The sequence below is a fragment of the Euprymna scolopes genome, chromosome 22 (assembly GCF_053919585.1).
Source record: "Euprymna scolopes isolate OS-2025 chromosome 22, ASM5391958v1, whole genome shotgun sequence".
Lineage (NCBI taxonomy): Eukaryota > Metazoa > Mollusca > Cephalopoda > Sepiida > Sepiolidae > Euprymna > Euprymna scolopes.
In genome coordinates, this window is record NC_136503.1 from 46,840,712 (window position 1) to 46,912,800 (window position 72,089).

The 72,089-nt window shown below is 33.8% G+C and overlaps 1 protein-coding gene across 1 annotated transcript; it reads right to left on the reverse strand.

Annotated features, from left to right (window-relative positions):
* Positions 1-5,749: 5,749 nt before the first annotated feature.
* LOC145243407 (uncharacterized) lies at positions 5,750-47,578 on the reverse strand. The gene is made up of 2 exons (XM_080106262.1): positions 47,371-47,578; positions 5,750-8,204 (listed from the first exon to the last, which is right to left on the reverse strand). The coding sequence occupies exon 2, from the start codon at positions 8,143-8,145 to the stop codon at positions 6,322-6,324; it is 1,824 nt and encodes a 607-aa protein (XP_079962388.1). The 5' UTR covers positions 8,146-8,204; positions 47,371-47,578; the 3' UTR covers positions 5,750-6,321.
* Positions 47,579-72,089: the final 24,511 nt, after the last annotated feature.

Consider the following 72,089-nt stretch of genomic DNA (forward strand, 5'->3'; position numbering starts at 1 on the left):
AAACAAAAATAAAAACACCAAGACAGAAATCGGCAGATATATTTAGTACATGCAAATATTACATATCACAGACCCGAAAAGTTTAAAAACATGCATTATAACATGTAGCGAAAACAAAGCATAAAAGATTGAAAGACAAAAGTCTTTCTTCAATTTTTAAATCCCAACATAGTTTTCTTTTTATTCAGTAGGTATAAGAATTGGATCATTATACCTGTTATTTTTTTTTTCTTTATTACAGGCAAAATGAAAATCAACCTAACCTTGTTGCACATCACTGATGGTGATTCAGAAAAAGAAACTTCATGCTCTTCTTTGAAACATCTTCAGTTTTGAGATTTAAAAAAAAACACAAATAAATTTTTTTCTTTTTTAAATCATGATACTTGAATACATGTTTTGGTAAGGCATTTGTAGTGGAAAATGTTTTTGTTTAGTTGGTTAAGAAAATAACAAATCTATGATGCATAGAAATGAACTATTAATGTTGCAGTAAACAAGCAGTATTTTAGGAACCCAGAGGAAAGAGAAATGGTAAAATTAATTGACTTTAAACCTCTACTCTCTTTGTAAAAAAAAAAAAAAAAAAACTTTAAACAATTAAAATTTCTTTTTTCCTTTGAAATCAACTCAATTATTAAAAATTTGAAGCCTGGAAACAAAAGTAACTGAGAAAGAGTAAGGGACAGTTTTAGGTTTTAGGAAATAAAAGAATGGGTCAAATTGTTTGTTTGTTTTTTTTAGCTAAATACAGCTAAAACCACAGAGGAAAAGAAAGCTGTTTGTAAAAACATATCAGACTGCATGCATTTATAAATAAGGGGTGCAAAAAAAAAAAAAAATGAGAGAAAATAGAAACAACTTCCACAAAAAGGAAAAAAGAAAATAGTGAAGTAAATATAATTAAAGATTCTTAAAGATGAAGGAATTGCTAAGTGTTTGGATCATAATAATCCGATAAAGTAAAATAGACAAAATTGAGATTAGGAATAAATCTGTTAGCATGGCCAATGTCTTCCTCAGCAAAATCTGCTGTAAAAAAGATGGGGAAGGAAAGTGTAAAAATAAAATGAATATCTCCTCCAGAGAGTGACTGTCAGAAGAGGCAGCCATAATCACTTGTCGAAAGGAGTAGCTTTTTCTAGAGCTATCCAAAGCATTTTTTTTATTCAAGTGATCAATACACAAACTGGAGGAGACTGTATAAAAGGAAATATCGAGTCAAAATAAAAGGTTTAAAATATGGTGATCATTTACTGACCAAATCAGAGCATCCAAGAAACTACATCTGGTTTACATTGATTCAAGTTCTGTTAATTTAAACTTTACATGCAAAAATAAATGCATCCAAATGAGAATGGGATATACAAATTCCATAAGAAAAATGGCTTCTGCTCGAAGGTTCAGTGACTCAATAACAAAGGAAAATTGAGGCATCTAAATTAACTGGAGATTTGAAATAGCAGATAGAAAAAAATTTGTAGAAGCACCACGAGTTGTTGAAAAGAGAAAGCTCAAGTATTCCAGAGGAATAAATACTAAATTATTCAGATCTTAAAGGTTAAAAAGATTAATTTATAAACTGTCCCTATTTAATTAACTCTTCATGAGGGCAGAGTTAGACATATGGTCAGTTTTTAAATGTGAGGAAAATCTAGCTCATAGGGGCATTGGATTCAGACAAAAATAAAAATTACCTCAGTCTAGGATTTTTCCTTCAAAGACAGAGGACAGAAGAGATGAAGCGTATTCTAAGAAGATACACTTTTTACCTAGTGAAACAGCCAAGGAACTGTCTACGACACAAAATATATTTTAATTCATAATTCATTTATAAACGAAATTATCGAAGAAAAATGAAGAAATGAAGCCCATCTGTGATTAAAATTCACTGCTTCACTTTTTTTTTATGACCAACAATGGAAATGAGCAAGATCTCATTTTTCTTACAAAATTTAAATACTAAAGAGTTGCATCAACTACAGAAATCTACAGGAATTGAAATAGTAAAGATAAGTTTTTTAATAAAACAAAAACAAAACTAAATAGCTATAAAATATTACAGGCACAATAAACTTCAAATTAATTTTTGCAATAGGAATATGGTAAGGAAAAATATTTTGTGTTAAAGCATTTTTTTTTTAATCTAGCAAACAATATACCATAAATCTAAAAAATTTGTAGAAAAAAAAAAAAAAAAAAAAAAAAATTAACTTGAAATGTATACAAAACAATTGAGCGAGGAAGACAATTGTTCCCAACATTTTTTTTAAGGAGGGGTGTGTCCTGGGTTCATATATATTCTAAAGACGTGGTTAAAAAAAAAAAAAAAAAAAGTGTGTAAAAAGACAAAGCCAGTTCAGTATAAATTAAGATTCATCAAATTTTACCCAGATGAAATGTTTTTGATTTTCATGCTCTAAAAATAACCATCACAATATACCTTGCTGAGCATATATTAACAGCAAAGTATGTGAAAGAATGTTTTTAAAAAATCTATGCAACAGTTATCTTTCTGTGAATAGCTTCATTTGAATTAAATGAAGTACATACAAAAAAAAACTTTTTTGAAAGTGTTGCAAACGGCTCATTTGTAGAGGGACACAATTTTACATGGCTTAACAGATATTGCACATTTGAAAAAAAACAACAAAAAAAAACAAAAAAAAAAACAAAAAACATTCAAATCCTTTTTCTCACAGCTGAATAACCAGAATTCACATGGAGGCAGATAAATTAAAAAAGTAAAAAATAAAACAATCAGAAAGAACAAAAGCAACCATTTTGTTGATATGTGCTCAATAAGTAACACACAAAGTTCTTAAAATTTCATGAAGGAAATCTAATATGAGCTACAAGTGCTTTTGGAAAAACAAATTTTGTTTTTAAATAAAAAATCTAAGAATAAAAATAAAACTTGTTTTACTGCAAGTAAACATACACTTAAAAAAAAGCAAGGAATTTTAAAGATGTACATAAAAAGTCTATAGCATGTCACCTGAAATTGTGTAGCTTTAATAACTACTCTATAACTGACTAATGAGCTAATAATTATTTCATCGATGCTTGCATTTGGTTAATTACCAACATATGAATAGAACCCTGCGAGTAGATATCAATAGAGTAATGGTTCCATGAATAGTAAACTGTAAAAAAATAAAATTTGTGTCTTTCCAGAAAAGGGGAAACAATTGATGATAAAAAAAAAAAAGTTACAAAATTAAAAACATTTTACACAAAGATTCTGCTTTAGTTCAATTTCATACTAAAAGAAAAAAAATGTACATGTAATAAACTTAGAGACGAGTTTAGTTTTTCTTTTTTCTAAATAAAATGTAGATTCCAACAAGATGTGATGTGGTCAATTAATAAAAATATGACCATGGTTGGTTTAACAAGTTCAAGATGTACCATAACTCTTACAAATCATACATAGGTGATTAAAACAGTAAAAATATTTAAGGCTTTCATTAAATTGGATATAGTTACTAGTTAATTAAAAAGAAAAAAAAAATTGGTTAAGGTGAAAGGTTGAGAAAATAAAAGAGAAAAATTATGCAGAAATTAAGACCAATGTTTATTTAAGAGGAGGAGGAGGAGGAAGAGGAGGAGGACTTTGTCAGAGTCTAAATAAGAGTCTTATTGTAAAGTAGTACCAATCCATAAGTGAAAAAGTTTGCTGGCTGAGTAGACAGATCAAACGTTTTTAGAATAAAAGACTTATGGATTTAGAGAAATAATTGCGAGAGAAAAGCATTTATCTTAATGTAGCAAAAAAAAAAAAAAATAAATAAAAATAAATAACACCAGTCATCATTCCCTGTGACAGCAAAGGATCTCATGGAATAATGAAATAATCAGCTGCCAAACAAAATAGCAAACTGGTTCATGTGCTCAGACTGTGTGTATGTGTAAGTACATATAGTTTTAAAATAATCAAATTTAGCAAGAACCACAGAATTGTTAATACAAACAAGAAATCATATCATATTCAGTTTAACGTCTGTTTTATATGCTGGCATAAGCCCGTAAGATTATGATCAAGTACATTATGTCTGAGTAAAAGGAGAATCCTTAATTCAATTTATACTTACAAGAGTAAGTAAATTCTCATTACCTTATCTTTTCAAGGTGTTAATTTCGAAATTACCAAGTCATGCCAATTGAAATATATTTTAAAGAAACTAACATAACTCAGCTTTTGGTTGACAAGTGAAAATTTCAGATTTTTCACCACAAAATCTCATAGGCATTCAGTTAATACTGCTCCATTGTTTTTTTTTTTGGTAAATAAAAATTCATTTCATAAGAGTGTTTAATGACCTTGGAAAAAAAAAAAATTTTAGAATGAAGTCAGTAAGACAGGTTTAATCAAATATATTGAACAGAAAAAATGAGAAAAGCAATGCTTTCCAGTCTGTCAAAAGATACCAGAACGTTGAAACCATTTTTAAAATCATAGAAAACAAAAGGGTTTTCTAAAAGTTTTTAGGCCAAAAACCTTGTTGTTTAACAGATTATTCAACAAATTTCAACTAAAAGTATGCATACTGTGTAAATACAGCCATCATGAAAACCAAATAATCATAAGTCTTGTTTTATAAACAACTAGGGACAATGTAACAAAATGAAACAGATTTAAATTGAACCTGTTCAGCAGGAAGCTATATTAGTAGTAGTTTAGGACAAGTTAGACATTTTTTCAAAAAGTCATCCATTTGGAAATAATTCTCTTAAAGCAAGAAAATGAAAAATAATGCTTATTGAAAACAAGCGCACAAAATACAAGGATGTTTTTTATTGTTTAATCCAACTGTAAAATCCAAAAGTAAAACTTAATCTGCAAGAAAACTTCCAATTCAGTGCTTATTTTACATTTTAGCTCTTGCACTCAATTTTAAAATGAAAAAAAAAAATTAACATCTGAAGAATATACAATCTCCAGGAAAGAGTTAACTTTCAAACAAAAAAATAAATTGAAATGTCAACAAGAACCAACACATTGCTAGAAAAGCAGATATATTTTCTATACCAAATGAGACATTGAAAATAATCAATGCTTGATTACAAAGCATCAAATAAGTTTCCATAAAATCTATAGAAGATTTGAAGAAAAATAAAAGTGGGCTTTAATTAAACAGGCTCTGCTCCAAAGTAGTAATGTTGCCAAAAAGTGAAACACACAAAAGTGCCTTATTGGAATAGCTTAAGCTCATCTTCCGAGAAAAAATAAAAGTAATCTTGAATCCCATAATAAGAATTTTCATGCTAACTTAACTTCGACCTTCACTTTTTAAAGAAAAAGCTTATAAATTTAAGGAGAAAATAGTTGCGGTACTTCAAGGTTTAATTCGTATAAACTAAGACTGGCAATACAGTAAAAAATGATTGTCAAAGTATTTTTCCAAAATGATTTTCTTTTTCATGCAATCACTTAAGTTAGCGAAAGTAATCCAGATAAATAGGAAGAGATAGAAGAAACAAGCATAAAGCCGCCGCCTCCTCCTCCTCTTGTTCTTGCTTGATAAAGTGAGAGAAAAGAAAGAAAAGTTATAGAAAGACAGTAAGAGAAGGGGCTCATCGATTACTATACAATCAAATATTGTTAAATTACAAATAAAAAGAACATTTGCTAGATCTTTAGGATACTAAATATTTCAAATCGATTTGAAATAAAAGAAAAAGTGAGAAGGGGAGGGTAAGCAAAAAAAAAAGAAAAAAGAAAATGGTGGGCCAACAGTTAAGATGATTTACATAATTACAACAAATATTTTATTTCTTCAATTTCCTAATGAAACATTTTGTTCAATTGAGGTTAAAATCTTAATTACAAATTTTGAAATACGAAAATTTCATTTCAAAATGCCAAACAGTTCTTTTGTGCAAACTTTTTTTTTTTTTTAGTTGAAAGAAAAAAAAAAAAATTTAAGTTGATGAGATGATTTGTTCTTTTTCCCCCCCGAAGAAGGCACATGAAACCAAAAAAGGCAGGTAAATGTCGGCCAAAACCTTCCTTCAGTGTTGCAATTATTGCATAGGGGAGGTGGGGGTTGCCATTTAATTCCCCCCCGCCCCCAACGACAGATACATGGAAATGATGAAATTAAATAGAGAATATCTAACATTACATGAGAAAAAAAAATGTGAACAAACTTTCATAAATATTATGTAAAACTTCATAAATATGCTGGCATTTTTTGATTCATTTTTGTTTCATAATGTCCTATTTTAAGAACGTGTACCTATCAGAAAATAAAAATGATTTCCCTGCCCAGTGAGCCTGTCGTAGTAGGCACTGGGCAAATGAACAGTAACCAAGTACTAAATACCTTCATGAAAAAATTGTGTTGCAAGAATATCACCAGTGACAATTGTCTGGCAGGATGCATCGACTTGCTTTTTACAACAATTATTGTTGCCAATGATTGATTCGTTGGTCGACTCCACCTCAGCACCATAGCTATCAGCAGCTTGTCCATTTAATAAATCCCCATTTTCAAGGATCGCATTGGTGGTACTCAATCCATTCACCATATTTTCTTTATCTCCATTTCGACATATATCCCGTGGACTGTCACCTAAAACAGACTGGTTCATGTAGAATCGTTCAGCAACCATCGACGGATTTTGAGAGTCTCCTCCTGCTTCATCACTCAGATCAAGATCATCAATATCTTTCATGCCTTCCAGTTCAACGGACTTGAAATTCCAGACAGGCACTACACCGGCACCACTAGGTGCTGCATCAAAGAAAGCATACTTGAGGCCTGGAGAATTTAAGATATTGCTGTCATTGAGGTCAGGAATAACCTTTTTCAACTCATCATCTATGTTACACAGAGGAGTGCCAGGATCCCTGCATCTCCCATCCAGTGGAAGGTGCAATCTTTCAGCCAGGCGATCAATCATATCTTCAATGGATTCATTCTCTTTCCAGACTCTTGTTGCACGCCATCTGGCACGACTACCCCTTGGAGCAGGGATGGCATCGAAACATACCGTTTCGCCTACAGCCAAAAGTCTATTCAAGTCATCTATGTGGCGACCAAAAATACAGCGGTCAATAAAAACGTGCTCATGTCTACCTAAATCTATGATTCCCCACAGTTTAGCAACATGGTAAATTTTTCCCTTCCGATTGGTAATAGTGGGTTTATTTGGATATGTGGGCTTGCTGCCAGTGATGACAACATTCAATCTGGTATTTTTAATCACTGAAACGGTTTCATCTTCTGATATTGCAAATATATTGCAATGTTGGCGTAAGAATTTCTCCAACTCAGTCTTGCTCCAGCCAATTGTATTCCTTAAACTCTCTGGGGCTTGACTGAAATGTCCACTTAAACTGTTGAGCTTTATGTCACCTTTTTTTTCAATTATATTTTTCAAAAACATTACTGCTTTATATTCATTGGCAGTCATGGTCATTGGACCAGATTTGGAAGTTGTGCTTCCAGATTGTTTGAGTGGTTTAACATCCATGATATTTAAGCTACGGGGTCGGTTTTTAAGCTTCGAGGATAGTGGCATGGAGGAAAACATTGCCATATCCCCTGTAAACTGTCGGCTGTCCTCCTCAGTTTGATCAGATTCTGACTTCAGGGGACTACAAGCCATGTTGTCTTTCAAGCATACAATATCACTTTTCACTTCAAAAATAAGTGGGTGCTTGTGCAACCAATCTTCAAATTCGTTCTGTGGACCAACGCATTCGCGGATTTCTGCAGAAGCTTGGGACAGGTGACCAGCAAGACTTTTGGTAGCCATCCACTTTTCTCCCTTTTTCAGAAACTTACTACGAAAGTATTGGACAGCTTCTGTCTCAATAGACACTTCGGGAAGACTGAAACTTGAGGAAGATGACGCTGGGCTGCTATCACGGACATTATTATTCACAGAACTATTCCAACAGCTGCCATCCGTCAAACAAACCAGATTACCATTGACAGTGAAAAGTGATGGGTATTTTAATAAGAACTTTTTCAGACCCGCCTCATTGCCACCAGCAGCTTGCCGCATTTCAGACGTAAAGTTGCGACTACCAAATCGACCAGCTAGTTGGCTGATGCTGAGTGGTAAGGGGATATGGTTCATTAAAACCTCAAGAAAATACAACATGGCTTTGTGGCCTGGATCCTCTGCCATTTTGTTAGCTTGGCACGAGCTGAGCAAAGAGCCGAGAGGAACTTGTCAGGAGAGAATCCCTGCAGAGAAAAAAAAAAAAATAATTTAAGTAAACAATTTTAGAAACAAATATATTGAGTGGAAAAACAAAAACATGTGTAAAGCAAATAATAAAATTATAAAATGGAAAGTATGTTTAAATCAATATTTTCTTTATTTTTTTTATTTAAAATTGATATGACTAGCAAATTCAGCTGATACATGGAAGCATCTAATGTTGGTAAATATGTAATATCTTCAAAGAATTTTGTAAGAGGCAAAATATACAATCTTATAAAACTATCCAAGATGAAAAACAAATGTTCAACAGAAAACCAAACAGCTTCAAGAAACTTCAGTATAATTTGCCCAATAATTTTTTTTTAATTGTAGACTGAAAAATCCAATCAATCAATTAAAAATTTGCTAATTGATACTATATCAGCAATTCATTGAGCGATAGCTCAGTTTACATAAACTGAGTATGATAAGTGTATACTTACAACACTTGAAACAGAAGCTTTATCTTCCACATTTTTATACCAAGATTACAATATATTAATTGTGCCTAAACGTAAGGATTGACAGCAGCTTCATAAACCTTTCTCAAGCAAAACAGGGTGCAAAGATAGCACATTTATATTCCTTTATATCATAAATTTATGATGTAATCATTTTCTAAAGTGTTGAAATTGGAACATGTAACGTTTAAGATTTCAAAAGAAATAAAGATATTTACTGTATTTAAGAGACAAATGAATCAATATTTGTCAACTTATTGATAGTAAGTCTTAGAAATATTTCTGTATATATGGTTCGTTTTTAGGTTTATTAATTAGGACCAATGTGATATTTTAATTAAATCAAATCATTTGATAAGGCTGTTTGTAAATTTAAATCTACAATTTCTGTGACCTCTTCATAATCCACTGCACAAGTTTTTCGGTAACTAAAGTTAATATTCATTCAACATTTTAGTCCTTACATTGTCAGAAAAAAGATTGGATTGAGATTTTATGGTGCATCATTCCTATCATTGTGTGTCATGCAATGTATTCATTCAATCTTTTATAAAAAGATCAGATTGTTTACAAGGTTTAAGAAAATTTTAAAAATTGGCTTTTAGTTTTGCATCAAAAATTAAATCTAAAAATTACTTTTGAAATCAAAGGTATCTATTATATTACTTTGAAATGAAAGGGATCACTAAATATTTAGTCATCCATCTGAAATCTAATTTGAGTTTGTTTTTTTGTTTTTTTTAATTGCCTTTCCAATTGGAAGTTTATATATTTAGAAGATTACTATCTGAAAAATTTTATCTTTAAATTTCAACATTTTCATTTTAGTCTAGCATGCAAGTTTTCCAAGCACTAGTGCAAAGTCTGACTAAAAAAAAAAAAAAAAAAAAAAAAAAAAAAAAAAAAAAATCACCAAATAGAATATCAATGGACAGAAAATATTGTTAAAACTCTACCAATAGGGCATTTTTACTGACATAATCTAGATTTTCACTTGAATTTAAATTAAAATACTGTAATAAACACTTTAATGAAGGACATACCTGAAAGTCAGTTCCTGTCATTAAAATATTTTTCAATAATTGCTGCATTTAAATATCTTTTTACAATAGTAATGGATAAAGTGGATGAACGAAAAACTTTTCCCAGCATTTATTAATGTTTACTCCTCCCTCCCAGATACAAAATGAACAGGACCTGTAACCTGGCATTTCTCATTGAGAAACCCTGGAAACTTCTTGTATTACTCATATTTGTTAATAGTACAGAAGGAAAATAGTGCTTATATTAGGAGGAGTAGCAGACATGGGTGTTAAAAATAAAAATGTTATTTTATATAATAAATTATGAGTTTCTTTTAGCAAATAATCTTAAAAAATATATTCTACATCATTCTTGATTTCATTAATAGCACAGACAAAAATGGTAAGGCAATAGCATATTAGAAAAGTATTTGTCATGTATAAAAGGTCTTAAAAGCAATGTTATGGAATAAAAGAATAATTGGTAAGTGATAAGAAACTAAAGTCAGTAATTTTACTAAGTGCAAACGCACTCATGTAGCAGACTTTTGTACACTAACAAATCTTTTCGAGGAAGGTATCGCTAAAGAATGCTGACAAATTCGACTAGGATAAAATTTGGGCCCATCCATAGTTCCTCTCTCCCCTATTTGGGAGAACAGGATTCCCACTCTAAACTGATACCATGCTAACTTTACTGCAATGAAAGGCAGGTAAACATGTCTGAAAATTGGTAACTTATCACCTAATAACACAAATCAAGGCATTTTATGTTGCCGAATGTAAATAACTTCAGCTTATGGTGTCAGAAACAAACAAGGTTTATTCTCAAGTACTGATAAAAATGTTTTTCAAAGATAATCACAAAAATTTTCATGTACAGTGCTTTTTCTCTAGTAAAAACAAATGTTTTTTTATGCATTTTTTTTTTTTTTTAATGTGATAAAAATATTGAAAAGTTAGTTTTTATGTTTCTTGATTAGAATTGAGCAGTATAACCATTGTAGTTTTAGTTGTCCCCTCACATACTTTTTTTATTATATTGTCTAAGAAAGCCATTCTCTTGTAAAATGATAGTTATTTCACATCTATGTCAAACTTTGTGACAAAATCATTTTCTAATTTAGTAAACTGTTGAAATGCATCCTTCTTGGAATCAGTTATTTCATTTTCAGCAATTAACTTAAAACAGTAATGATAGATTTTATGAAAAATAAAACTTTGAATATTCATTCTGTTCCAATTCTTGGGGGAGGGGGGGGCTAAAAAATGAAATTAACATGAGGTTCCAATTTTGAAGTCATTCACTCCACTCTTGATACATTTTTGTAAAGAAAAAATATGGTTACATTTATTATAGTGCATATTAAAAAGCAGCAAGTTGTTTTTTTTTTTTAATAAAATATTTTAATTGGATAAAGCAATGCTAAAAATAAAAAGGACTTCAGTTTGCCATTAGTGTAAATAAAATTTAATTTCTGGCTTTTAATTTTTAAATTTAATTTTTTTGAAGAAAAATATATTGCAAGAGAATATCTAAATATTGTCTGGCTGCTTGCTTTTTTAATTTTTTTTTTTTTTAGGGATTAAGTCATATTTCAAAATTAAATTTTAGCAGTATAAGTGAACAATTAAAATAAATCCATTGAAAAAAAAAAAAAAAAAAAAACACCTTGCATTTGCAAATACTGCATTCTTACAAGATGACTTGTCCTATTTTGTTAAATACAGGATGGGACTTTAGTTCACCTCAAACAAGGCACAATGGAACTGAAATTTAACCCAAGGGGCTACTGAGAATTGGGGGAATCTTAATTGGGGGGGGGGAGGTACAGCAAGAGGCTTATTCCATTATATTAAAACTTTTGCATGTTAGTATGGTCAGGGAAACAGGAAGGGAATTCTAAAGACTAACAGTTTGAGGAAATAGGATATTGGAGTAGAAAGTCCTTCAGCACTTGTTGATTGACAGGTTGATCGAAGATATTTACTTAAAGGGGGTTCCAGTGCAGCACATTCCATTAAAGCACTTGTAAAACCAGCACTGGGATTCAACATTGTGGTGATGGGACAGAGGTTAGAGCTTGTTAGAGGTGTAGGACCTATTAGATTGAAGACTTTTTGGGCTCCTATTACAGAGGGAGAAGCTAGTGGTTGGTGTACCAGGACAGATTTAACAAATCGCCATGCATAGGCAAATGGTGGCTTTATAGAGATATAGGACACTGGCGAATGTGATGAGTTTATTTTAGCTTGGTAAGAGCCCACTTTCCTTGCAGCAGCCTTAGCAATGTCTATATAGTTGTTCCAATTCATGTTATTTGTGAATGTTAAGACGAGTAGTTTGAATGATGAACTCTCAGGGAGGGTTTTATTAGCCATAGCAATTGGTGGTTGAAAAGGTTTCTTAGAATTTAAAGAAAAGCTTTTCATCTTAGTAGCATAGTTCCCATCCATTTATATCCCCATTATACTACAAACCATTTTCAAAGCAGTCACCCATTGCTGAATGGCCTGGATTTATGATTACATTGTTAGATCAAGAATTTACCATCAGAAAGTATGGGTATTTTTTTTATTTAAAAATTTTAAGACGCAAAATCATTTAAGCTCTAACAGAATGAGATTTTACAATCATATTTGCATATACAATGTTATCACCTTTCACAAATTAAAAATGTGATCCTTTGATTAGCAAAGATCAGGATTGATTAATTTTATGTTCAGGGGGAAAAAAAAAAAAAAAAAAAAAAAAAAAAAAAAACTTACGTGAAGACAGTATTTTTTAAAAAACAATTAAACTGCTACAATTTTCAATAAACATTTAATTTAATATATTAACAGGTAATGATTTTTACTGAGGAAAAATTAAGTTTTCTTAATATTGACCTGATAGATTTATTTCGAACGCCACATGATTATGAATTATACAGATTGATGTAGAAAGAAAAAACTAGAAATACCATAGAGTCCTACTAGTTTATTAATAATCATTTATCAAATAAAACCATTTTTTTTTTTTATCAGACTTTATCAATATATATTTTAAATACCATTTTAGTTTTTGGCAAATTTCTTAAATTAAATTTCAGATGGTATCGTCTTATTTTTGACAAAATAAACATTATTTCGAGGATGCTAAGTTCTGAAAGATTAAGTTGTCAGAACTATCATACTGACCTACTCCTGTATTGTCTGGGGTCAAGGATTAGGATTAGCTCAAGGATTATATAACAGCAGATTTAAAGTTAGTATGTTAATCTTGTATATATGAAGTAAGCAAGTTAATATTTTGATGAACCAAGGCATCCTAGCAAAAGAATTATACAAATTGAATAAAAAATTTTTACAAGTATTTAGTTAAAACATACTGATAGTTTTGTGAAACTCAACTGAAACAAATGCATAGACTACATCAATATTTGAGGTAAGGATCAAAACTGAGGGAAATCTTTGAACATTCAAGTGTTACAAATCACCAGCATGAGTGTATTTGCATCTAACAAATTTAAGTCAGATTTTTTAAAGTCAGACCCAAATAGCAATCTATCTTAATTCAGACTAGCCTTTTTTGTTTATATTTTCATTATAGACATCAATATAGATTTAGTTCCAGTTTTGATTTCTCAAAATAATTCTGGTAAAAAGAATAAAATTGAAGTGCCATGTGTGTGAGTAGGGGTTCACCACTTCACTCAGGAGTCAAATCAGCTGAAGTGGCAGCAGCAAGTAAAGTCATTTAAAGTCAAAGATGCAAACATTAACAGGCAAAGTTTTAGTCTCCATATTTACAATGTGCAAGTCATTTTGTTTATTGGTTACCTCCAGAAATAAGGACTCATCAATAGCAAATATTGTTGAGGTTGAAAATATTGTGGAAAAAAAAGTGACATGAAGAAAATGATGCTCTTTCACCAAAATATACCATGTCATGTCAATCACATGAGTGGCAAAACTACAGAAATTGCACGTCAAATCTTTAGATGTGGCTCATAGTGACTACTGGTTATTTTTAGTTATCAAAAGAATGCTCCAGGAAAAGAGTGATACCTGAAAATGAGGCATATTGTGAGGCAGAAGACAAATTATTCAAAAAGGTATCCAATTATTTGACAATGTAAGTAGAATATGTTGATGAATAAAATCTGAGTTGCCTGGTGGAAGCATGTTCCCCCCTCCCCACTCATAAAAAATTAAACTATGGCTTACTATGTTAACATCTTTCCGAATATACCCCCCCCCCAATCATGTTAAGAGCAGCTATCAGAATATACACTGAAAACCTCGCCATGGTAAGAATGGATTTCTGATTAGACACCCCATTTTATGAGAGGGTGTGTGTGTCAAAGTATTTTCCCCAAATTTAATCTGGATATTCGTTGTCAGCATACCCACCCACAAAGACTATAAATTCACAAAAAAAAAAAAAAAAAAAAAAAAAAAAATTGGGGATGGTATTGTCGGTTAGAGAGAAGTAGATTTGTTTATCGCACGTATGTACAAATTTGGCATCCACTGCAGTAAAGTACATAATGCATGTTTTTATATCTCGAAAACTAATTGTCTCTGCCAAAGTTAAGCATAGTCAAAAACTCGTAAGAGCCGTGTTGTTAAAAGGAAATTGGCAAGTTGGAGGTAAGGTAAAAAAAACCAAAGAAACAAGCCACGTGTGCATAGTCCCTCTCTCGTGCTGCATGCGAGATGACGCCACAAAAAATAGTGAAGAAATGATGAATAGGAGAAGTGTGAAGGGCCAGCATTGCCTTCACATTTTCGCCAAGTTTTAGAAAAATCTAATGGATGGGGCAAAAGTAATGGGGTAAAAAGGGTAATTTTTTTGTAATTTTGGGGCATTTGTGACCCTTTTTGAGCTTCTGGAAACACCGAATCCCAGTAAAAAAAAAAGAAGAAAAAAAAAACGGTGCAGTTTTATGCCTTAAGACATGTATATTTGAATTCAGCACCATGGAAAGCCACTATATAGACATACATATAAAGTTTTTGAACAATATGAAAAAAGCGCTCCAAAAAGCACAATTTTTTTTTTTAGCCTTAAAAGTCCCAGACAGATGCAAACCAGAATTTTTCCTGGGTCACCCATACTGAATCTATATTAAGAACAATGAGCTCCACATTTTGGCCAAGTTTCAGAAAAATCTAATGGATGGATCAAAAGTTATGCGGCAAAGTGTGTCATTTTTGCCCATTTTGGGGCATTTTTTACTTCTTGAGCCCCTGGGGATGCATCAGGAATTTTTGCAAAAACAATTTTTTTACTGCACACATCTACTTAATGAAATGCAATTTGTGGGAAAATTTCAGGAAAAACTAATGGATGGACGGCACTGAAAACATAGGTCCCTATCTGATAAATCGGAGGAGCAAAAAAAAACAAAAAAAAAACAAAAAAAAAAAAACAAACCAACTTAATGTCTGAGCAGTGCCGATAATGAGTCCGGAAAACAGAAGTAAACAAAAAACGAATAAGAAATAAGCATTTCCTTAGGCAATGTAATTAGCGTAAACATGTAGTATAGCAGCATAAATTATTGGACACACACAAAAAAAAAAAAAAAAAAAAAAAAAAAAAAAAAAAAAAAAAAATTTATGAATTAGACTCGAAGGATGGGGGGAAAAAAAATTCATTTCTATTAGTTTTTCATCGTTTGTATTAGACTAAATGTACAACAATCGAGAACGCAGTATCACTTAAAATTTGGCCTGCTAAGATTTGATAGATTGGTCTTTTTTATGCTCTTTCATGGAACCTCATTTTAATTAAGAGCATAATAAAGGGCATTTTGGGCCTTAAAAGGCCAATCTGTCAAAGTTTGGAAAAGCCAATTTGTAAAAGCAATATGGCAGCTTTGAATGTTGTAAATTTAGTCTAATATAAAATGAAAAAATAAAAAATTTCTGGTTTTATTTCAGCCTCTGGGTCTAATGTGCGTGTTTTTTTTATAAAAGTAAAGTTTTTTATAGTCTGTTTGTCAACAAACAAAAACAAAAAAGTAGCATTGCGTAAGGGGTGGGAGCAGCTGATATAAGCCTAAGTAATCTTTGGAAAATATATAATTAAAATCATCCACAGTAATAGTAAATGCAAAATAATAGCATCATGTAAAGTGGAGAAGCCGCTCCCAAATCGAAAAATAAAAAAATTTTGTTGGGAGGGGGTATTGGTGTAAAGGCACTTTATGCATAGATAAGTATAAGGTTAACAATATTTAATTTTCTGTTTATGAGCGGTTAATGTATATATTTTTTTTCAGCACGATTGCATCATGTAAAGAACACCGCCATATTGGAAAATTTATGGAGCGTTCATTTATGTATGTAGAAGTGGATTCTGGAATAATAAAATTGTTGGTCTAAGCCAATCAGATGGGGCAGATTTTGAGAAGGGAGAATTTGAATTAGGCAATGGAAGGATTGTTATTTGCATGTAGCTAATAACTAGTTACGATGAGCACAATGAAAGTATCGTAGGAAAATGTAAAAGAGGTCCTGGTGTCAACTGGTAGCAGTGGGAGGACTAAATATTTATAGAAAAAATAGGGACTCCTGCCTCTATAGATGTTGCGATTGTGATAGTGTTGATCCTAGGATGCAATGTAGCATTTTATTATAAAAACTTTGTGTCTAAAATTGCATAAGATAGTGGTTAATAGCCTAGATGTAATGAATTAGTATGTGACATCTGTTATTGCAAACCTATGATACTTTGGTCCAAAGGGGAATTTCTGCAGTCAAAGTAATATATAGAAGATAAATATGGATAGTATATAAATAAAAGTCAGATTCTACTTAGGCTTTATTTTATTTTTTTTTTTACATTAGTATATGTTTAGTACGTACAATTTTAATTCTATTTTCTTAGCTAATACAATTTATTCTGCTGGGAATATTTTTCCAATGGAAGTCATTTTTACTATCAGCATTAAACTTTGCTAATTATAGTAGACAGTATTAATGCATTTACTTTTATTACTATATACCTTTTAAAAATTCTATATTCTGACACAATCTGATGTGGAAACAAATTAATATCTGAAAACATTGAGGCAGAAGACAAATCACTTAAAAATGTATCCAATTATTTGAAAATGTTGGAATGCATATAACCTTATAAGTAGAATATGTTGATAAATTTGCCTAAAAGTTTGTTTCTTTTTAAAGAAAACAGACTAGGTATCCCAAATCAAAATTCTATTTTCATTATATCTAAAAACGTTTAATACAAGCATACAAATTTGTGCAAAGAAACTGTACTAATCAAAATTCCTTGAAAATGAGAAAATTTGCTGTCATATTCTATTGTTCAAACTCCAATGTATAAAACAAAAAAAAAAAACAAAAAAAAAAAAAAAAAAGAAGCAAGGGTCAAATAAATGAAAATCCTTAAAAGTGCATGGTCATCTTGTGTTAAATGAAAAGTAATGAACAGAAACAAATCCAACCAGTCTAAACATTTGGTAAAATATTGAGAGGGTTGTATTTGTTCACCATTCGTTTCAGCAATTTTACGGATCAAATTATGGATGTGCACGCTTACCTATTATGCCGCTAGAAAATTCCATTGGATTTTAAAAAATTTTACCAAATATTTTATATTTTAGAAGAGGGTGTGTAACATTCCTATATCAATTTAAATGTAAATACAATTTTTTTAAAACTATGTAAAGTGAAAAAATAACTTCTAAAAAAAAAAAAAAAAAAAAAAAAAAGCCAAGATTTAATTATCCACACACAAATGTCTATGGAGGTACATGTTTGAAACTTTGCCAGTTTACTAATTTTTGGATGATCAATTCATAAAAATAAATGCAGCCATATTTTAACTATAGTAAATCATCTCTTTAACAGATTTCACAGAATCGCCATGCTTGAGAATAGAGTTTATAATTCTGTTTTCTGCAGTAGCTTGATACCCTTTTATTTTGTCTTTCATTTTGCATAGTTTTCCTTCTTGGATACAGAAAGATAAGGATTTCTTGCTGGGTGGGGTTTTGTCGCAGCTGTTTTATAGACTTCCTTGAGAAGCTAAGAACGAATTGCCACTCAGTTGATTAAATGCTTTCAACAAAGTTGCAATCTGGTTACATTTGAACATATTTGAAGGTGACCAATTGTGTAGTGATGCATGTCTGTATTTTAATCTCCAAAGGAATGTTCACCTGACACATATGTTAGAGACCAAATTGTCTACTAATCCACATCTTCCCAAATCATTTTCCAAGAAGTCATACAACTGAACTAAGGAACATGCTATCCTGTGAAAGCATTGCAAAACAAGTTTATGAGCCTTGACACTTACCTTTTCAAATTAAAAAGGAATGCACCTCTACAATCAGAGTTTAAAAACAATTGTGGATGCGAGATCCAGAATCACAAATTTAGAGCCATTTGCTGGATATATTGTCGCAACTAAAACACTGCTGCAGTTGGTCAAACTTTTGCCTCTTTCATTTTAGTTTTGATTTATTCTTTTTGGATATTTTTTTTTTATCATTATAATTGGACAACAGCTTATTTAAATAATTTATGTGACTTAAAAAAAAAAAAAAAAAAAAAAAAAAAAAAAAGTCAGTTTCGGTTTTTTTTTCATTTTATTTATATAATCCAATTAATAATTCAATTGCCAAATGATACCATGATTATTAAATTAAACTTAAAATCTTTAAAGAATTAATTTGCTATTCTGGCATGGTTGTGTTAAATTTAACGGTTAAAAACTCAGTTATATGATTTATAAAGAAAACAACGGGGAAAAAAATACAAAAGTACAAAGACTTATAGGCAACAGCAGATAAATACAGCGTCAGTTCTGTTAACTGACAAAAATCTTGCATTTTAAAACTGCATGGAACTACTAATCTTGTTTGGAGTGAACTACAGTTGAAAAAAAAATGTAAAAGATTCAATAATCCTCAGCAATGACAGGTTCGAACAATTAGCATGAGTAACTATGGTAAGAAATGTATTTAAGACAAAAGGTAGTGAGTTTGGGGAGGGGAAGGATAGTTTGATTTAGAAATTAAACATCATTCGCCTATTAACAATGGATTTGATATACTAACAAAAATCGTTGGGTGAGGTGGGGCCGAGTATATTTGCATTCAAGTTAAAAAAAATAATCAGTTACAAAATAATAGTTAAAATAACTTCATAAGAAAGATCTATAATAAAACGAATGACTGATTTAGTCAAAAGAAAATAAACAGTAAACAACTGAAGGCATCCTAATAAGAAAACTAAATCATTGTAGAAATATATTAGAGGATATAGTTGAATAGGGTAATCTGAAACGGATAAGCTGCAAACAGTATTCAAGCTAGATTACAAATATTAACAAAGGAATGTAAACAGAGATGATCATTAGAAATCCAATGAATTTATGTTATAAAATTTATAAAAAAAAACTCATGAGATATGGAGTTATTTAGGGACAAATTTGAAATTAATATTAAATAGCTCTTTCTAATGTATGCTACAGCCTTGAGAATTATGTTCCTTAAAGTAATGCTCATTAGAAGGTTGCATTACCTGATACGAGAATTAGTGCTTCACTTGAGTGAATTAACGTTAACATTTTCAAATGAAATTTCAAACAATTTAACTTTTCTAAGCTAGTTACAAAAACAAAGGATCGTTTTGTTTTTTACAGCAAATACAAAATGTTTATAAATATAATCCTAAAGTAGTCAGATTTTAAAGTAAGGGTGGAGGTCAGGGTTAAAGCTTATATAATATTGTCCAATTAATTGAAAATAATGTGTCCAGTTTTAAGAAAATTTCTTTCAGTTACTCCAGGATATTGTTTATTAACTAGCAGGACTAAGCGGTTTTGCTCAGTCTTAAAACAGAGTTAAAAGCAGGTGTAATATTTTTCTTTTAAAATTGGTTTAACAGAAAAAAATTTAAAATGAAAGCAGATTGACTAAACTATTTTTAATGTTTAGGAAATAAACAAAATATGAAAAAGATCTCTCCATTTCATGCATTATTTTTGTCCCTGGTAATGAATATTGTATATTTTTACCAATATCTAGTAAGGGTCACACAATAAAACAAGATAAGATTTTTAAATGCATCTTGTATAGTTTGACTTTTAGTCAAATAAGGACAAACATTTCCTTGATATAATACGACCAGAATATGAAAATTCTAAACTTCTGGCATGATGCTCCACACAAGGTATTTTTTAGTTTGGCTTTTATTTAAAAAAATAAAAAAAATAAAAAAAATCACAATATATATATATATATATATATATATATATATTAGATAGATAGATAAGGAATGTTAATTTATACAAATAAATCTAAAAATAAAATATTGGGCTAACAAAGATGTTTTAAAAGATATCTGAATGCCTGGACATATCAAGAGACAACAAGAAATGCATATTATAACATATTTAAATGATCGATTGAGGAGAGGAAAATTAAATGCTCTACTTTTTTTACTTACTGTGTTTGAGAGATAAAGGAGAACTTTAATGGGATATTTGAATATTAATGTATCTCATATAGAGATAAAATGTTAGTTACAAGAAGAGAAGGAGCCTTGATTTGAGAACTTCAACTGAAGTAAAGCGAAAAAAAAAAGATCACATTAAAATTCTCAGTGATAAACTAAATTTCAAAATATAAACCTGATATAGTACATTACATAGTTGCATACCAACAAACAAAAATATTTGTTTACTGCTGTAAAAAGATGGAGATTTAAAAAACAAATTTTTTTTGTTCAAATAGCTATGCAAAACTTTTCATTTCTTTTAGAATGAAAAATAACCATAATTTGGATATAGTAGAACCCCCGGATATGGCATTAAAAATTAGTAACAAAATACAGTAATCAAATAACTTAAATAACACCGTAACCACAGGCCGGAAAAACATTGTAACCTGGAGAAAAAAAAAAAACAACATATCCTAGGGTCACCGTATCTCAGGTTCTACTGCATTATAAAGAGGAGAGGGTTAAAGATTAACATTTTTTGGAAGACATTCCGATTTCAGACCGAATACTTTATACACAGCAAAAAAGTTGTTTTGTTTTTTTAAACAAATCAAAATCTATTAAAATCTATTATTCTTGAACAACTTTTTTTCATCAGAAAGATAAAAGCCTGAATTTTATATGAAAAGCAGAATATAAAACTTTTTCTATTTTAATAGAATTTAAAATTTTCCAAAACTACACCATTCACCGTCATTTTTTTCTTGATCAATAAAACATTTAAATATTTTTTAAAATTGTTTTTGAACCAATTTCTTTTTTTTTTTTTAAATAAGATTTAGGACGATTTGCTAAAAGGATATGCAAAAATAAGTACCTGAATTTCTAATAACATCAACTTTTTATAGCAAAATTAAAAAACAAATTTTTAGGATAGTTTAAAAAGGAAAAAAAAAACTATGGAAGCCTGGATAGGGCTAAAACTTCATTTAGCCATGTATTTTTAACTTGATGATTAAGTGAAGGGTTTAATCTTTTTTCATAAGCGACATATTTGTTTTGTTGCCTACATAAACCTCCAAAGTTAAGCAACGATGAGGCTGGCCAGTACCAGATGAGTGGCCATTTTGGGAATGCTAAGCGTCGCAAGTATTGAAAACAACTTCTGTATCACGCTTGGTCCACCATAGGTGAATTAAAAAGAAGTTGCTGAAAGAAATTGTATTTTTAGCAAAATGTGCAGTTATTGATTTTTCTTCTTTTTTGGTATTGATTCTTTAAAGTATTTCCTATTTAATGGTATTGAATCCATGTTTAGTTTCAGAAGAGCTTCTGATGGATAGTTATTCTATACAAATCCTGGAGATGACAAATTCTCAGTGGACAGCTGTTCTGTACAGGTTCTGAACTTTATAATTTTGCAGCCAAAGAGCAAAAGATACTTCTCGTTTTGACACGAAAAAAAAAAATGTGTGCTGGAATGCTAAGATTTCATTTTTATGGAGCAATTCTGGTTTCTGATTAGTTGATAGAAGAACGTGAATTAACTTGATTTGTCAGTTCCTAGCAGCAGCGTTTATAAATAGAATCTTCCAACTCTGAGGGAGCATACCTCCATTAGGACTCAAAAATATTGCAAAAATTAATATTGGGCTCACTAAAAGAAAATTAATTTATTTTTCAAAGATTTAAATATGCTTTTCGCAAAATAAAAATATATAAATATTTTTTTTGCTAATCTGAAAGATAATTAGTTTTAACATATTCAATGAATTTCACACTTCAAAACAAAAAATGAAAAATAAAACATTCAAATTCCAGATTTTCAACTTCAAAATCTGATATCTGCAGTTTTTTTTTTCTTTATCTACAATCCTCACCCTCCTCACAAAATATTTTGTTTGGTTTTGGCTGATTATCTTAAGCATATTTGTACCCACAAGAAGGGGGGGGTAAAAAAAATATATAAAATTGATTATGAAAAATTTTTTTTTTTTAAATACACCTTTATAAAGTTCATTCTTCGCTTAATAATCAGTGAAAATTTCATATTGATATGATAATTACTTGATTTTTGGTAAATTTTTAAAGAGGGACTCAGTCAAAAATACGTATTCCCTTCTGTTTTGGCTGTGCCTAGAATACATGGTTTTGAATTAAATTTTTATGGTTGGATTAGCTAACTTCAAAAATGTTCTATACTATTTACTCTATCGCTTTTCAGTTCATACAGGATTTTTTTTTTTTTTTTTTTTTTTTTTAAAATCAAGAATATATTTTAAATACATTAAACGTTTTACAAAGTTTTTGTATCATGCATTTTATAAAAGCAAACTAACTAGCCTTCTTTACTGATAAACAGAAAAGAGGATTTCTTAGAATAAGGTTTAGAATAAAACCTATTTCAACAACAACTAAACATAATTTTTACTTTCCAAAGAATTGGCTAGAGGTTATGAAAGTTGAAAGCAACTTTTCTTTGAAGAATCGTAGAAAAAAAAAAAATTGTAAAAATCTTGTAAAATTAAAAACAAAAAGTAGGGAAAGTTTTAAGCCAATGATTGAATGATACAGAAAACTTAAGCCACTAACATATGATTGGAAAGCTGGTACACACTAAAATGCCCAACCACCGAGTTAATTATACCTCAAACTAGCAATCACAAAGTTAAATGTGGCAATGATTTCAAAATCAGTGCCTGTCCAATACTAAATTAGAGATTTTATAAAATGTACCAAACGACCTTATAAGATATTTAAAGGCTGAAGAAATTTGTTCTTTTTGTAAATAATGCAGGCAAAATGCATTTTAGTAGAAATACAGGATTCAATAAAAAAGAAAAAAAAAATCAAAGGTCCATGATTAAGGAGATTAAAATTTGTGCAGATTCATAATATATACAAGTAAATACATCTATCCAAAGAAAGGTAAAAAAAAAAAAAAAAAAAACTGCAGTTTTTCTTTTTCAGATGGCATATGCTATTTTTAGATTTTAAAATCTTTTAACTGAATCAAGAAAAAAAAATCGATAAAAAAATAAAAAATTTGTTAAAATTAAAGAAATGCCCTAGCTTCATTTTTTAATTTTAGGTAAGTATTGAAAACATAGTTAAAAAAAAAAAAAAAAAAAAAAAGCTGAGCATGCAGAGTCCTCCTACTCATGTAAAAAAAAACAAAAAAAAAACTTTACTTTAACCATGACTAATGTTTGTAAAATTTTTAAAAATCCAAAGCGTGATTGAAAAAAGTGCAAACAAATGAATGACTTAGGGAAGATTTTTTTTACCCTGCAATGTTTTGTTTAAATTATAAAACTAAAAGAGTTAATATTGGGTGCATAAAAACTGCTTAAGTCTAAAAGGATTTCTCTTTCACTCACCAAAGAAAGAAAAGGTGAGCAAAATTTTCATTTAAGTTATGTCTACATTTGTTTATTAAAATGAATAGTTAAAAAAGACCCCCCCCCCCTTAAAAAAAAAAAAAAAAAAAAAAAAACGCACCTAGCATAAAATATATCCTCTCCATTTTTGTTTAAATAATTTTTACTATAAAGGAAAGATTTAACGGATAAAACAAACTTAGGTTGTGTATGTTTGTTAACAAATGATACATCTTAGCAGTCAACCGGTTAACTCTCAGCTTCTGGGGTCCTAATCCCATACTTCTTCATCCAGACTTTTAAATTAAATTTGAGCAATATTTGTACTAACAGAAGATTGGAAAAAAATATAAACATTTAATTTTTTTTTTTTATTACATTAGGAAAAAGTTTTTTTTATAAATGTATCCCATATATATATATATATATATATATATATATATATATATATATATATATATCCCATATATAAGTAATGGTTCTGTGGCTCCAAGAGAAAAAAAGTGTACATTTAAAAGTGTACCATCTCAATCATCTTTCAGGATGCTTCACCACCGAATCTACACAACTTTTCCAGTTCTCACGATCTCGCATGGCAGTTTGCAGGTTCCAAACACTTTTCAATCCTGTGTTCTGTAGCAGGTTGTCAATGCAAGTCATTCTTCTATCATGGTTTGGATGTCCATCTGTTGGTATCCAGAGAATTAGCTTACCGGCTTACTTTTTGCTGTGTCTCATGCAGTGACCAGCTACTCTCCTCCTCTGCTGTACTTTCAGTGATACTGGTGGTAGGTCACCATAAAGCTGTTGGTTTGCTGCGTGGCTCCTCCATGATGTATTGAGGGCCATCCTGAGCATCCATGTGGAACAGCCATCCAGTCTCTTCTTCAGTGCATTTGTAAGAGTCCATGCCTCAGCTCCATAGAGAAGGACTGTTTCTACTGTGGCAACAAAGAATCTTACAACTTTTCTGAAAGAGTGGATGACCATATCTCCAACTTGTGACATGCACTCCATGCCAGTGCTTTTCTCATTTCAAAATCATTTTCAGTGCTCTCTGACCATGTTCCAAGGTACTTGAAGTTTTTGACAACTTTGAGCAGAGTCCTAGCAAGTATTTTCATTGCAATTGGATAGTTATGATTGAAGGCTTGTATCTATTTTCTTGGCATTACAATACAAACCCACGAATCGCGCTTCCTCTTCCAGTTGACTTAGTACTTCTTGGGCTTGACCAATTTCCTCAGTAATGCTAGGTCATCAGCAAAATCAAGACCAGTAATAACAATTGGTTGGACACGCTTGCTCTTTTGTCTATGCAGATAAAAACCAAGCTCCTCGTCTCTCCCATTAAGTGTCTTTATTAGAATATAGTCAAGTACTATGGCAAAGAGGTAAGGTGATAATGTGTTTCCTTGTAAGACTCCAGCAATGATATTGAAAAATTCTGTTTCTCCGTCTAGTGTTATTACTCTTGCGTTCTCATAGCTATTGCTTGGAGTAGATTTGGTGGAACATCCTAAGCTTTCATCATCATGCCTCTGTGTATTAAATCAAACGCCTTCTGAAAATGTACAAAAATAATGATTGCTTTCCTGTTATGGCTTTTCACTCCTATCAATCGCCATAGCATGAGAATATGAGCAACTGTTGAACGTCCAAGTCTGAAACCATTTTGGTTTGGACGATGATGTGTATCCATTTTTGGTTGTATTCTGTTTAGAATCATTTTGTTGACAAGTTTTAAGACCATTGATGATAAACTTATGCCTTAATAATTTGGAGTTCAGCTCAGATCTCCTTTCTTTGGCCATCAGTAATTGTAGGTTTTTCAGAATTTTATATTTTTAAATATTTTTAAGATGTGTTTTGAGCCTTGTTTAGCTCTTTTCAGATATTTTTTTTTTATATAAAAGTTTTTTAGTTAAAAGTTTATGGAATTTCCTTTTGGAAAACATCTTATTTCTGCTAGCACAATGTGCTTCTGAAAGAAATGCCAATATGAGACTTAATATATATAACAGTTTACTATTGATATTAAGAGCTTCATATTCTTCAGCGTACCCCAGCAGAGACCAATTTCTTGAAACGAAGAAAAATACAACTGAAACTAGCTCCCATACTTACAAAGCTGTTTAAATGTCATCTTAAAGAGAAGTGCTTCTCAACACATTGGAAAACTTCAGTTTGGCCCTGTATTTAAAAAGATTCTGAAGATCAGTCATCTGCCACTCAGTACAGACCAATTAGTCTTCCTTATATCATGAGTAAGTTGCTGGAATCCGTGATAAATACAGAAGTCGTCAACCACCTCAGCAAAAATAACCTACTCAATGACATGCAATATGGTTTCTGTTCTGCTAGATCTATAGCTGATGTGCAAACTGTAATATTGCACAGGATTAGTGAATCTGTCAAGGGTTTTGTTTCAAGGGCAATAGCTTAACATATCAAAGGCTTTTGATAGGTATAGCATGAAGGTCTGCTTCAAGATAACCAGCTACAGAATAGCTAGAGATGTCTTCAACTATTAAATCTTTATCACTGATAGACTTATAAGAGTAGTCGATGAGCAGAAATCAGAAACTCTTAGTATCCATGCTAGCATCCCTCAGAGTTCCATGCTGGGTCCTACTATCTTCCCGATGTTAAATGATCTCCCAAATCACATTCTTAGATCATTTGTAGACATTTATGCAGATAACACCACAATCTATGACAATACTTCTAAGGCCAGCAATTACCAAGATCTTTTCTGATTTTCTTTCTTCAGATCTTGAGTATGTAGTGTAATGGGGAAAAAGGTGGTTGGTTAATTTTAATGCAGACAAAACCAAGCTTCTCTCTTTTCATCATAATTGCGCTGACCCCCATCAAACCCCAATTGACATGAATGGCTTTTGCCTTGGGGAAGCAATGTCCTGACTTCTGGGATTAACCTTCACTCCTAATCTGGAATGAAACGTATACATCAAATTTGTTGCCAAAATTGTTGGAAAAATGGTTGGATCATTCTACCGCTCCAGTAGGTGTCTTGCTGCCAATGCAATTCTTTATCTGTATACATCCTAAAATGGAATACTGTTGCCACATCTGGCCAAGAGCTGCTCGGCATACCCTATCCTGCCTTGATAGAGTTCAAAACCGGCTTTGAAACCAAGGTGATGCCCTTTGCTTTTTTCTACAACCTCTTTCCCCACAGAAGGGACATTGTGAGCCTGTCTCTGCTCCATTGTTATTTTTATGGCAAGTGCTCATCTGAGCTCCAATCTATGGTTCCTTCTTGCTAGACTTTCAAAAATATTCAACAAGCTATAATCACTATCAACTTGGCCTTTTGGTCAAGATCAAAGTGGTCGAACTCTTGTCCTCGCTCCTTTGGGACAGAGGAAGACACTGGGTGAGCAGACAGGTGTGTATTCAACGTCCGTGTGAGGGAGGCTTGGGAATGCCAGACTTGAAGCGTCATCGAGATGCTGAGAGGCTGGCCTTCCTGAATCACTATATGCAAGATGACCAACCATGGAACCCCGTGGTTACTGCCGCCTTCCCCGACCTCGTTCTCGACCCTTCTATCGAGAGCCGTCGCAGGCCGCGGGGAGAATCTGCCTACATGAAAGAGTGCCGAGCCGCGCTAAAAAGACTACCAAGGTCCAGCGACCTTGTGACTGCTACCCATAGGGAACTCCACAGGGATCTAGTGAAGGGGGCCGCCAACGACCCGCTTTGCACGCGTTTGGGTTGGCAGCAGAGTGAGATCTGCTCCGCGTGGAGCTGAGCGCCAGGTTCGAGTCATCTGAACAATTCGGAGTTCTTTCTGATCTGGTGATTGGCCAGAAATGCACTTCCACTCAACAACATACAATGTAGTTCTGGGTTTTTGGAGTTGCCTGATTGTTCCCATTGTGGGACAACAGCCGTAGAAACTACTGATCACGCTTTCTTCGATTACCGCAAACTCCTCCAGTACTGGTCGTATGTCAGCGAAGTGACGGGTTTCATTGATCCTGAGCATCCTCACCCAATTACTGTATCCAATGTTGTGGACAATGTGAGGCCGCTGTGGGACCGGGAAAGACAAATGGTCTACGTTACGATCCTAGCCATGGCGAGAATGGTGATTTGGACGTCGCGTCTGCAAGGTTGCCCGGGGGGGGGGGGTCTTTTTCTGATCAAGATCTGATCGCTTTCTTTAAACACCAACTACGGGTGAAGATCAGATGTGATAGAAGAAGGCAGCATCGCACAGCATTTGACAAAAGATGGATACATGTGGCAAGTCTGTGTGTATGAAGAGGAGCCAAATTTGAATACGTGTTCCCCGCCTAGGTGTGGAACGCGCAGTTCCGTAAAGTAAAATTAAACAAGTAGCCTCTCAGCTAGCTGAGTGTGTGTTCCATCCCTCCCCAATTAGGAAGCCTCCAAGATCCCCATCCCCTCTTACTTGCAATTTTTGTTTTAACCCCTTCCTCTAAATTTTACCCATCTTGGAGAGAAAGAAATACAAACTAACCCTGATCCCTTACCCACAAAATTTTCTTTTCTCTATTCACCCCCATCTAGAGGGCATCCCCACCTAGAGACTGACCCACAGAAGCAAGGTTCCTTTTACAAACTTAGTGGAACGGGCAGTCTATTAACTAGACGGGGGTCGGGAGGGTCCTACTAATCACCTTTTGTTTTTTTCTTCCCCCCGCCCTCGACATAAATGAATTATTGTACCATTTTATTGTTATCTTTTTTGTTTTTACACGTCAATAAAAAATGTTTTAAAAACTGGGAGTTAAGTAGGACGTCCCCCAATATGAAAGAGTGAATGTGGTATTATGGTGAAAGATACTAGCTGGGAGAAATTTTTGATTTTGTTTAGTTCTGGAGTGACAAGGATGACCAACGACCACCACACAATCCCCCCTTTTGAGTTGGCCATGTGCCCAAGTTTTTTGTTCATCGTTGATTTTGACTGTATTTTTAACATGAATAAAAGATTTAATATCTCAAAGTGTAGTATCTGTTCTTCAGATGCTGCATTTCCATTTCTTGTTCTATTTCAGTGAAGGAGCAGTCCTTCACGACTGAGACAATTTTTTATTTTTGTACCTTTTCTCCACGTTAAAAACGACCCTGGTGTCTAACTCTGTCCCATGGGGAGGCATTGTAAATAGGTACAATCACTACCAACAATTTCTTCCATTCTATCTGTGCCTAGATCTAAATGCAAATTCCATGAACAAAGCTTCCCTAGGACTGCCCGCCTCTGGAACACCATTCTACTGGCCTGTTTCCTATCCGACCTTACGCTTATTAATCTTCATCCTTGAGTGGCCTCCCCTTCAGGCCTTGATGAGTGGCGACTCCCTTGTAAAAGGCAAAGCAAAAACGTCAGAGGGACTGAAAAAAAAAGGGGGGGGGGGCTTGTCCAAAACGCCACTGCCCCTATGATGGGGGAAAAAAAAAAAAAAAAATAATTGTATGATGCAAATTTCCATGACAGAAACAAAATAACACATCATGGATATGGTTAAAAAAGTCTATCTAATAGGTCCCACTTTGACAACTAAGCTCCGACCCCTGTCCTATCACTGCAATGTTGCATTTGTGCCTGTTTAACAAGTATTTTAATGGAATGCATTATGATGAACTCATTGCACTTGTGCCCCTTCGACATACATATCCCCAACAAATCCACTTAGCAACAAAGTCACACCCTTTCACTGTTGGGGTCCCTAAATGCCACAAAGCTTTGTGCGTTCTATCCCAACCATTATCAATGAACCAGAGGTCATCTCGTCAGCATCAGACAAGGCCAAACTATTTGCCAAGAACTTTGCAGCTAATTCTACCCTATGCGACGAAGGCCATCAACTCCCCATATTTCCTCCTATAACACAGAACACGCTAGGTAACAAATATCTGTGCAGGAGGTTGCCAATCTAATCAAGAACCTTGATTCCAGTAAAGCAACTGGCCCGGACGCCATCCCAATTATAGTGTTAAAAAAGCTTCAACCAGAATTTAAGAACTCAGGTGATAAGTCATCTCCCTCTCAATACAGACCAATAAGTCTCCTGAGTAAGTTGCTGGAATCCATATTAAATAGAGAAATAGTCAACCACCTCAGCAGAAATAACCTTAGTGACACGCAATATGGTTTCCGTTCTGCAAGATCTACCGCAGATGTGCTAATGGTTATATCTCATAGGATCAGTGAATCTCTTGACAAAGGCTTCCTTTCTAGGACAATTGCTCTTGACATATCAAAGGCCTTCAACAAAGTATGGCATAAAGGCCTACTTCACAAGATTTCCAGCTACGGTATAACTGGAAATGTTTTCTCTATCATTAAATCATTTCTCTCTGATAGGCTCATAAGAGTAGTGGTCGATGGACAAAAATCAGAGGCCTGCAGTATTAATGCTGGAGTCCCGCAAGGGTCCATCTTGGGCCCAACTTTCTTCCTGATCTACATCAATGATCTCCCTTAACACTTAAATCATTCGTTGACATCTATGCTGATGACACGACCATCTACGGCAACACATCAAAGGCTGTAAATGACAAAGTTCTCTCCGATTCTCTCTCCTCTGATCTCGAGCGCGTGGTTCAGTGGGGGAAGACGTGGCTGGTTACCTTTAATGCATCTAAAACCAAACTCCTATCTTTACATCATCAACGCTCTGATCCCCAGCTGGCATCAATTGAAATGGATGGCTCTCGTCTAGGAGAAGCCCCATGTTTTGACAAGCTTCTGGGCTTGACCTTTACTCCTGATCTGAAATGGAACACATACATCAAGTCTGTTGCCAAGGTCGCTGGAAAGATGGTGGGATCCTTCTACCGCTCCAGAAGATATCTCACTACTGATGCAATTCTCTATCTATATAAAAGCCAAGTATGTCCAAGGATTGAATACTGCTGCCATATCTGGGCAGGAGCTGCTAAAAACAGCCTATCCTGCCTTGACAGAGTACAAAATAGACTTCATGGTTTAGTGGGGGATGCCCTTTTCTCTTCCCTGCAACCTCTCTCCCACAGAAGAGACGTTGCGAGCCTATCTTTGTTTTATCGTTATTTCCATGGCAAATGCTAGTCTGAGCTCCAATCTCTGGTCCCCCCTCGCCAATCTTTTACGAAAAACACCCGTCTAGCTGAATCCACTGTCAAAAATTTTCCCCACTCTTTATCTGTGCCTAAATCAAAACGTAGATACCATGAACAAAGCTTCTTTCTTAGAACTGCATGCCTGTGGAACTGTTCCGTCTGCCTGCTTCCCACCTGACTACAACCTGGATGTCTTCAAGTCCAACGTAAACAAATTCCTGATGAACCGCCCCCTTAAGTAGACACTTTATCAAATCCTCACACTAGCGTACTGTACTTGCAATAACCCTTATTCCTGAGTGGCTTCCGGGCCTTGATAAGTGGTGACCACCTTGTAAAAAAAACTAATAGTTTCTTCCCTCAAACAGCTAGACTTCAGAATTCCATTTCCACTACCTACTTCCCTGACTGTATGATATGCTCAAGTTTAAATGTAATGTAAACCAATATCTTGTTAATCTTTCCTAGGCAGGCTTCCAAATACCCCCTTACATCAAAGTGATAATGTGCCTTGTTAGGGGTGAATGGGAATAAAAAAAAGGGGGGGGGTACTTGCAAATACATGCATCATTATGCATCTGTATAAGTGGTCCTAATTTCCAAGGGCAAAATATTCGAGTTTTGTGAGCTACCTTCTGCAAATGCTTTTATTCCGGTATTCTTAATCTAAGCAGAGTTGAATCAACTTCAGTTAACTTTGCAAACATGCGCTTCAAATGCTCCTTGGATACTATCGTATTTGGATGTCTTTCAATGAAATCTTATATTTTTACATATGATAAATATTTAGTTCCCAAGACATTCCTACACTATCAAACTTCAGAAAATTAGAATTTGAACAGAATCTGAGGAAAGTAAAAAGCTTTTAAAAGATTAAAAATTAGTTTTCAAAATTCTAAGTGATCAGTTAATGATTTACTGTAATAAAAAATTCTAAATGCAAATAATTTAATAGAAATTTGGAATATTTTCAGTATTTTTTTTTTTAAATCAAATTAAAAAAATTCACTTATAAAGAGAAAGGGAAATTAAATATATTGTGTTTAGATAATTGACAATGATAAAGGATTATAATCCCCACCTTTCATTTTTCTTCCCCTCATGGAATTCAGGATTTTTAATTACCAACTAGATAAGCCATAAATGATTTGGTCAGTATATTAAATATCGAATCCTTCAAAAATTATATATACACAAAACTTGAAACTGGATGACATCATACAGAATAAGATGATAGCTTTATGCCATTATCCATCTCTTTGCGAGTCATTCAGTGTACACCATGAAAAGATACCAACATAAGTTTTAATAGTATATAGATAAAAAAAATTTGTTTTAATAGTTTGTTCAAGAAAATTGTCTCCAGTACTTTCTTTGATAGTATCACTTAAATTTAGACCGTTTAAAGTGCATATTTTTGTTTATTGTTTGATGAAATATCAACCGTTGTTTATTTGTAATTGTAAAAATTAAATTTTGTATTTTTAATCAAAATATTTATTTGAAAAGTAAACTTAATTTTTAAGTGACTGTCACTTATATTTTCTGAAGAAATATTCTTTTTTACTGTTTTAACTTAAATTTTATCTTAATTTATGTTAAAATATAGTAATGTTCTAGTTTACAATAAAAATAGAAGTAACACATCTTCAACATATTCTAAATCTAAAACCATATTAATTTGTACGCCATACACATCTATCCAAATTATGATAAGGTTTCAAATTAGTTTTCCAATAGGTTTTAGTTTATTTAAATGTAGTATACACCCATTGTTAAATGACGGATATTTTATTGCTGATCTTAAATTGAAGTAAATCAAAGGGCAAGTAAAGAGGATCCTAATCAAAACAATATTTGGAGTCTGGTTAAATGGAGGTCTTTACTATAATTGTGAACAATTTTTTAATATGAAAATAGAAGAAAAAATGAAATATTAAGAGCAAGGAACCAGACTGCCAATTAACTTAAGAGATTGGAGGACAAAGTTTTCTTGCAAACAATGTTCTTAAATAGCAACACAGTGTAAATTGTTTAAATTTTTTTATATTCATTTTTCACCCCAAACAAGGCATATGTCCTATCAGGGACATAAATTGCAGGGATACTATATAGGGAGTTGAGCAGCAAGATGTCTGTTCACATTGCACTTAACTTCTACATGTCAGTACAGTTGGGAAAGCAGGAAGCCAGTGCCAAAGTCTAGCAGTTCTAGGGAAGAAACAGCAGAAGGCCTTCTTACATCTAGGGATTTCTGTGTAGGAGTGGGATTTTGCTGCTTGTCAGGTTTGTTGGCAGAGGGGGGGGTATTTATGTTGAGGAGGTACAAAGGCTTGTAGTTCATCGGAGCATCCACCATTAAATACTGATAAACAATTCTGATGGATCATAGCTGTACATTGATTATTAAATATTAAAGTAGTGCTAATTTAGATACCATTATTTCTAAATGATTATTTACATAACTAGAGATGGAACGCCTTTTTGAGTTCTGTAGATTTAATGTTATTACTAAATTGAAATTAATAAAACAATTTAGTAGCATAAGAAATTTTCTACAGAGTTTTAGTTTGTGTGTGTATATATATATATATATATATATATATATTATATATAGATATATATATTATACAAAGAATGACATTGAGTTATAATATCTATAAGTGGAGAAAATCGGATCTTTGTTTAAAAAATTTTTACCATTGCTTTGAAAATAGGTAAAATAATTTTACATTGAAAAATGAACTCCATAACTACATGGAATTTTCTCATTGAATTTTAAATTTGTTTATTGTAAGGTTCATTGGGTTGGAGGTGGGGTAGCTACTCTACATGAATTTAGTTTATGGTAACTTTCTTTTACCGATGTCATTAAAATATATTCCATTTTAATTCTTGGTTATTATATTTCAAGCACTAAATTATATAATTATCTATTATACTAAAAAGCAGTGTTCAACATTTGTTTCTTTCCCATTTAGATGCTAAAATAGGCCTTAGTTTTGCAATTGAATTCTAGAGAGAAAAAAAAAATATTATCTATTAGCTACAATTTGCAATTAACTCAAATATCCCATCTCTAAATTTTTATCATTCTTCCTCCTATTGTATATGGATTCGGCCACTTTAATAGTTTTTATTGTGCCGGAACATTTAGAGAAATAATCACTCTTTTCAGTTAATTTACATTGTGATTAGAATTGGGATAATTAATTAGAATAATCTAAGCATTTTGGGGTATCGGAAAGATTAGCTTAATTTCAGATTTCAAAAACGAATCCTTAATTTTGTTTAACATTTAACTTCCATTGCTAGTACTATACAATAAATATTTCATTTTAATACTAGTAAAACCTAAATCTATAGATCATAATGAATTTTGGTAAAAATATGAGAAGTGGATATATATATATACATATATATATATATATATATATATATATATATATACACACACACACACATACATACATACTGGTAGCCAGATTGAATATTGAAATGCTCATATCTGGTTCTATGGACAAAATTACATGGAAATTTGCAGGGTTTTTGAAGATTATAATACTATTCTATAGTTAAAACTGTATGACAATTGGTAAAAAAAAAAAAAAAAAAAAAAAAAAAAAAAAAAAAACCTATATTTTCAAACCAATAAAATATGACCAAATTTGCCTATTTGTGTATATATATATATATATATATATATATATATATATATATATATATATATATATATATATAGTATTCTGCACGCCAACTTCAATTTTGCTGCTTCAATGGTCTCCTCTGTTGCCTTGCCAGACCACTCAGGTTCCATCAGTCTTTGACAGACCATGGATACCCATGAAGGGGTGCCTGTGCATGAAATTTTTGTGGCAAGAGGTGCGCAATCTCAAACCACAGTCGACATAGTTAAATACCAGTAGCAAGTGAAGTGAATGTATAGGACAACTGGAAACAAATGCCGGGATAAGCGGAGAGCACAAACAGCGCCTAGAATTTCCAAATGGTCACTAACCAGGCTCAATGTTGCTTAACTTTGGTGATCTGATGAAAACCGGTGTGTCAACGCAATTATGCCATATAAATTCCGGACCACTAATTTACAAGTGAAATTGTGTGTGTGTGTGTTTGTGTAAGTTTTCCTACCAAACTACTGTCAATTTTCAGTCTACAGACTCGCGATTTGACATAAGGGGTATTGAGATTTGGGAAAATCTTTTTAATCCGTTTTCGGACAAAAAAATTGGCTTTCAAAGTTCAAAGATTTGACCTTTGAAAACTCTTTGAAACTCCGCCACCACTTTTGGGTCTAAACACTTGAAATTTTAGATGTAGGTTACTTGGACATGTATCAAACTTTTTAATTTGATTTGAGCCAAAAACAAGAAATGTTAAGGGGTCAAAATTGACGTTAACAAAAAAAAAAAAAAAAATGACCTCTGCGGTCTACCAAATTACTCAGCCAATTTCTGGTCTAAACATTTGAAATTTTACATAAAGTATATTCAGACATAGGGCAAGCTTTTTTTTCTTTTTTTTTTTTTTAATCAGTTTTTAGCTGAATATTTGGCTGCCAACAGGTCAAAGTTCAAAAGATTTTACCTTTACGGTCTCTAGCAAACTATGCAGCCAATTTTGGGTCTAAACATTTGAAATTTTACATAAAGGATATTCAGAAATGCAAAGTTTTTAATCAGTTTTGGGGCAAAAATTTGGCTGCCAAGAGGTCAAAGTTCAAAGAGTTGACATTTGTAGACTCTACCAAACTCCTTCACCAATTTTGCATCTAAACACTTGAAATTTTAGATGTAGGTTACCTGGACAGGAGTCAAACTTGTATGTATGTATATATATGTATGTATGTATATATATATATATATATATATATATATATATATATATACACACACACAAAGTTATGAATAGTACATAGGGCCCGAGCAAAGCCAGGCTGAACTATTCTTAATACATAAAGAGAAAACATTAAGAGAGTAAAAAAAAAAAAAAAAAAAATATCTTCATTTGAAATTAGATGCAAACCCTCAGCTAAACCAGCCTCTTCCCAGTAAGTTTCTTTTTTTTCTTTTAATAAATTTTTTTTTTCAGTAACCTTGGTTAAGTGAGTCACTAATGATTATCCCTATGTTTTCCTAACTTAGGTTTTCCCAGAGTTCTGAGATGCTTTGATTATTAATTGCCTCAGTCATTATCTTTATGATATGGTCATTTAAACTGTATCATTATTTCTGTTTTGCATTCAAGTTATGCACTTTTGCACAATTTAAAACGTTTTGCTGATTTCTTTATCAATTGAGAATTATAGTGTATGATATTCTTCAAGTGAGGCCATGAGTATAATTGCAAAGCCTTTTTAAATTTTTGATGGGAAGCAAGATTTTTCATAGAATTAAGGGACCTGGCTGAAATGTGTCACCTCGCATTTTTACATATTTATTGAATCTCGCAGGAAAGTGGTACACCACTTCAAAACTGCATAATTATTTCAAAACAGTTTTGGTTATTTTGAAATATTTCAGATTCATTTTATGTTTGTTTCACATTTGTGACCCTATGATATGGGTTGGTTGCAGTTTATTGTGTAAAAAAAAAAAAAAAAAAAAAAAAATATATATATATATATATATATATATATATATATATATATATATACGTTGAAAAAAAATACTTAATGCTCTTCATGATGGTGATTCTTAAACTCTTAATATAGATGGCCCTATGCAACTTGGTCATTTTTCTCATTTTTTTCTAAATGCGTAAAATACTTCATAAAATCTGATTATATATATATATATATATATATATATATAATGAGATTTCACTTGAAACAAGGCACAGGGCCACTTATTCATGAGGAGCTACTATTTATGGAGTTGGGCAGCAAGACGTCTGTTCACATTACACTTGAATTTCTGCATGTCAGTACAGTCAAGGAATTCCCGAGTGCAGTAGTCCAAGAAAAAGAAAGCTATTAGTAAAAGGCTTTATGGCATCTTTTCATTTTGCTGATGGGACAGAGGTTAGAGTTTAGTTGATAGTTCAGAACCTATTAGGTTGGTGAATCTTTTTTTTTTTTTTTTTTTTTTTTAACCCTGTTTAGGAGTGAGAGACGAGTGGAAAATGCACCAGCCCAGATGTGGCAACAATACTCCATGCATGGGTGAACCTTGATCAACTCCATGCATGCAGCTTTGAGGAAATAGATAGAAAACACTTCAAGTGGCACATTTCACCCTGGTTTATCATTAATTTATAACATGAAATTAGAAACATTTACAGTTTTAAAAAATGATGAATTCAAATAAAATTTTGTCAACTACCAACTTACTGAAAATTGATTTTGTTTTAAAATACATCTTTAGTTGGCTTACTATAATCACTCAATTACAGGGAAAAACATTTAAGAAAAAAAAGATCTACTTGTGCAAAACATGCACCTTCACAGCTGTATTTTTACTTTTGCAAAAATGTACAAATTTTTACAGTAATATAAAAAAAGCTAAATATTTAGAAATTAAAAAAAATAAGGAACAGTTCCTTATCTCATTGTGATATTACACATCAAACATGTATGCAAACTAGATATCGGGTTTGTATTACTGTACACAGATTCGAAAAAGTTATCAAAAAACGAATATGTAACAAATAAATGTTATCAAAGGCAACATAAGTTACTTTTCTACCTAACTGGATAATTTTCCAAGTGTTTTTATTTAATGTAACATTCAGTTCGAAAAACAGTGTTTACTGATGTATTGGAAAATTAAAAATGACACCCAACTCTCTCTTTGACACAGTAAGTTTGGGAAAAGGAGTTAAAAATAAAAAAAACTAGACAAAATACAGTTAGAAACTTGTTCAGTGTTACCGTGACATGGGCTGACATAGTCGGAGGGTTTATTTTTTATTTAAATGTATGAATGGTTTATTTTTAAATAAAATAAGCACTATATTAGCATTCATTTATTGTAAAAAAAAAATTAAAAAAAAAGAAAAAAAAAATCATCTGATAATTTTCTAAGTTTTCATGGATTCTTCCAACCTCCAAATATTAGTCTACAAATTTTCAATGTAGAAAAAAGTGGGAGCTATGACCCAATAAGTACTTTAGTCAGGTCTAGTAAATAAAACATTTTTTTCATAAATTGGATGGGGGTTGGGTGGAGGTGTTAGGAAATCTTTTCCATCATCATACAAATAAAGCATCGAAATGAAAAATAGTCGCACAAGAAGATTACAGGCCATAATTCGATTCAAAAGTTTCTAAAACTTTTTTTTTTTTTTTAATTGTTGGGGTTATTTTACTACCTGCCTTAAAAAAAATCCGTTCTTCAAACTGGAAAATTATGAATTCGAACTATTGATCCTCGGCCCCAAAATGAAAGATTAGTCCATTCCAGTAATGATCCGGGTTATGTTAATTTTGGTATGTGAGTTTGGTTCTGTGCACTTCTAGGGGGTCCAACCCCTCCTTCCAAGGCTTTGCCTTCTCTCTTTGATAAAGGGTTAGTTTATTGTTAATTGCTTTGAGGCGCCCTTACCGAGGAAGATCTACAGGGCTACCCATGTACTTTTAGCAGGTCAGAGTACCCTTCCTCTGACTTTTTCATAAAGATAGCAACTATTTTTTTCTGTCGAATATTTCAGCGTTAAACATAACTAAACTGTAGCTATAAATAAAATTAGTTATAACTTAGTGTTTATTTTATTTTTACTAAAATAGTTTGAAAGTAATACTGACGTGATTTTCACTAAATAATTTACATGATCGAAATAGGATTTAACTTATACAATTAAACCATTAAAACAAGTGTCTGTGCGAAACTATTAAATGTTGAAAATTTCTGGCTATAATTAAAATTTATAGACTAACGTTCGAAATTTGCGTCCAAGTTAAACAGTTCACGCCTAATCTATAAAATTAGCAAATATTCAATCTTTACATTGCAGCAAGTTTAGACATGAATTGACAATTTAACGAATAAGGAGCAAGGGTTGGAGTATTCAGCCCTTCGGGGGGGGGGGGTCACTCTAGAAGGGTAAAAAAAAATTGGTTGAAAACAAACCCGTCGACATTCTTCGGGGCTGGCGCTTCAGGCAACCAACAACCTTTTGAACGAGGAACTTGCCGGAGATAACGTCCTAGGACCGAACCGAACTAACTAAAGACTATTCTGAAGCATGAAATGAGAAAAGTTGTATCATCGGTCTTTAAAAGTTTTTTTTTTTTTTTTTTTTTACGTAACCGAGTTTGATTTGGAACATTTTATTACCTTTCATCAAAATTTTTTTCTCTCTGTGGAGGGAGGGAGGGGGGGAGAGGCTTACACCCAATCAATAAAGCAAAAATGCGCAAGTACTCCGATGGCCAAACTCTTAGAATCTGTGCAAGTTTTATTTTACTATAACGTCACATGTCTATAAACTGCCATATGTCTATAAACTCAAAGAAATTAAAATTGCGACATTCTTAAATTTAACAAATGAGAAAATTAAATTCTTGAATCAACTTTTTAACGCTTATTCAGATTACTTTTAATTGCCGCCGTAAATTCTAAAGAAAACAATGCTCTGTATGATGTACGACGTACTTGTTACAGAACGAAGACGTCATATTCCAAAAATCAAAAATCGATCATTCAAATAGTTTTAAATAAAAAATAAAAATTAACGCTTTTTAACGATTTTACTACTACAATGCATTGAACGCAAGGCTTATTTTTCACCTCAACACTTCGATTTCAGTTATCCCCTTATATATATATTTCATAGAACTTAATAATGGCCGATGAAAACATTACTACTCGCTTAGTCGTAAAATTTGGTTTTCTTGAATAAAAAACAAAAAACACTTGATCAAATTACGTAATTTTTGGAATATTCCATCTTCGTTGTGACTGGTATGTAAAGTGACTTCTGTATTTTATTTACTTTTAATTGCCACCATAAGTGCCGATCTAAGTATACTTTTTTTTCTGAAAATATTAATTGTAAAATAGATTCAAGTTATTCCTAGAAGCGTGCACTCCGACCTTTTTTATTATTATTTTCCATATAAAAACCTATTTTGCAATTGTCAGTCTACAATACAAATTTGACAATCTTTTTATAAGAAGGTATTGTCGCTCGCTCAGTCGCTCAGTCGCTCACCCAGGTTAAAAGAGTTACCGTCATTATACGTGTACTTTACACCAATATATAACGACAACTCCTTTAGTAAAAACTACTTGTTATTAAAATACACTCAGCTTTAGCCATGCCAAAAATTTGATTATTTAAAAAGGAAATTGATAATTGTTCTCACTATATTTCGATAACAATTAGCTTTTTTTGTTGTTTATTTATTTTTTTTTTTTTTGTTACATAACTTAACGCGTGTCGCCATATTGCTTGAAACTACGGGAGATCAAAACTTCGCTTATTATAGATCAGATTTTGTGCTACCGTAGTTTGATAGGCACACTCATCAAAATACAAATATTCTGATAGCGCTTCTTGCCTATTATAGTAGTTAGAATTTAGAAGACTAAGACGTATGGGTTCTTTAAAATTTGGCACATTAGTTCCTATTTTAGTCACGTAAATTAAACAAAAAAAAAAAGGTTAATTTATTAAAAGCAAGTTACTTTAACTTTATATAATACTGTCAGGCAAAGGTCCTATGTCGAAATAAATAAACATGGCCAACAAAGTGTTACATGACATTTTATATGTCAAATGCAACCTCGGGAAGAAAACAATACGTTTTGTAAACAAATAAGTGCTTATGCATGTTTTTTTTTTTTTTTTTGTTTTTTTTAACGTAGTTTCAGATTAAATTTAATTTTTACGATATGTTTATGTTAGGTGAAAGTACAAAATAGTTACAAAACACCCTCCCATGTTAAGAATGGGTTTCTAAATAACATTATTTCAGCGCAGTATGCACCAACAAAAAGTTTTCGGTATAGCGTTCTAGCAAGTGCAGTTTTCTATATATTTTTTGTTAAATGTTTTTATAAAAAAGAAACAAAAATATATAGAAAACTGCGCTTTTAATTTTTGATTGTAAACAACTTGTCTGGATTTCACGTCCTAGATTTTCGTATGAAACAAATGAATCTTAATTTTTTTTTTTTTTTTTTTTTTTTACTTTACTCAATGTTGACTTAAGTGGGAAAACAAAATTCTTGATAACAAATAAAAATAAATTACATTTGTAAAGTGGACACCCTAGAAATTTTGGAAGAAAAATTTAGAATCGAAAGTGGGATCAGTTTGTAAATTTAATATAAAATGTCCCCTTCTTTTCAGACTAAGCTAACTTTTTCGATATGAAAAATAAATTCAATGAGAGCTCATATGATCTTGCCAGTTGGACTTGGGGTTAATGGCAAAAAATTAGCCTTAAAAGTTCTAAGAAATGGGAGCTGATTTTATGCTAAATATAAAATGTTTCGTACATTTTTCGCTTATTTCGAAATTTCTCAATTACTAATTGTCGAAGTCTGTCCATGCAGATTTCTACAAATTTACATTTTTCATTATATAAGCCCGACCATGCTTAAAAATAAATACTAGTTTACAAATAAATTTAAAACCAGGAAAAATTACTCAAGATATTTTTTTCTCAAATGTGTTGTCTGATGAAATCCTGTTTGCTGGGCAAGGATTTAAAAGGACATTCAAAAAGATTTTTTGAAATGGAATTGTCAATATCGACAAATGGGGGTGACAATTTTCGGTAGTTTCTTGATTATTGGTTGGAAATTTAATGAAAATGAGCTGTCAGTGATTAAACTTATCGTTAAACACAGGTCTTATATTTAAAAACATAAATAAAAACGTGCGTGCGCAATGTTTCCCCTTAAAAAAAAACTTTGAATTATTCCCCTTGATTTAATTACATATCGGCCATGTTTCTTTTCCGGTCGCCTTTTGTCGGCGTAAGAGATTTAACTCAATATCACATACCTTTTGTTTGTTTGTTTGGTAATATTTAATGGCTTGTTTTGCTAAAGCATGATTATAATTTTGAAAAGTTTGAGGACAATGAAATTATTTCAGTAAATTTATAATCCAGATATGAACCATTTTGCAAAAGCGAGAAAGAAAAACAAAACCCAAATACGAAGAAGAAATAATGGTTATTGTTCCACCTTTTTCGAAATTGAAGAAATTGATTAAAATGGAACGCAAAAAAATGTCATGAAACCTTATTTCTTTTTATAATTATGGATAAGACTTAATTTGGGGTATATTTTGCAATGGACAATTCTGTAGTAATAAAAATATTACGGAATTTTATACGAATAAAAATTCGGCAATTAGTAGAGTTTCCTTTATGGAAAAGAAATCCTTCATGATCGAGACAATTTTTACTTTTGTTCCTGTCTAGAGTGCTCCTTTTTGGTGGGGTGGGGGGAGTTTCCCCACATTAAACCCGACCTTGTGTCTAACTGCCCTCGTGGGGAGGTAAGTAAATAGGAACATTAAGTTATAGCAAGTTTTATCATGCACGTGAAACGCCGAATTGAAAAGTACAGGAAAGCTGCTATCTTCAAAACAAGTTGAAAAATAGACTACGAGCACTGAACTTATTTAAGGATAGGAAACATTTTAGAAAAATAGTTTCCTGTTCTTTAAAAAAGAACCCTCTTTACTTTTTATAAAAATGGCGACAATGCTTCTGGCCTAGTTTTTTTTTTTTTTTTTTTTTTTTGCGTTTTTCGTGGACGATACAAATTACTATAATTTTTCTTGTTAATCGAAATAATTTACGTGAATAAAATAGATCTTCCCGTTCATCTGGGATTTTGCTGATTGCACAATTTTTATATCAGGATGTGTGGATGGGAGAATTTTCGTAAAAACTAAAAATATTCATTCAATTACAAAATTAAAATAAGTACCGAGTTCGTTCCTATTTACTTGTCTACACACGAGGCAGAAGTTAGACATAAGGTCGATTTTTGATGTGAGGAAAATCCAACTAAAAAAAAAAAAAATTACCTCGGTCTGTAAGAATCTTTTTACTGACAAAAGACGAAGGACCACACTAGAAAACGCAGTGTTTGTCAATTGACTAGTTTTACAATGTTTAGAAGTAAATAACGAGAATTGTATTGGTAAATGCAATTCCATTAGATTGAAAGATGTGAGGTGGGGAGAGGGGTTTATTTCTAACTGGGCACATTCTTGACTCATGCATTCAACATGTTCAATTATCCATCAATTTCAATAACCGTAATGCCGCATTCACTCTGCCTTACAATTGTATCCCAAGCATTTTAGAATTTGTTCATTTATTCAATTTCTTTTGCAATTTGAAAGCTGAGCATGTGGCTTCAAAATCCCAAATAAAAATAAACATAAAATAGAATAAGGTGGGGTAGGTAGGTTAGTAAGGCTCTCCTAACCTTTTTCGGGGTAGAACGCCCACAGTTTTCGTTATTTTAGCCGGAAATAACGATGTCGTTATCAAATCTAAAAATATTAATGGGGGTGGCATTGATCTCTTCTGTTCTTCCAAGTCGGAGAAAAAGAAAAATATGTGGTTTGGTTCCGTAATTGACGTACAAGAGGGGAACAGGGGAGGATTAATCTGGAACCCGTAAAAAGAAAGTCGAAGTCATCTTTGACGACATACACTATTTCTTTAAATCATGAGCAAAAACCTCCCATATTTCGGATTGAAATTGCGGTGCTAGTGCAAGTGCACTTACTGATCCGTGCTATTTTCTTAAATCGTATTTCCAAGTTTAATTAAAGTTTTGTTTTTTTATTCAATTGTAAGGTTAGGTATAAAACACCCTCCCCATATTAAGAATGTCCTTTTAAATAACATTTCAGCACGGATCAATAAGTGCGCTAGTACCGAAATTGCAATCTTTTGCTTCAAAATAAAATTGTCTCGCTTCTATGAATATAATTCACTTTTCACCTTTTCTTAAATTATGCTTTAATCAGTCTTCATTCTTTTTTAAATATTGAAGTTTGAAATATAAGTTCGCAAATTTTTTGATAAAAAAACTCGCCAACGATTAAAACTACATTAGAAACCAGAAGACAAAACGGCGGACGCACACCACACGAGTGGATGGCCCCATAGCGACGGATCGACTCCTATGGTGTACACAGCACGTTATAGGGAGCGTTTATTAATCTGGAACGGAAAAAGAAAGAATTTTCGCATGTGCCCCCCCCCCCCCTCCCACCATTTATTTGGGTTTTTTTCCCTCGAACTTTGCGGTTTTCGGATTTTATGTATTTTTTTTTTTGGATGTTTGGGGGCGGGCAGAGATTATAGCTATTATTCAAAAATAACCTCCGACGAAAGAAAAAAAAAGGTGCTAGTGCAGAGAGTGATCCGCGCTATTTTTTAAATCGTATTTCCAAGTTTAAAGTTGTTTTTTTTATTCAATTGTAAGGTTGAAGTATAGAATAGGTACAAAACACCCTCCCCATGTTAAGAATGGCTTTTTAAATAACGTAATTATTTACGTCCGGCTGCACTAGTACCAAAAAAAGAAAAAAATTATTTCCTTTCTTTTCAGATTAATGACCGCTCCCTGAAACGCGTTGCGTACAACATCGGAGCCGATGCGTATTTCGCTATGAGGGTCTGTCTCACGCGTGTACGTCAGGCGCAAAACAACCAATTTCGATTCTTTGATATTAACACTTCGTTATCCAGTGTCATTTCACACAGACAAATTATAGCCAAAAAGAATTCACTGCATTCTGTGAAAAGCGAAATTCACTCTTCAGTTTGTCTTATACACGTTTTCATTTTATTCTCATTACATGCGACGACGTTTATCCCTAACTTTTCAATGCTATAAAAGTCACAAATACATTTCAGGACTCAAACTAAGCGAACTATTCAAACGGTCGCCATCATTCAACACATGAACATAAATCAGGGTTTGATATGACCATAAAATGACATTTAAGTAAAAATAAATGATCTGTTATAAGTTAGATTTTGTAGGACATAAGTGAGTGTAGGTAGCAGTAAGAAATAACACAGAACAACATATAGCTTAGGTTACATGAACTTGCATTGCCAACACTCAGATTTATTACAAACAGCAAGAACTTTGCGTAAAATTCATCTTTGAACGTATTAATCACAGATACTACGGCCAAAACAGTTTTAATCGATTAAAAAAGGGGGAGTAGGGAATATGCAAGTGAAAACTGACAAGCGAACTTGTTTTAGAACTTAGTAATGGGGTAATTGTGTGTGAGAGAGAGAGAGAAAACGAACATGGCATTTCTAATTAAACACAAAGGCCGCGGTTTATAATTAACAGAATTACTTATGGCAATGAGAAATTTTACAACTGACAAGAAATTAATTAACTCTTTCAACAACTTCAGGATACATTTGCATAGACAACTAAGATGTGTTCGTTGGATAAGACAACACAGAGCGTTGCCGGGAGTTGGTATTTTTGTTTGGGTTTCTGTTTTTTTTTTTGGGGGGGGGAGGTACTTATCTAGAATACGAACCGTGCTATTATTATTATTATTATGATTTTCAAGTTAAAAATTCAGTTTTTACAAACTAGATTTTTATGTGAAAGACAAAACGTCGTCCCGATATACCATTTCAGTACAGTCCGTATTCTGCATAACTACATTTTTTTTAATTCCGTTTTATCACTTTTGGGTAAACGTTATTGGCAAAATTTTAAAAGCAAATTATTTTTGTTTACCTACTCATACAGTACACTCAAGTTAATTTGTTCTTAATCAATGGAGGTGGGAGGAGAAACCTTTCTTTACTAAGGCAGTTTTATTTTTGCAATTGTCAGTGCTCCTTTTGGGGAGGGGGAACCCCCCCCCCACACACACACACACACACCACACATTAAAAACGACCTTGTGTCACATTTTGCTTTCGTGGAGAAGTAAATAAATACCTATTTATTTGAGACAGGCGTGTTAGCATTAAAGTTTCACATTTGTTAAGTAATAGTTACCTTTTAGGTACTAGTGCAAATAACGTTATTATTCAAAAAGCTATTCTTAACATGGGCGAGGGGAGGGTGTTTAGTGAGCACCACCTTTTATTATAAAATACTATCTACGAAATAGTTAATTTAAGGAAATGAATTATTAAACCGACTGGTACTTTTATGCAGTGAAGGTACTGGCTTAACGTTATTTAGAAAGCCATTTTTAACACAGGGAAAGAGAGGGTTCTGTACTTTCACTTAAAATAAAATAACGTAACACTTAAATTTAAGTTGAAAAATACTATACAAATAGCGCGATACCGTCTCTGCATAAGTTCTGGCTTATTTTTTTTTTTTAAATTGTAATTAAAAAACGAATTTTTAAAACAGGCCATTTTATTTTTTAAAGAAATGCATTTTTTTTAAATCAGATTAATAGTATAAAAAAAAAAAATGTCACGCCGAGCCTACAGACGAAATAAAAATTGTCGCATATTTTTATTTTTTTTATAAAAGACAAAGATGAAAGATTGCATGTTTACAAATTTAAGAAAAGGGGATAGGATGGTGCCATTAACAAACACGCTTACGAAACAGACTCCCTCCCCTCTCCAAATTGTCCTTCATAATAGAAAAGTTTTCAAAAGAAGGAGTGGTCACGGGGGGCAAATGGAAAAGTCAAACATCCTATTGACAGTAGATATACAATATAAACGATTATTAGTTTGGTTAAAATGACACTTTAAATAAATTGTGACTTTTTTTTTTTTTTTTTTTTTTGGTAAATCAGACGTGAATTTGCTGTTATTTTTTTCTTATGAGAACCTTCCTTCGGTTGTGTACGTTTTCAGCGTCCAAAATCTTTTTGAAAAATGTCATTCAATTACAATTATTTTTGTTTTTAATTTACACCATAATTAATATTGGTGCTTATGCATTTGTTACCGTGCTGAAATAAAGTTTAGAAAGCCATTCTTAGCATGGGGAGGGGGGAGGTGCTTTCTAACTATTCTCTACTTTCACTTAACAATTTAAAAAATATCGTAAGAAAAATTGAAAATATTATTTAAAAAAAAAAATAACGCGGCAACAAAAGTGCATAAGTACCTTAATAATCATTAAGATTATCGATTCTTTTTTATAAGGTTTTAATTTTAAATTTTATAAATCGATGAAGAGTTTTTTTTTATGTTTGTTTGTTTTTGTAACATTGAAGTTCGAAAACAGAATACCAAAGTTCTACGATATTAAATCTTTATGAATATTACATCAACTGCAATAATTTTAAAAACTAATCGTAGTAGAGAATGACGGAAAAGGGAATTTGGGACGCTGAAAACATTCACAACCGAATTTCTAGTGAAAAAGAAGAAAAAAGCTATTTTTATACAAAATTCGTTCATTCTGATCACCATTTTTTCTCCTCAACTCTTTGCCCCGAAAAGAAAAAAAAAAAAAAATTACGGCATTTTAGCGAAGAGAAAATTTAAATAAATGCAAAATCTACAGGCATAAAGATATATGAAGAAATGTCGAGGTTATTAGAAAGAAAATTAAATCCGAAAAAAAGTGTACAAAAAAAAAAAAAAAAAAATCTTGTCGAGTTGTTTAAGGAGGGTGTAAGAGGATTAAAATAGCGAGGTTATTTACAAGACAAAAAAAATACAGGGTAGTCGTAAGCTTTCGTATGACCGTTTTTATTTTTTGTCCCCTTAAAAATTTTGATAAACGGAAAGATAAGGAGACTCACCTTCACAATAAATGCAAGTTTAGTAAATATACGCCAGACTTGTTTGTGTGTAGATCGGCTGGATTTTTAGTCGTCGTCTGCCATCTTGGTATTCGTCGGCGTTTGGCTTCTGCTGTTTTTCCCGGCATGCACTATTCCACCGGAAGCGAAGGGGAGGAAATTAAAGCTTCTTGACACACATTGGAATCACCCTCTCGATTTTAACTGCAACTCACTCTCTCTTACAGCTGACTTGTACATAGCTCTCTCTCTCTCTTTTTCTCACGTTACCTTTCATATGTATACGTTGATGATAATTCTTTCCATGATCGCCAACGTATATCGAAAAAAATCGTGTCTTAAAAATAATTATTCCCATTTGAATTAAAATACACAGAATTAATCCGTCCCAAGGATAAGAAATTTGGCAGATGTTTAGTTTAAGCGGAAAAGGCAGAAAAAAAAAACAAGTTCAAATTACGCTCAACAATCACTAAAGAAAGATAAATACAGCAGTAATGACACGGAAATTGATAAATGTTAATCAAAACAATAAAATAAAAAAAATTTTAAAAAGTTGTACTCACCGCCTAAGCGAGTGCTAGCGTACGACGGGATGCATGCAAGGAGGAGGGAGAGGAGCAAGGCTACTACGTGTGTACACACATACACACACAATATGGTAACTAAAAAGAGGCAAAATTATGCACAATTAAAAGTGTTGAATGAACTTACTAAATGCTTTAAGTATTAATGTAACAGAAAGGACGAATAAAAATTTATAACGAATAAAATTGTAACCAACTTACCGTGGAGACGGGTGAGCAGCTAACGAAGGTGAGCTAGGAGGAGACAGGGAAAGAGGGCTGAAACAGCATAGCCTAGCAAACGACATACACACACAAACATACATTTTTTTTTCTTTGCGTTTTGTATGATTTTTTTTCGTGTTTTCATTTTGTTTTTGTTTTTTTTGTTTTCCTTTTATTTTTTTTTTGCGGGGGAGGCTTTTAATTTTTTAAAAAGTTTTTGGCATCGTGCATTTTTTAAATTGTATCTCGAAAAAATTTGTTGTATGGTATTGGTAGGGTATAAATATACATACATTGTATTATCGTATTTCAAAAAAATCGTATCTTAGGGCATTTGTTATCTCAAGGTATTACTACACACACACACACACACACACACACACACACATACATATATATATATATATATATATATATATATATATATATATATATATATATATATATAGTTTTAAACATATATTTGTGATGCAAGATTCTGGCTGAGCAAAAGTTGCCTGAGCAACTTTGTCAGCATTTCCCAGTAGAGGCACTTCAAATAATTAGCAATAAACTAACCCTTTCTCAAAGGGCAAGAAGGTAAAGCCTGGGAAGCTGGACCTCCTAAAACTGGACAGGAACATATTAACAGAGAACAAGCTATTCTCAACAATGGCTTAGACCAGAGATTCTCAAACTCTGGCCCGTGGGTCAGATCCAGTTCGCCAAAGTTTTTAATCTGTCCCGCAGAACTCTTATGGAAAACGTTAAAATATTCAGGAAAAATTTTTTAAAGGTAGATGTTTGAAAATAGTATGTTGTTTTTCTTTTTGTTCATAAAATGATTAAAAGAATGAGGTTTTGGAGAACCAGTTTCACTAAAAAGCAAATCTAATGTGCAAAACAGTATAAAACACGTCCAGGTTATTTTTTTTTTTTTTAACTAATTTTTTTTTACCCCTGTAGTTTTAAAAAGTCAATGATATGGGCTCCTGTTCAAAAACTTTAGAGACCCCTGGCCTAGACTCTGCCAGTTTTGATTTGTTTTGTTTTTTGTATGAACTAACTCCAAAACGTTAATTTGACTTACTACTTCTGAAACAGCTCCACCAAATAGCCAAGCAATGCAAATATAATAATAATTGGTACTAGTGCAGAGAGTGGTCCGGACATAAATAATAACGTTATTATTTAAAAAGCCATTCTTAACATGGGGAGGGGAGGGTGTTTTGCACCTATTCTATACTTCAACCTTACAATTGAATAAAAAAATATATCATAAAACTTTAATTAAATTTGGAAATACAATTTAAAAAATAGCGCAGATCACTCTTTGCACTAGCACCTAATAATTTATCTTTGTATACTTGAGATATCCTTAAAATCAACACAGAATTCCTTCACTAAAGAAGTGATCCATCTGACTATTGCAACAGTGTGTTGAGGTTGCCATGATATATTGACCAGCTTCTCTGGACCTTGTTTAAGATTGATACCATGCCTATAGAACAACTTCTAACCTGGGTGCAAGTGATCTTGACTGATGATGAAGAGTAACTTTTGGCCTAATGACATTCTTATAAATGAATGACTAGTTTTTGCATCAGACGTAAGGCAGATCTTTTACATTATGGCCTAGTCGGTGAAAATTCACAGTAATTGAGAGACAGAACTAAATTCTTCGGGTTTTAACACTCTCCAATGGAGACAGAAAGTTCCCTCCGCAGTGACCCATTGACAAATATTTTCTTTGTGCAGGAAACTTTCAGGTCATTTCACTGGCATAGGATGCCAATTGCATCAAGGAACACTGTTCTACATGCAGATGACCCTACACATACATGAAATCACCAACAATGTGATCACTGTAGGGAAAATTGTAACTTACTTGGTTAGCATGTGTGTGTGTTTCAAAGAATTTGTCATGTAACAAAAATAAAAATAAAGGAATGAAAGAACGAAAGGGTAAAATGGTGACACCCAGTTGGTTTTATGGTTGATGGTCATGTAGACTGTCACCGTTTCTATGCAAATGCGACAGGAGAATAAAAATGGACGTGAAGCAAATAGGGGAAAAAATTGGGAGAAGGCATGCTATGTATGTAGTTGTGTGCAAGTCAACTTGAAAGAGCGCTGAGTTTTGGAGTTGGAAGTTTTGACAGCAGTGTGTTGAATTTAACCTGAGAAATTGCTAGCTTAACCATAACCACAAACACCACTGATGCCTATATGAATTCTACTGTTTTTCATCTCTTTGAGGGTTGGAGTGCATAGCTTCTATCGATCATAGATCTAATGATAGTTCTTTTTCAACCAGAGTCATTTTCTCTTGCATAAGACTTTCTCAGAGTTGGGATAGAGGTATCACGTACTCCTCCGCTGTACTGATTCCAACTCCAAGTGTTTCAGAATCCAAGACAATAAATCAGTGCCTTACTGGCAAATATTTGATCTTGTAGTGATAGTCACTCAGTTTCAAAGCCAACTGCACAATCTTCTTGTTTGTCTCCTAACAGGTATTTTAGAGGTTTGTCATCATCTTGATGGAAAAGACTGCCCTATTCAGGTAGTAGTCCAAATTTTTCACCACATATATGCCTCCTTCTCAATTATTGGCTATCTCCACTGTCTCAGAGAGCCAATGTGATAGGAAATACAAGGGAAGTTCCTTTAGTATTCCTGAGTCCATCTTTTCCAGGACATGACTATGTCAACGCATCATGTCACTGGCATCCGTGTAAAGGATCTGATTCTTTCTCAAAGCTATTAATGGTTGGTCTAACCAATTAAAAGTTAGCACAAATCACTTATAGTTTGCCATTATAATTCCTCAGGTTTGTTTCACTGTTGTAGATTCTGGCATAGCTTGGATTATCTCCTCTTCATCCAAATCTGAATAGATTTTGTCCTTCTCTATTATGAAGCTAAAATACCTAGTCCTTTCTTTTAAGAAATGGCATTTCAGTTAGCTTCAATTTCAGCCCATGCTTGTTCCATCTTCCAAATATTTTATTTAGGTGTTCAAAATAGTTCTGGCAAGTATTAGAAAATACTATGATGTTGTCCAGGTAGGCCAGAGAAAAAATCCTCATGTCTTTTAACACTATCAACATCAGCCAGATGAACATTTTAAGAGCATTGAGCAGACGGAAAGATATCACTCGAAATTGGAATAACCCCACATGACATGTGAAGGCTATCTTCTCTTAGGTTTCTCTTTTTAGAGTCACCTGTAAATATCAGAACTTCAAGTTTTTATATATATATATATATATATATATATATATATATATATATATATATATATATATATATATATATATATACTAGCAAAAGTACCTGTCGTTGACTCGGTTCAAAAACAGCCTACAGAAAATGGACTCTGATTTAATGAAAGTATGATAGGTTATGAAAAGGAAGGGTTGTAAATTTGGGTTGAATTATCAAAACCAAGGCAAAATATGATGAAAGTAAAAATAAAATAGATAAACCCCATAATTTATTATACCATACCTGTTCTCACTGAAACACTTATCACAATATTCTGTGGATCTATATTAAAAAACCTTGTTAAACTTTGTGACATATTTCCATTCTATAGAGGTCATGTGCGAACGAACACCCCATAATTTTATTATACCATATTTCTTCAAACTTAAACATAATTATCAAAGTATATTTACGCAGATAGATATGAAAAGTCTTTATTAAATTTTGTGTCTATTTCCATTCTATGGAGACCAGGCACAAATGCAGACCCCACAATTTTATTATACCATCCCTATTTAAGTTAAAACATACTTATCAAAGTATTATTATGTACATCTATATCAAAAACACTTGTAAACGTTTTTTTTTTTTTTTTTTTAATTTTTTATTTCCATACTTTGTGGACCAGGTGTGAACGCAGATCCCACAATTTTAATGAACCACCGTTCTGCCAGATCAAACATACCCATTCCTGATCCTTGATACATCTTCTATCATTATATGTAATCAGTTTTTTTTTTAAATAGTCAACCATATAGGAGCCTATTCGTGACCACACACACACACACACACACACACACACACACACACACACACACACACAGAGCTTTATATTATATATATATATATATATATATATATATATATATATATATATATATATATATATATATATATAGAGAGAGAGAGAGAGAGGGGGGGGAGAGATAGGTAGATAGATAAATAGATAGATAGATAGATAATCAATCAACAATACAAGGACTTCCAATAGCTTGATGACCACATTCTAATACCTAAAATCAATGAAAAAACGATATCTGCTGTCCTTCTTTCCCACAATCACGACCAGAAAGCTCGAAAGTAATTAAAATCTCTCGATTATGGCCCCTCCCAACATTTCATCTATTGCCTCCTCCACTAATTTCCTTTTGTGGATCGGTGGAGGATCTTTTGTATAAATCTTTATCTCCGCCATCATGGTTCGCATCAATTCCTTATTGGTGTTTATTTGCTGATGCTGCTTCTTCAGAACAACCAAATCCTTGCCCCTTATTTTACCACATCTATGTCTGTCTTTTCCTACATTTTGATTCTCTAGGTGTACTTGCCGAACATATCTCACCAGTTGGCCATATCCAGGGACTCCGCCTTCTTAATTCCTTGTCCACAGTGTTAAGCATTAACATGGGATCGATTCATATCCCTTGACCACGGCCTCACTCATAATGACCCACTTTTCACTGTCTCCATACACCTCCACAAGTATGATGGAATTGAGCTTCTTACAGAATGCCTTCTCACTGGACATCTTCGGGGGGGGGGGGTATGTTGATTTGCATCACTACCACCAGGACGTCACTGATCATGTCTCCAAAAGGAACCTCATTCTCCTGTACTATTAGCTTGACCAGGTGAAATTTCAACTAAACTTACTTCTCTCTTAGTCAATCCTCAGAATTAAATTACTGCATAAGTCTGAGGTCAAATAAAACTTACAATCACTTGTGATTCCAGCAACCAGGTGATTCTCTCAATTTTCATCTCTGTACCGTCTACCCGACTGACTACGAAATTTGGGGATGGTAACCTCCATTTAGTTGTCAGCTGTCAATGATTATGTATGAAGGATATTGATCCTATTTACAATGCCTCCCCACGGGACAGAGTTAGACACCAGGGTCGTTTTTTAATGTGGAGAAAAAGAACAAAAAATTAAAATTGTCTCGGTCATGAAGGATTTCTCCTCCACTAACAGAGAACAAGAAATTGAAGTGTAGTATCTGAAGAACAGATGGTATTTATTTGCTCCCCCACCGAGCAAATAAGGCACAAGGCCTATTTTTAATGTGAGGAGTGAAGGGGAAATGGGGACCAACTCCCCGGGGAGTAGGGGAGCTGGATAGTGACAATTGGCATGAAGAGTTGCCCCTACATTGACCAAGGTCATATGTGGGGTCGCCCCCACATAGGGTCTTTGCTTGCAGTATCTGCCGGAACAGATGGTATTTATTTGCTCCCCCACCGAGCAAATTAGGCACAAGGCCGATTTTTAATGTGAGGAGTGAAGGGAGGGGGAAGGGAAAAAGGGGACCAGCTCCCGAGAGGTGGGAAATGGGAGCTGGTTAAAGGTCAGGCATGTGGGGTTGCCCCCACATCTGGTCTTTGCTAGTCATAGCTAGTCATAGCTTGCAGCATCTGAAGAACAGATGGTATTTATTTGCTCCCCCACCGAGCAAATTAGGCACAAGGCCGATTTTTAATGTGAGGAGTGAAGGGAGGGGGAAGGGAAAAAGGGGACCAGCTCCCGAGAGGTGGGAAATGGAAGCTGGTTAAAGGTCAGGCATGTGGGGTTGCCCCCACATCTGGTCTTTGCTAGTCATAGCTAGTCATAGCTAGTCATAGCTTGCAGTATCTGCCGGAACAGATGGTATTTATTTGCTCCCCGACCGAGCAAATTAGGCACAAGGCCGATTTTTAATGTGAGGAGTGAAGGGAGGGGGAAGGGAAAAAGGGGGACCAGCTCCCGAGAGGTGGGAAATGGGAGCTGGTTAATGGTCAAGCATGTGGGGTTGCCCCCACATCTGGTCTTTGCTAGTCATAGCTTGCAGTATCTGCCGGAACAGATGGTATTTATTTGCTCCCCCACCGAGCAAATTAGGCACAAGGCCGATTTTTAATGTGAGGAGTGAAGGGAAATGGGGACCAGCTCCCCGGGGAGTAAGGGAGCTGGATAGTGACAATTGGTATGAAGGGTTGCCCCTACATTGACCAAGGTCTTATATGTGGGGTCGCCCCCACATATGGTCTTTGCTTGCAGTATCTGCCGGAACAGATGGTATTTATTTGCTCCCCCACCGAGCAAATTAGGCACAAGGCCGATTTTTAATGTGAGGAGTGAAGGGAGGGAGAAGGGGAAAAGGGGACCAGCTCCCAAAAGGTGGGAAATGGGAGCTGGTTAAAGGTCAGACATGTGGGGTTGTCCCCACATCTGGTCTTTGCTAGTCATAGCTAGTCATAGCTTGCAGTATCTGCCGGAACAGATGGTATTTATTTGCTCCCCCACCGAGCAAATTAGGCACAAGGCCGATTTTTAATGTGAGGAGTGAAGGGAGGGGGAAGGGAAAAAGGGGACCAGCTCCCGAGAGGTGGGAAATGGGAGCTGGTTAAAAGTCAGGCATGTGGGGTTGCCCCCACATCTGGTCTTTGCTAGTCATAGCTAGTCATAGCTTGCAGTATCTGCCGGAACAGATGGTATTTATTTGCTCCCCCACTGAGCAAATTAGGCACAAGGCCGTTTTTAATGTGAGGTAAAAACCAGCTCCCCTAAAAGTAGGCAAAAAGGGGGCACTCTGGTTACCAAAAATAATAATTGTCCCAGTATAGAGGGTTTCCCCTCCATTGACTGGTACAAATTATCTTAAGTGCAGTATCTGCCGGAACAGATACTACACTTTGATCTTGACCCAATTGATGCTCCGCTCCGGTATCAATCTAAGCTCTTATCTGAGCATTTGATCTCAACAACTCGAAAGTAAGCTTGCTCTCCTTCATGTCAATAAGGATAACATAACTATGTTCTTTACTTGACTCTTCTTTTTCCTCAGTTATGTTTCCAAGCACGTCTTACTCGCTATCAGCTACTATGAACATGAGTGCTGCAATATCTCCCCTTGGGACTTCTATTTTTCCATATTTTAACATTGCTCAGGGGACCTTTTTTTGTATGGTACGACCAGAAATCAACCCCCCCCAGGGTTCCCTAATTTGAAACACCCTCACCTCTTCCGACGACAAGATCTTCTCATCACTAACACCTCCAAGATCTACAGTCCATGAAAAAATGGCCTGTTTGGCAACATATCCAGTATCCTATGCATCAAGTTCACTTGGCTTTTTACTTTTCATTTGATGGCCCATAGGTGTTTCTTAGGTTTATTGTCTTGGGGCTAGAATTTTGCTCCAAATCATCATGTTCACCCTCTCCCAAGGCATCTATCCCTTGTCGCCCGGTACAAACAAAGCTGTATTTCTCCTAATTGAGTTGAAATAGCTTCCTCCAAAGCAGAAAGTTTCTAGGGAATATCGAATACACAAGCAGTTCTGAGTCACATGCATATCCTAGTCAGAGGAGATGACAATGTTAGGTTTTTTGCAGTTCTTGCAGAGTGATGTTAATGTCCTACTACATAGAGTGCATGGTATTCCAAAATAGTCACCTCTCTGATACCAATCAGTCTCAATGTGGTTTAACTTGGTGATCTAATGAGAGCCAGTGTATCAATGTGATTATGTCATACTATTGATCCTTAACTATTGATCCTTAACTATTGATCCTTGAACTAGCAATTGCGACTACAACTTGCCAGTACTCAGCAGTGTTTCTCCTGGTGTCCCTCACTTCAACACATCCAATACACTGACCTTCACCCATTCTGGATGGGTTTTGGAGTGGTCTAAGAAATAATTTTCATACTTAGGGCACCCTCCTTCTCTAACTTGGTTCCAACAGAAATCGATGAAGGAACCAACAGAAAGTGATGAAGAACCAACAGAAATCGATGAAGGAACCAACAGAAATTGATGAAAGAACCGACATAAATCGATGAAAGAATCAACATAAATCGATGAAAGAACCAACAGAAATTGATGAAGGAATCAACAGAAATCGATGAAAGAACCAACAGAAATTGATGAAAGAACTAACAGAAATCGATGAAGCAACCAACAGAAATCGATGAAAGAACCGACAGAAATCGATGAAAGAACCAACAGAAATCGATAAAAGAACCAACAGAAATCGATGAAAGAACCGACATAAATCGATGAAGGAACCAACATAAATCGATGAAAGAACCAACAGAAATTGATGAAGGAATCAACAGAAATCGATGAAAGAACCAACAGAAATTGATGAAAGAACCAACAGAAATCGATGAAAGAACCAACAGAAATTGATGAAAGAACCAACAGAAATTGATGAAGCAACCAACAGAAATCGATAAAAGAACCAACAGAAATTGATGAAAGAACCAACAGAAATCGATGAAGCAACCAACAGAAATTGATGAAAGAACCAACAGAAATCGATGAAAGAACCAACAGAAATCGATGAAAGAACCAACAGAAATTGATGAAAGAACCAACAGAAATCGATAAAAGAACCAACAGAAATTGATGAAAGAACCAACAGAAATCGATGAAGCAACCAACAGAAATCAATGAAGGAACCGACAGAAATTGATGAAGGAACCGACAGAAATTGATGAAGGAACCAACAGAAATTGATGAAGGAACCAACAGAAATCGATGAAGGAACCAACAGAAATTAATGAAGGAACCAACAGAAATTGATGAAGGAACCAACAGAAATTGATGAAGGAACCAACAGAAATTGATGAAGGAACCGACAGAAATCGATGAAGAAACCGACAGAAATCGATGAAGGAACCGACAGAAATCGAAGAAGAAACCAACAGGAATCGATGAAGGAACTGACAGAAATTGATGAAGGAACCAACAGAAATCCATGAGGGAACCCGATGCTTGACTCCACATAGCCAAACATTCAATTCTTTCGTACATTCAAACCTTTTACTGGTTTGAATAAATCTTTCCGTTGTTTCGTTTATAAAAGAGGTTTCGTTTCTTTATTCAGTACTCTGTGTTTAACAATTACTTATTTAATTAGGAGGTGCTTGCAAGCATTCCCTAAAAAGGCTAGGAAATCGAGATTATTGTTATCATATCAAAACAGCCTGGCAGCCTATTTCAACAACATGGAGTTGTTTGGTGTCATGAATCACCAAAATTCATCCAGATGATAGATCTTATATTCGCATATCCTTCCATATTTACATGAATAAACCAGAAAGCAGCAGCAGCTGCATTAGCAACAATAATGGCGATGCTAAAACAAATCCGTTTGTCGATGCAATGCAAATGAACTCACTAAATATACATGACAACTTCAAAGCCCATTGTTTCACATACAAACATCAATAGAATAGCTCGCACATCACTTCAACCAAGAAAACCACCAGAGAAGGCTGCACAGCAAAAGAAAACCCAAAATACAAAACACAAACATCGCAGTAAACGCAACTCAGGCAGCATATAAACGAAAATATCTATTCCATGAAACACTGTAACAATACAACACCGATTAGATTACATTCACAACTTTCTTAGCTTTAAATCGGTATAACACATGCATACATACACCAAACAGATGATTCCCTACAACGCATTAAAACACAAAAACAAACACATTTAAAAAGCAAAACTCAAGCCAATGATTAAAACTCTCTTTGCTCACAACTACGTCCGTGCCGCCACTATAAAGCGTCAGCCTTTGTGACAAACGAGTCAGTCAAGCCCAGAGACAGTCAGTCAACCAGCATGGGATAATCATCGGCTCCATCAGATTCCTTTTCCCGACGTTAAAAATCACTTCTGTGCGCATCATTCATCAACTCCACATGGAAGCACCAACAGCGAGAATTAACATTTACATTCTTATTTCATCATGATTCATATTAGCGCCTGACTTTTCTCTCATAAGAAGTTACAAACATTAACTTTACGCCAAAAATCTACTTTTCTGAACATTCTCACAACCTTACGAACTTTGAACACTTTGTTTGTTTTTGCTTTCTTGTTAAGTTTTTTTTTTTTTAAATAAACGATTGAGAAATCACTCATTTAAAATTTAAACCTATATTATATATATGTCTGTTTCCTTCTCGCCACCATACGCTTATTCCTAATATAACATAGACAAATGTCAACAAAGAAAAGTTTGCTGCGTCAATTTTTTGATGATGGTGAAACATGTTCAACTTAATGCAATATAGGAAGTAACTTTATTTCTTTCTGTTTTTCTTTTTGATATTTTAACAGAATCTTTTCATGAACTGGTCCCACTAGTAATTCCAGCTTGGTTCATCGCAATTAATCTTTCCTAATCTCTTGTAAGTTTCTTCATTTCAAAACTGACAATCATTCCAGTACATTAACCATTAATTTTGAGTGGCCTTTGGTAATATATATATATACATATATATTTATAATATAAAGCTAAACGTCTGTGTGTGTGTCTGGTCACGAATAGGCTCCTATATGGTTGACTATTGTAGAAAACTGATTACATATAATGATAGAAGATGTATCGAGGCACAGGAATGGGTATGTTTGATCTGGCATAATGATGATTCATTAAAATTGTGGGGTCTGCATACGCGCCTGGTCCACAAAGTATGGAAATAAAAAATTTAAAATTAAAAAAAACGTTTACAAGCGTTTTTGATATAGATGTACATAATAATACTTTGATAAGTATGTTTTAACTTAAATAGGGATGGTATAATAAAATTGTGGGGTCTGCGTTCGCGCTTGGCCTCCATAGAATGGAAATAGGCACAAACTTTAATAAAGACTTTTCATATCTATCTGCGTAAGTATACTTTGATAATTATGTTTCAGTTTGAAGAAATATGGTATAATAAAATTATGGGGTGTTCGTTCACACCTGACCTCCATAATATGGAAATATGTCACAAAGTTTAACAAGGTTTTTTAATATAGATCCACAGAATATTGTGATAAGTGTTTCAGTGTGAACAGGTATGGTATAATAAATTATGGGGTTTATCTATCTTATTTTTACTTTCATCATATTTTGCTTTGGTTTTGATACCCCCAAATTCGAAGCTATCTCTTTACAACCCTTCCTTTTCATAACCTATCATACTTTCATAAATCAGAGTTTCTTGGAAACTCTATAAAATAAGTTTTTTCTTGTTTTATTTGTACTCCTTGTCGAATAATTAAAATTTTATATACCTTCCTTATAGCTTTATAAGTTTTTTATGATGCAGAAGTTCAATCTGCTAAATAACAGCAACAATAACAACAACAACAGCAGCAATAGTGGACTAGAGAATGACCGAAAACTAGACACAGCAAACATGTGCAGCAACTCTTTTTCCAACCCTTTTTCAAACAGTTAGTATAAAAACCATCAACATGCCCCAACGTAACTACCCCCGACAAACCCGACAAGCTACTAAATCTCATCCCTTTACAGTAGAGATCCCTAGTGTTGAGACACTTGTAGTCTGTCTAAACTGTACGAACGAACTGACTAAACCAAGATGGCCGACTCCTATTTATATCACCACAAGCAAGGGAGGTAACCATGTAACTGAAGCAAGGGAGGTAACCAATGTCTACATTAACATTGCTGCTGTCCTCAAGTGAATAATTTATTTCTGATTTAACAAGTCCCTTAGAAGCTCAGACGAAGCTCCTGCCTTGGTCAAACAATCAGAGACCTGATCACAATCTGTATCTCTCCTCTACTCTTCATTTCCTTCAGCCTTGCTACATCTATTCTCAATCGTCGATCGCTTACCAGATTGTTGGAATTCAATGTCTCCACAAGTGATGCATTATCTGTCTTGCAGAGAACGTCTGGCAATTTAGATAACTGAAATACCTCTTGTATCATAACCGCAGTCAAAACACCAGCATCAGCTCCCTCATTCAGAGCAAGAGTCTCTGAGGCCAATGGGCTTTTTGTCACTCTGTCCAATTTCTTTGACGCCCAACACATGGGGGCCATTTTGTCAGTACTTCCTCCAATAAAGACAACAAAACCACCCTGTGAAGATCCATCTTCCAGACTGGCATAAGAGGCATCAGTATAACACAAAATGTGTAAATCTGAGGGCTTTCCCAATTTTGGAAATGTTATAGAACCCTTCTTGGATTTCAATTTTGATAAGGCTTTATTCGCCTCAAATAAGGCTTTTACTTTGGGATGCTTTCCAGTGTTGCTCATTTTACACACATCAAAAGCTATATCAGGGCGTGTTTGAGTTGAAACCCACATCATCTGACCTGCAAGTCTCTTCAACTCATGCTTTTCTTCTTCATTCAGTTCATCATTTTTCCTCAGTATCCTCCCTTTGCTTATTTCTATTGGAGATATGGAAGATACATATAGATCTTGTTCTACAGTGATCCCATTTTCCTGTTGATTAACATTCAGTCCAACATATTTGAATGTTCCACTTTCATGAGATCCCACCTTAAATTTTTCTTTCAATGTTGCAATCACATCCCTTTCAAACTCTGTGTTTCCACAGAAAACAAAATCATCCACGTGCATAGCAAGAATTCCAGTCAAATTTCCTTTAATATCATGCCACAAAAACAATGCATTATCATAAGCACTTGCTACTCCTTTTAATTCAATCAAAGCCTGAGTAACTCTCTTGTACCATGCCCGTGGAGCATCATTCAATCCATAGATGCATCTTTTTAATTTCCACACTTGAGATTTAGGACAAACATCAGATGGTGGCCTCAGGTACACATCTCTCTCTAAAATACCACCTTGCAAAAAGGCTTAGGTAAAATCTATGGTCTGCAGCATCCAATTCTTTATTGATGCGGTTAGCATGACCATTCGCATAGCTTCACGGCTACATGTTGGGGAGTCCGTTTTCAGATTACTATTTTCTTCATAGCTTCGTGCTACAAGGCGAGCTTTCATTGTTTTCTGATTATCCTTGAATTTTTCAGTAATCACCCATCTTGTGGATATTGTTTTTTGACCTGTGTATGGCACACATTCAAATACTTCATAGGTGTTCATGTTTTTTATTTCTTTATGCTTGGCATCCATTACAGCTTTCGACTGCTCTTGTTCAGCGGTGAGCAGGACTACATTTTCCTGTTCAGTATATTGGGGCACTTCTCTCCAATGATCAATATGATTCCAGTTGATACAAACTTGATCCTCGTTTTCATCCTCAGGTTCTATATTGATCCAATGACTATATTTGCCAGTTGATTTAGGCTGTACTGACATAACCTTTCCTTTCTTCCACTCCCCACTTCCATTTATTTTATAAGTTATGGTCTTATTTCGGCCAGGTTTTTCAGTCTTATCTCTTAAACTGGTAGAACTATCAACAACTTCTTCTCTGTCTATATCTTCACTTTCTACCACTTGATTCTGCAACTCCTCCTCCTCAACTGAAAGGTATTCATTCTTCCCTTCTGTAGTGTTTCCCAGCATTTCAGCTTTTTTTGTTCTTTTTTCGTTGTTTTTATTCACTTTCATCAATTGGCACGGATGCATCCTATAAAATGCTCCGCCATGTCTGATTAAGACAAACTGGCCTTCTCTGCCTAACACTTTTGCTGGACCACGCCATCCTTTAAAACCCTGCCTCCGATAATAGATTTGGTCTCCGGTAGCATAATCTTCATCAGCATAAGTTCTGACATTAGACCTGAGAGCTCTCCTAATTCTCTCACTGGACTCAGCTTCCAAAAAGTTTCTCCTTGCACTATGGAGAGCATTTAAATTTTTTCTCACCATGTCACTTGTAGTAGAGGACTCCATAGCAGGTAACTGGTCTGTCAGAATTGAGGGTGTATTTACATTGAAACCGAATACAAGTTCATTTGGACTGTGTCCAGAGTAATTGAGGAGGGCATTTTTTGCACAAATAGCCCATGCCAAGGCAATTTCAGGTTCACACTTCTCATCGTCAATTGTTTTTTTCATTGCCTCAGCAACTATCAAATTATGACGTTCTACAGTACCGTTGCTGAATGGACTTTCTGCGGCAGTAGTACAGGTCTCTATGTTGAGTTTTTCATTCATCTGTCTATAGTGTTCGTTGTTGAATTCACCCCCATTATCACTCAGAAAACGAACAGGAGATCCGAAATAGGTAATCCACATCATAAAGATGTTTTTGATGATCTCCTCCTTCTTTGTTTTGATCAATGTTGCCGCTGAATACCTGGTAGCGGCATCAATGAGATGTAGTATCCACACCTCATTGTGGATGAACTCTTTCAAATCCATGCAAACTGTGTGATTAAATCTATTGCCAAGAGGCAATCCCACAACCGGTCGCAGTGGAGCTTTTTTAAATCTAAGGCAAATTTGACAGTTTCCACAAACCTCCTCAATCGCCTTTATAAATTCCTTGTCATTGAATTTGCCACTTTTTTTAACCAAGGAAACAAGTTTTTCCTTCGAGGCATGAGCAAACTGTCGATGAAGTTTTTCTGCTTTTTTTTTTTTTTCTGTGAAAGAACACTGACCAAAATTCTGAACATGTAATACAATGTTCTTAGTACCACTATGATCCAACAACTTATTTGTTAAGGGGAGACAATAGTGCCCTGAAGTTGTGGTCTTTAGTTCAATACATTTATCAAAAATCCAGCACATATCTTTCCGGAAATCTAGCACTATTCCTGCTGTCTTCATTGATTTGTGACTTAATAGAAGAGGCAAGTCGTTTTTCACAATATCTGCTTCGATATAAACTCTTATACCTCCGAGTGTAACCGGAAATTTAGCAACTTTAATTGCTGTGACAGCCACTCCATCACCAAAACAAAAACTCCGGTCTGAGTTCGTATACTTCACTAGTTGCAGGTCACTTTCATTTAAAGTATCTAAATAAACATCAAGCCACACTTCGCCAGCCAGTGTGCGAGTACAAGCAGAATCCAAGACTGCCATTCCAAATGTTTCCTTTACAAGATTTGAGATTTTTTCATTTGTACTGTTCAAATAAATATTTTCTTGAATGAACAACGTAATGTGTATTTGTTCTGTCGCTTCTGTAAACCTGGGCATATTTCTAGGACACTCTCTAATTAGATGGTTCGGAGACTGACATTTGTAACACAACAACACGTTTCCACTTCGGTCACATGGATTAGATTGTCCTCGACGAAAACGCCTTTTGTTGTTACCCGGTTTAGAATAATTATAGTTGACGATTTCGGGCTCTGATTTCACTGCCGGTACATTTTCATCACGATAAATGTCACCAAATACTTTCTTTATCGATTCCTTCATGTTTTGATACGTCAAAACAGAACACGTTGTCCGCGCTAATTTTTCGTTCTCTTCCGATATGTTAACCGCGTTCAAAACAAGAAAAGCTTGCACTCCTTCCGGTAGAATAATGTTGAATTTTTTTAATCTTTGGTACAAAAACTCATAACGAACAAGAAAGTCATTTATACTGGTACCTGACGATCTTTTATAAGTGTAAAATTCCTTAAAAGTCATGTAAGCGCGCGTGTGTTCATCCTTTAAATATATGTCATCCAGTTTTTTTATTAAGATCTTCAAGCCATCTCGTCCGCCGATGTCACTTGTTGGCAATTCACGGACACATTCTCTAATATTCGGTGTTAGCGTCAAAAACACTGCTGGCCCTTTTTTTTCCTCAGAAAGATCCGTGAACAACGACCACATTTCAACGTCTTGTTTCCAGTTCTCGTAAACATCCTCCCCCTCCAACAATGGAGGTTGTTTGTTCGAAGTTGCCATATCCGATATCCGATCTGTCTAGTGCTACAGACAAGCTGTACAAAAAAAAAAAATTTTTTTTTTTTTTTTTTTTATTCCTTTTGTCGCACACAGAGGGATATCTCTGCTACCATTTGTTGAGACACTTGTAGTCTGTCTAAACTGTACGAACGAACTGACTAAACCAAGATGGCCGACTCCTATTTATATCACCACAAGCAAGGGAGGTAACCATGTAACTGAAGCAAGGGAGGTAACCAATGTCTACATTAACACCTAGGTGCGAGAAAGCCTTTTACTCCAATAGTTTCTTCCCCAGAACTGCGGGTCTTTGGAACTCCCTTCCAGGATTCTGCTTTCCCAACTGCACTGATATGCAGAAGTTCAAGTGTAATGTTAACAAACATCTTTCTACTCATCTCCCTTCATAATGACCCTGCTAATTAAGTCCCTGATAGTAGCCCCCTGCTTCAAAGTGGCACTGTGCCTTGTTTGGGGTGAAAATTGAATTAAAAAAAAAAAGAAAAAAAAAACCCTTAGCCATGATCAGGCCAGATGAGATGAGACCCAATGTCCATTGACTTAACATATTTTTGTGTACTCTTGTCTGCATAACTTTTTCCTCACCATGTTTGTTGTTGTTGATGAAATTGTATGAATAAAATTGATTTAAATCGTAGATGAAGAAGCTTGTTCTTATATAAAAAAAAACCAAAAAAACAATGGTTTGTTTTTTTGGTTTTGATGGTAGGTTTGGAAGAATGTCAAGATGAAGACAGTCGTTTGGTAGAGTTGATCGGATCTGGATGAATTTGACTGGAATTGAATATTTAATAAGAAAATGGGTCACCATCTTCCAAGGACAATGTTAACATCTCCACTAAATTAGTAATCAACTTTATTTAAAGAGAATACTGGAATTTAAACAGAGTTGTTCAACAGGTTGACTTTTGTCAAAAACAGGATGTCATACCTTGGAGTTCCATCTCATCTTGCTTCTTCTGACAAAAGGATGAAAATAAATTTTTTTTATTATTACATTTTCACCCCAAACAAGGCATATCGCCACTTTGGTGTAGGGGGCTACTATCAGGGGTAGCATCTACTGGGGTACTATGTAGAGATTTGGGCAGCAAGATGTCTGTTCACGCTACACTTGAACCTCTGCACGTCAGTACATTTGGGGAAGCAGGGACCCGGAATGGAATTCCAAAATCTAGTGGTTCTGGGGAAGAAACTACTGGAATAGAAAGATCTTTTACATCTAGGGATCTCTACTGTGTGGGGGTGAGATTTAGTTTGCTGTCGGGTTTGTCGAGGATGTTTACGTCGTGGGGGCACAAATGCTTGCAATTCGCTAGAGCATTCCCCATTAAAATACTTGTAGAACAGGCAGAGGGATACAACATTTCGTCGATGGGACAGAGGCTGAAGCTTAGATGCCAGTTCAGGGCCAATGCATGAAGCCACTTGATATAAGGATCTAAAAAATATTATTTCAAGATAAAAAATTATCCAAAAGCCAATGATAAGTGTTTTCTAAATAGATTCTGACCCACTAAACAGCAATTCTTCCCTCCTTGTCAGAAACATCGCTCTTAAAATGTGATTATCAAAAGACAAGACAAGGATAAAAACGGATAATGATGTCTTGCTGTCACGACATTTTATCAGGAATTAAATCATTTTTTAGTCCTAATTTTAAAGTTGAGTTTGTGTAGACGTGTTTTTTCGCCTACGCAATTACATAAGTTTAGGTTTCCCTGCACGTGTACCAAGCCGAATCACAACTCAACATAACACAAGATATTGCATGTAAATCCAAATAAAATAGATCTATTGTGCAACTGCTGCAATAGTGATTTTATTTTCCTTATATCTAGCAAGGCTAGAAGATGGATATCTATGCAGCAGCACTGTCCTTATACAATTCACAACTTCATTTCTCTACAAACAGGACTTTTCTACACAATTAACCTATGCAATAATTAAAAGTGTTAAGGATTATATGATTTGACACCAAATTCTGCAACTTCCCAGATAATTTTATTTGCATATATACACACACACACACACACACACACACACACACACACACACACACACACACACACACACACACACACACAACCCCCCCACACACACATATGTGTGTATATATATATATTTATTGAACACAATTCGCTCTAGACAAGCCATGAAGCCACTTGATATAAGGAGCTAAAAAATATTACTTCAAGGTTAAAAACTAGCTCATGATAAGTGTTTGCTACATAGATTCTAACCCAAGAAATAGCAATTCTTCCCTCTTTGTCAGAAACGTCGCCCCTAAAATGTGGTGACTGAAGGATAAAATAAGGAAGGTGAGTTATGAGGCTGCCGAAAACGAACTCAAAGTTCACCATATAAGTCTGAGAAAAATATGTGTTCTCAACAAAAATGACAGTTTAAAAAACAGGTATAAATACCAAAAAATTAAATAACACAAGATAAATAAAATACCAATAATAGGAATGTTTAATAAAAATTTTAAAAAGTGCACTTAATGATTTTTAATGACGGCTATTCCAAATTGATAACCGTATGCCACTATCAAGTAGACTGTTCCTTTTTTTTTATCAAATGGTCATATAAAACATTTTAAGTTTAATTTAAACGGTTTCAAACCGATATAAATTATTGGACATTATTTGTATTGCACTGTGGCTGAACGACAGCTTGATGAACTCTAAGACAAACAGTCTCATTGCATGGCAGTTGAATAATAGCTTGACAGACTGAAAGGAAAATGTTCCCATTGAACCATGGTTGAATGACAGCTCGATAGACTGCAAGAGAAATAGTTCCATCATGCTGCAGTTGAATAAGAGCTTGTAAGACTGAAATAGAAATGTTCCACCATAGTGTGGTTGAATAAGAGTTCCACTGACAGAAAGAGAAATGGTCGTGTTCCATTGCAGTTAAATGATAGCTCAGTGGACTGCAAAAGAAATTGTTCCATCACACTCCAGTTTAATAACAGGTAGACAAACTGAAAGAGAAATGTCCTACTTATTCTGCAGTTAAGTAACAGCTCAGTGAACTGCAAAAGAAATGCTCCAATCAAGCTGCAATCAAATGACAGCTTGATGAACTGTAAGAGAAATGATCTCATCATGCTGCAGTTGGATGAGAGATTGTTAGACTGAAATAGAAATTGACCTATTGACTGGACTATGATAAATGGCTCTGTTGAACTGTAATTGAGTAACAACTAACATAACTCTAAGGGAGATGGATCTATTGCATTGTTGTTAATTGACAGCTCGTTGGACTAAACCAGAAATAGTTCCGTTACATTATGGTGCAATGAGAGTTTGATAGACAGAAAGATAAGTAATCACTTTGCACTGCAGTTGAATGACATCTGTGATAATTTCAAAAGATCCCGTTTGCCTATCTAATAACATGTCCCAACTCCAAATCCATGGAAAGTACAATTAAAAACACTAAAAAAAATAACTTCCGAACTGTAATTTATATTGACATATACACAATTTTACTCGAATTCCCAAGATTCTGACTGTTGATCCCAAAGTGAAAGTTGAAATCCCAAAATCTTTGGAAAAATCCCAAGCACTGAGATCCCTGTTCCCAAGTTTGATAGAATGATTCCTAAGTTCAACAAGATACACCTGTAGGGTGAAGGGGCATCAACCCGGCTCTGAATTCATGATGGTGATGGGAGAATGGGTCGAAACTACTTTCCTTAACAAGGAAAACAAAAGAAAGGCATCAGTAAATAGCAACAACTCGGGAACAATTTCTAAAACTTAAGATAATAAATTTAACCAGACGTAGTTTATTTTTGTGTAAGGAAGATGTGCAAGTTATAGTCATTCTTGAATGCTTGAGATCTTCTCATGAGCACGAAATTAAAAAGATTAAAATCCATTAATAATGTGGAGAAATGTGCATTTTTATTTGACGAAAGTTCAGAATCATAATACAAGAGGGGGGGGGGAAGAATATTTGCGTGATTGTAAGGGTACAGCTGGAAATCTTTTGTGACTGAGGAAATCCCTCTCAACTGAAGAAATCGTTATGGTCGACATATTTTATGAGAAAACCCCACGAATGAAGTATACCAGGAGGGTAAAAGTTTTGTGAGCAAAAAAATATTCATCCATTGTTGTTTGAGTGAGCTTCATGAGTACATGAATTGAGTAATTTGTTTGTTTGCAGTTGAACTTGACATTCTTAGGAGTGCAGGTTTTATGTCCTGTGACGGAACCCAGCATGCATGATAATTTCGAATAGCGGTGAAGAAACCTGCAAAAAGCTGCCTGGAAATCACAGAAACATTGTTGAGACTATTTTACTTTTGGCATGTTGGCCCTTTTATATTTTTTTTCTAGTATGTCCCAATCCATTCATTGTCTACATACGTGAATAGACAAAAATTTAGTTGTATGGATTTGTGTGTAAAAAGAAGGCGTCACAGCCACGATTCTACGCACTGACAGAACTGTGTGGGCAAACGGCAACAAAATCAAATTGCTCCCGAAATGAATGAATGCCAGCTGAATAGATTCTTCTTATCATGCGACGAGCAACTTGATTTAACTGGTCACTACACACGTAAGTTACATCGATTGAAACGTTGTGCAAATAACACTAAAAATGAGAACAGCAGTTTGAATAATCCAATTAATAATGATTAATAGTAAATAAAAAAATGATAATTCAGTGTGTATTTATCAAAGTTATATATAGCCGAGAAACACATAGACACAAGATCTTGTCCCCTATTTACTTACTTCCTCACGAGGTGGAGGAGGCAGAATTAGATGCAAAGTTGATTTTCCATGTGAGGAAAATCCACCTCTCCAAAATAAATATGGGCACTCTGGATTGGGATGCAAATAAAAATTTCCTCAGTCTAAAAGAATTGGTTTTCACTGATCAAGGACAATAAAGATGAAGTGTAGTGTCAGAACAAAAACAGATGATACACTTTGCTCCAATGCTCTTAGTCAAAATGCCAAGGTATTCGTCTGATGGGCAACTTGGCGGTTCCTATTTCGTCATTTTAATATTATCATGTTTAAATTTTTTTTTTTTTTAAAATCTGTCCTTTTAAATTTCTTTCAGAAAAGAAAACCCGGTTAAAAACACAAACTTGTTTATTTTTTTCAATTTTTTCTTTCTTTAATTTATTTATTTTATTTTATTTATTTATATTTTGCATTATTGTTTTCTGCCCCTCCTCTTCCTTCTTCTTTCCCCCCTCATCCTCCATTTCGCCCTCCTTTTCGTCAATCCTCTTCTAACGTTCAAAACAAAACCCCCACTTTGCCTCTAAATGGTCTAGCCTCTCCCGACATGAAAACACATCCTTCTTTGTTACAAAAAACCTGTGTCGTCGCCAATACACCACCCTGACCCTCCAACAGCTTTCTTAAAGTGTCATCTGTCTCAAATTGCCAGCATTTTTTTTAATACTCAATGCTCCATTTTTTTTTTAAGAAAAGAAAAAAAAACATCGTTAAAATAGGACATCAGCCTTATTATTATTATTTATGTTTCACAGTGAAAGGAAAGACAACTCTATTTTTTTGTAGTTATATTACTTCCCTTGATCATTTAAGACAAACATATTGTATTTCATGACGTCAGAATTGATGACGCACACACTTCGTCAGAGTGTGTCATCGATTCTTACGTCATGAAATAAAGTAATTAGTTTTAAATGGATCTTCTGCAGTTTTCTTTTCTACCGAGATAAGACTGGCAAATAAAATGAGTAGGTAATGCTTTATTAGTTGTATTTTACGAATTTCCAAAACTGGTATTATTTTCGTTTAAAATAATTTATGTTGTATAAAAATATTTCCAATGATTACCGATATGTTTCAATTTCTTACGTATTTTAACACGTCTTTATTTACTATTAAGATTTTTTAAAACAGGTTTGCAATATTTTCCTTTAAAATCTTGGTGCTAGTGCACTTACTGATCCGCGCTATTTTTTAAATCGTATTTCCAATTTAATTAAATTTTTGTGATATGTTTTTTTATTCAATTGTAAGGTTAAAGTATAGAATAGGCACAAAACACCCCCCTCCCCATGTTAAGAATGGCTTTTAAAATAATAACGTTATTATTTCAGCACGGATCAATAAGTGCACTAGTACCAAAATCTTTTCTTATTTACTTTTAGGACTTATTGATTGAAAACACTTTTTGCGATTTTTTCTTCACAATTTTTTCTTATGAAAGGCAAATATTTCAGGAATATTCTCTATTGGATACGTTTGTTTGTTTTTTGTTTTTTCATGGTGTTTGTCAAACATCAAAATCAAACATTGTTTGATTTTTAAATATTTTTTTCATAAACATATTTTATTATAAAAGTTCAGATAAAGAGTTTTTTTTAGTTTCATTTAAAAAATTAAATAAAATAAAATAAAAACTCGTTGCATGCACATATTTTGGTACACGTGCAGATTTTGAACAGGACGTATCTAAGCATCCACTAGGCCTTACCTGGAACATTACGTTCCTGTTTTCCTGTAATCTGACGTAAGACGCCGATCAGCCAATCACAATGCGCGATAACGAGCAGATGACTTTCGGATAAAGATTGGAAAAGAAAAAAAAAAAAAGAAAAGAAAAAAGAAACTAGATGTTACATGGAAAGCATGAAAACTAACAGCACTTCACTATGAATTTATCAATGTTAGACAAACAACTGCAGACGTCAGAAATAGGAGTTTTTTTTTCTTTCTTTTTTTTTTTTTTCTTATTTGGTAAAAATAAGAAATTAAGCAGATCCCAAAAAGAATTGCATTACGTGTGACATTAGATGCACCATTACAAAGCAAAGTTCTATAAGCGATGGATATGGCTGGAGACACACAAAAACCTTTTCTTACAATTTCTTTGATCAAAATATTAATTAATTAATAATAAAAAAAAAATGTTAAGTACTAACAAGTGAAACTTTTTTTTTTAAAATACTTTTTCTTCCAATTTATTTTGAAAAAAACAAAAACAATTTCGAACAAAAAAATACAGTATTAATACCGGTGTGCCTCAGGGGTCCATCCTGGACCCAACTCTTTTCCTGATTTACATTAATGATCTTCCAAATCACATCCTTACATCATTTGTAGACATTTATGCTGACGACACTACCATTTATGGTAGCACATCTAAGACAGTAAACGACCAAGTTCTCTCCAATTCTCTCTCCTCTGATCTTGAGCACGTAGTACAATGGGGTAAGGAGTGGCTGGTTACTTTTAATGCATCTAAAACCAAGCTTCTCTCTTTACATCATCAACATTCTGATCCACATCTGGCATCAATTGAAATGAATGGCTCTCGTCTTCAGGAGGCCTCAAGTTTTGACAAGCTTCTTGGCTTGACCATTACTCCTGATCTTAAATGGAACATGTACATCAAATCTGTTGCCAAGGCCGCTGGAAAAATGGTGGGATCTTTCTATCGATCCGGTAGATATCTCACTGCTGATGCTATTCTCTATCTATATAAGAGCCAGGTACGTCCAAGGATGGAATACTGTTGCCACATATGGGCAGGAGCTGCTAGAAAGGACTTGTCCTGCCTTGATAGAGTTCAAAATAGACTTCGTAGCCTCGTAGGAGATGTCCTTTTCTCTTCCTTGCAACCTCTATCTCACAGAAGAGATGTTGCGAGTTTGTCTCTGATGTATCGTTATTTTCATGGAAAGTGTTCGACTGAGCTTCAATCTATGGTCCCCCCTCGCCAAGCTTTCACAAGAAACACTCGTCTAGCTGTAAACACTATCAATAATTCCCCCCACTCTTTATCTGTGCCTAAACCTAAACGTAGATTCCATGAACAAAGCTTCTTTCTTAGAACTGCACGCCTGTAGAATTGTCTTCCGTTTTCTTGCTTTCCGGCTGACTACAATATGGTTGTCTTCAAGTCTAACGTAAATAAGTTCTTGATGAGCCGTTCCATATAAGTTATCAAATTTACCAAATTTTCATTACTAATGATTATTATATTATCCAATTTCTACTGTACACTCTTTAACCCTTATCCTTGAGTGGCCTCTTGGCCTTGATAAT

Bases quoted from the DNA above. Each gene is read 5' to 3' on its own strand.
- LOC145243407 (XM_080106262.1), bottom strand. From the start codon at position 8,145: ATGGCAGAGGATCCAGGCCACAAAGCCATGTTGTATTTTCTTGAGGTT.